Below are 72,089 nucleotides of genomic sequence, written 5' to 3'. Positions count from 1 at the left end.
GCTCACAACCTTACTGTTTTGGTTCAGTCTGACTGCTCAAATAAGCCTCGTTTCCAGCAGCAGCATGCCAATGTTTTTAACAAAAAGCTCTGATAAATGCACTGTATGCTGCCTGTCCAACACCAAACAACAGACAGAAAAGTGAGGAATTAGCTGGTGAACATGGTGGAGCATTTAGCAGATAAGGAACAACATATTTCCCTCAGAAGTTGGTGGGGACCAAACCAGAGCTCAAAGAAGAGTGAATATTGGACTTACATTATGTCAGGTGGCCAGAAACACTCCAGAGGAATGCTAACTTTGCTCCATGTCTAGATGGGCTACAAAGGTAAATGTTTGCAACTGTTTCCACTGCTTGCAACTGGCTGAAAAATCAATGAAATACTGCTTTAAGCTTGGGCATTGAACTTTTGGCTTTGTTGCTAGGAAAAAATGAGTTAAGGACAAAGCTATGGAGGCTCTGGTATGCCAGTATGAACATACAGTCCAGCCCTATCTTTTTTTCTTTTAATGAATTCCATTTAAAAAGTGATTAAAGACATTCATCTAAAATGAGTTTAATCAGGTTCCCTGTTTATTTTTTAACTCATTAGCGAATTCTGTCTGGTGTTATAACAAAATAAAGAGGTGCATCTTAAAGTTATGAATCCATAATAAAATTTAAACATATTTGCAAAGTGATTTAAAAATATAAAAATAACAAAAAAATCTACATCTTTTCTGTTTGTATGTCATAAGAATATTGGGGGCACATATAAATATTTCTATTCATTTATTATTTATTAATTTATTGAAAATATACATAGTGCCTGTATACCACGCCAAAAATAAAAATGATAACAAGAAACCCCACGAACAGCAAGCTGTCTCTGGCCATCTGTTTGAATGTGGATTTTCTACACCATTCTGCACTTTACTAATACTAACAAGACAACCCAGTGTCAAGGATGGACGTCTTTCAGCCTTAGTCTAAAAAAAAAGAAAAAAAGCCTAACTCCTACTCCTACAAATTGCATACTTAACCCAAATATCATATTTTCTCTTGTTTAGAATCTGTCATTGTAGGCTTTTTATGTGCATAATGGTAGATTACATTGGATTGTTGCTGGTTTCAGTGGCCTTGGATGCAGGCCAGATAGTGTGGTGAGAGCTGTTGAGCATTGAGAGCGCTTATGAGTCATTCATAATATTGAATATTTTGTTGGATGGGTCTTCCACTGTCCCAATTTTCAGTGAATGAATGGAATCCTAAAAAAAATGGTAGAATTGTTGATTTTATTTTACAGCTGGGGCTTGTGTCTGTATTATTTTAGAGCACTGTAGAGTAAAAAATCTGGTGGCATTACTGATTGTAGCTTAAATAATATTTAACCCCATGCATATTAAAAGCACATCAAAGACAAACATTACACAAGGTGAGAGAAAGACTGTTAAATATGTTATTTTACCAAAATATGGTTAAGCCCTATACTCTGTACTTTGTGGAAGGAAGCTTCAAATAAAACTGTAACAAATCAGACATGTCACATAGAACCCAAGGTTTTCTGTGATACACTTGTAGCACAAAGAAAACTGCATATACTATAAGTCCTTTCATCTATAGCAATCTCAGTCTAGGCTGAACCATGTTTCATGCAAGGGAATCAAAGTCTATCTTCTAAAAACAGGTATGTTGTATAGATTACTTTTATCCGTAAACACACAGTACAATTTGAGATTTCAAAATACCATACTATATTACAGTCAACTTCTGTAAGCAAACAACTTAAACAAATCACAATCAACTTAAAAAAAAAATTAACTCAACAATATTAATCCCCCATACTTCAGACACTAGAAGCAAATGTGTCTTGCTCCGTTCCACCTAGACAAGAACGGGAATTCAATTTTGGTCTGACTGCATCAGACAGCATCAGTCTACCCAGTGGCATCCTCGATGATATCAGTGAGTATAAAAGTAGGAAGTTGTTGGGTGCCTCCCCTTTTTATCTCCTGAAAGCATGGTGAGTATGGGAAGTACCCCTCTTTTTAACCAGAAAACATTGGTGGTAACTGCAACAAAACACAAACAAAACATAGTATGTGCTTGCAAAGTTAAACATTGAACAAGCATGGTTCAGAGAATTGTAAGGTGTAAATGGTGTGACTGGGGACAAATGGCATGTTCTCACCCACTTTGTCACAGACACCTAAACCCAACACAACTCTAAGTTTTTGTCTGCAATGGAGATAAGATTGCCTGATGAAAAGAGGCCTTAACTGCTGCTGATGAATAAAAGAAACTGATTGTAACTGATTGCAAAAATCTAATCAAAATGTGCAGCCTCTTTGTTAGCTCAGAAAGCAGATGCAGTGCCAGAAATAATACAAGTACTTTTTTTGCTAAAATAAAGTAGTGTGATTCTTATGCTCTCCAATCAAGATCTGTCCATCACTGAGGTATTTCAAAAGCAGTACAGACTTGATTTGTTTTACCTTCGGGTGAGATATGTCAAAATTTGTATAAAAGACCACATATCCTCCTCACCTAGTAAATCACATTTTGTAACCTGATAAAGACTGAACTGGCTGACACATGTAGATTTTAACAAATTATCCCAATGGAGCCAACCTCCCCAAAATAACCACCAAGGTCAGGAAATTCAGCTGTTAAATGTATAAAATAGATAAGACCCAACATTTCAGTTTCTGTTGTGAATATGCAGAATGAATGGCAGCAAAATCACAAATTGACCCAGGGTTGCCAGGGTTAACAATGACTACAGGGCATTGTAGGAATGGTAAACCACCAGAAGTTGATAGTGAGCAGAAAAAAGTTTTGGGGTGTATCTGATTATTTTTCCTTCTATTAATAAATAAAAAATTCAAGACGGTAAAAACATCCTCCGTAATTAAAGCTGCATACTTTTTTCTTTTTTTTTGCAGAACCCCACAACAAAATAAAAATGACACCTGTCAACATTATGCCCTAGTGGAGTTTGCATGGTTAATGTGTGAGCATTTTTTTTCCAATTTATTGTACATATCCAGCAGACATGGGGCAACATTAGCATTCATTTGGGGCCACATTTTCTGACCACCTAATCAACATAAGTCCAATATTCACTCTCCTTTTGTTTAAGTCTTCACCAGCTCTTGAGAAAAATATCTGGCTGTTTGGCTGCTAAATGCTCCACTATGTTCACTTCCTCGTTAACTTAATTTGGTAGCACACAGTAGGTTTATCATAGCCTTTTTGTTAAAAACATCTGCCTGCTGCTGCTGGAGATAATGCTGATGAAAGCAGTGTGAATAAACCAACACAGTAAAGTTGTGGCCCGAAAGGTGCCAAAACACTGAAATGCTGAGGGGAATTGCATTGTCAAGTGATAATTCTGTTACTACAAGTGACACATTACATATACTTTTTTATATTGAAATATTAATTAGTGCAGCTTTAAGTGTTTAACTTTACTGTATCTGCTCTCAAGGAATTTTCTGATATAAAGTGCTGATATACCACATAGTAGAGAATCTAGGCAATCTCTGATTTCACCATTATAAATGCTAAAATGTCAAGACTGTTGCTATCCATCTAGATAAAGGGCAAATGTGTCCTGGAAGGTCCAAGTGTAGCAACTTAAAAAAAAACAAAGGATGACCAACAATGTCAGAAAACCTCTACTAACCTTTGTCTAACTGGTGGTCTCTGTGGATGGGAATATCTGTTGACAGTTAGGCTTGGTTGGGTGTCTAATCGTCCACCATATGACCCTGCTGAGATGACTTCTGGCAAGAAAAAGGATAATCTATATGCTGCTTGCACAGTAACAAAAGCCTGCCACACAGCTTGGTGTGTTAGCCCTAAAGGAGAGCACATATACAATCCTTTTACTCTAGATAAGAGCCTTTCAAGACAAAACCAAATGTGTTTAATAGTTGCCACTGTTCCATTTGTGCAACAAGCACTTCAACAGAAAGCATTTTATAATTAAACACAGATGGGGCTACAAAAATATGTAAACAAGCAAAGAAATAAATTTTGTCTCTAAAGACAGAGACAAACAGCTTTAATGGCATTCACAATAATAACGGTACACATACACAAATGGGACACTGGGATATTATATTAAAACTCGTCTTGCACAGCTACCTCCAGGTTTGTGCTGCATGTTACAGTACTCAAGAGATATTTTTCACAGAACTCTTCAGGCTGCAGTCGGAATACCAACTGGAGTCTGAGTTTTCATCTGAGTAAGCAGCTTGTTCCACTCCACAGCCACTGTGTTGACAAATGAGTTTGTTTTCTTCTCTTCCTTCTGTCATGCCCGCAAAATAATGCTAATAAAATGTGTGAAGGGGATCATTGCTGGCATGATGTGTGGTGAAGTCTTGGGGTTCTCAGGAGTCTATAGACACTACTGATTTATTAGAAACATTAAAGTGTTCCTTTGTATTTTGTCAGTTGTTAGGTACATATATACTGACAGCCTTGTCTAGAGTGACTTTCAGTGGCTGGAGCAGAAAACATGAAGGCTTTCATTCCCATTTCTGTTTGAACACCATGAACAGACAGCAAGGAAATGTCTTGTGATGTGAGATAATGATTGAAAATTGGACTGACACTTTAAATTTACGGCCCCTGCAGTTTTAACTCCGCTGTTAAAAAATCATGTGTTTAAGCCCTCATTTACAGATCCCACTTTCTCCTTATAGCACGATAAGGGGCTGAAATGTTTTAAGGATTTCTATAAGGATAGGGTCTTTCGCTCTTTCACAGACCTGGTGAATGAATTCAATCTCCCACCCTCCCATCTTTTTAGATATTTCCAGGTGAGACATTGTGCAAAATCTTTATTTTCTAACTTCCCTCACCTCCCACCTGAGCAGCCATGGGGTGAACTTTTACAATTCAATCCTCTGCAAAGGTCTTTGATCTCAAAAATCTATAGTTCTATTCAGTCATATGATGGCCATTTGGCCACCAACATTAGAGAGACTTGGGAGCATGAACTAAGACTGGTTTTTGATGAGAATTGGTGGGAATCTGCACTGAAGGTCATTCACAAAACTTCTTTTTGTGCCCATTTGACCTTGATACAGTTTAAAGTTGTATTTAGATGTCACTATTCAAAGACAAGGTTGGCACAGATTTTCCCAAATACGGTGTGACAGATGTGGAGGCTCACCCTGCAATCTTGCACATATGTTTTTCTTTTGTCCAGCCGTGACAAATTTTTGGCAAATGTACTCCGGCACCATGTCCAAGGTTTTCTCAAGAACTATTGACACTTCACCACATATTTGCATTTTTGGTCTTCCGAAAGAGTAGCTGCTAAAGAATTGGGAGTAATAGCTTTTACATCTGTGATTGCTAAACGCCACCTCCTTCTTAACTGGAAATCCACAACAGCTCCTTCCAACACTCAGTGGATTAAGGAGGTTATGTCCTTTTTAAAAGTAGAGAAAATTAGATATTCAAGATGGGGAAACTTGAACAACCCCCCCCCCCCCCCCATTGTTTACTTATTTTTATTTATTCTTGTGTTTATGTAACCAGTTTAATAGTTTCATTATATAGACTATGTCTAAATACCCTTTTCACTGTATTGTCTATTTGGTTCTAATTTTTTTTTTTTGTAACCGTTATTTGCTCTTGAAAATGTGTAAACTCAAATCTGATGGTGTATACAAACATGTTAAATGCTGACACCAATATGCCCAGATATATGTAAGTGCCTTTGTTATTCTTGTATACACATCAATAAAAATATGAAACAGGAAAGTTGAACTGAATTCCAAAGTGCATGTGAAATGCATGCACTATTTAGTGCCCTCCAAAATTCCCACAATAGAGTGGTTCTGCTAACAATCACATGATGATGTGAAAGATGTATGTGCACTATGTGTATGTGACACTAGAAGGCTGTTTTCACATTCATCTGCTGAAGGGGGAAAGTTTCGCTGTATGAGCATGATTTGTGACATCACAACTAGTTTGGAGCCAATTCTGGTTCTATATGCAACTTAAAAAAGTGTGATGTGGAAACATGAAGCTTCCAGTGCACATATTTTTAGAGTTTTTTTTAGAGTCTACAGCCATGCTAGCAACTCTTTGAGGCCATACTTAGGCACAGCGGTGCTTTGCGCAGAGTGCTAACATCAGCATACTGACATGCTAACAATGACAACGATAACATCCTGATGCTCAACAGGTATCTTTTTTTTTATCATGTTCATCATCTTGTTCATTGTTTTTTTTTTTCATTAGAATATGAATGTCCAAAATTTTATGCTAATTTATCCAATAATTTTGAGATATTTCAAAGTTGTGGACTGAACCTCCAATATTGCAATTCCTTGAGACACACCAGTAGTGTACCTAAAAACAGGACGAGTCTCAAATAAACCCTGATTTCTGCCTCAGTTTCTTCACAATGTGTCAAGGTGTAGCATGAAAGACATTCATCAAGCCAATATATTTATAACTTGTAACATCTTGAGTTGTAACAATATCCACAATATCTGGAGACTTCCTCCTAGCTAGAAAAAAAGTCATTAATGTCTGCATTTAATACAAGCTTGAGTTGAATGAGCAGAGGCTGCACACTGAAGTTTACAAAGTATACCTGAGAGAGAAGATCAACAGTGATGTAAAGGTGTATCATCTGCCTATCAAGGAGTATAAGTTTCATGCACATTAATAACTAAATAATTTATACAAGGAGAAAATAAAAGCGATCCAAGCACAGAACCTTGGGGCACTCCAGGTAGTACAGTAATGCAGTTTGAACTGAGTCCAACTTGAAAGATTATTAATAAAACATCCTGCTGCTTGGTCAGACATCCCTAGCTTTTTCAACAGGGCATGATCAACAGTATCAAAGGCTTTAGATACATCAATAAATAAAGCTACACAGCTCTAATATCATTCAAAACTCCAGCGTTAAAGGGTTTACTTGCCTACACAGGACATGAGTTGTGGGTTGTCAATCTGACCTGCGTCTCTCTGCTGTTTTTCCTCACCTACATTACTGAAACCATGCATTCATCCATAAACATCCATAATGATATGATAAAGAGCTGCTGAAGCCGAATACATAAACAAAATTAGCTACATGTACAATATTGATGAAGAGGCTGTTCAAGAGGGCAGTCTGATGCAATACACATACATGATGCAATGTTTCTGGCACACCGCTGCTGCAGAATGAATACAGGAGAAACAATGTGATGTGATTTGCAGTAGGCTGTGTATTGTTCTGTCCAGTACATCATGTGTGAAAGCAAGAGTGCCATGAGTAATGGGCTATCAGAACGCCTCAGTATACAGGCATGGAGGTAATCTAATGAAGGAGGGAAAGCTTTCCGCTGCTGAAGCTACATGTGAATAGTGTTAGCTGATACTTACGTTTACCAATTACTGGATATCAATCAAACATGTTGTTATATAGTATATAACATTGTGTAAGGCTCTTGGGGTACAGTATGAGGTTGTGGTAACGACCTGTGCAAAAAATCTGAATTGCTGCTGAGGGCTAAAATGTCACACCAGCTCTGGGTCAACATATTTACATTTAACTGCACTTTCTTAATATATACACAAACAGCTGCTTTTAAGTGTTAAGTTCTAAAATTATAGAGCATATGGCATGGAGTCAATGAAAAACAAACACAGGTGTAGCAATTATAGAATGACAGTTATATTGCTACAGACAGATAGATAGACATGCACACACATACACACAAGTTTGTTTTTATATACTTCCGAGGACCTGCATTTACATAATGCATTTCCTAATTCTGATTGTAACCGTAAAGTCCATGTAAAGCAATAATAAACATTTGCTCTGAGTTTTTCACACCACAGAAAACTGTGTAATTAATCACATAGCCAAATTTGAACAATTAAAGAAATCACAAGTATATAAAATTAGGTTTCAAAATCATGGAAAAACAAGCAGTGTTCTGAGTTCTGAAATGCTGGGGGTGTATCCACTGAAGGCGCTGAAACCACATCCCAACTGAACAGCCTCTGAGCCTCTGAACTTAACAATGCTCATGCAGAACTCCTTTGCAAAATAGGCCTTGTTTTTTGGTGTTAGACAAGCAACATGTATGTTATTTCAAAAATAAAATAACGTTAGGAGCCACTGTTTAATTCACCTATTTTGTAGGTAAATGTGGACTTATTTCTGTAAAAACATGACTTAAATGACTAGTTAACAAGCGATCCATCACAATTATCATAATATAAATTGTCATTTTTTTCAATAAAGTTCGGTGTTAACGTCAGTCACTTTTCTGCTGAAAGGCACCAGCGAGGGGCTGGATGTCGCAGCCGCAGGAGTACGTTTGTAGTGACAGCGAAGGTACCAGAGTAGCATCCACAACGCAGCCCGAGGCAGTTGGGAAGAACAGGGGAAGAGAGAAGGGCTAAGGGCTAAGTCAAGGCTAACTCCTCATCGGCTGTCCCTACTCAGCATTTTCCTCGCCAGTGTACGGTCTCTGGTGAGCAAAATGGGTTAACTGCAACTGTGGATCACCACTCATAAAAGGATTATGGACTGCAACATTGTGATTTTTACAGAAACATGGCTTAACAGGGGCATCCCCCGCTGGCGCCTTTGAGCTACCGGGCTGCTATATCCTCAAGGCAGATACAACAGCTAATGACTCCTGTAAGACCAGAGGTGGGGCGTGGGGACTGTGCATTTATGTTAACAAAGCTTGGTGCATAGACAATGCCATTATTGAGAGGCTCTGCTAACCTAGAATATCTCATAGTTAATTGTAGACGTTTCTATCTGCCCAGAGAGTTTACATCTACTGTTGTGACTACAGCATACATCCCCCTAGATGCTAATGCTAAGTTTGCAATGAAAGAATTGCATGCTGCCATTAGCAAACAACAGACTACACACCGGGCTGATGCTAAGGTGTTCTAGTTCTTATAAAGTGTTAGGGGAGGGGTCATGCTAGTAACCCCTCTATGTCATTGAGCCACAATTTCAGGTTCACGCAAAAAATCCAGAACACAGAAATGGTGAAAAACAGTTAAACGGCTCAACTCCACAATTCAGTTCTATAAAGTTCAGTCTTTTCACATGTTTTCAGCAAACTAAAATTGGTCCTCAAAAAGATAGAAAGACACACTGCATAAACTATGTGTTGAATGTTGTGTATTGTTTTGAAAATAATAGACTTTATCCCACTGATTTGTTGAAGTACACAATTTATGGGCTTAGAAAGTAGTAAAGTAGTAGAAGAAAAATGGAAGCTATTTGGTATCGGCAAAATGGAGAGACAGATTGTCTGACCTGCATAAAGGGAAAGGCTTTATTATAAAGACTGCAGAGGACAGAAATAAATGTTTGAGGTTGTGTAACATTTTATCTAAAAAAAAATGTTATATACATAATAATTTGGAATTGATGAGGTGCCCTCTGGCTTAGGAGTTAAGATGCAAACCATGAACCACAGATTGAATCCAGATGGGACCTTTGTTGCATCTCACTCCCTCATTTCCTAACATCTCTCAACTGTCTGTAATAAAGGCACAAAAATGCCCAATGAAAACTTGCAATTGATGAAGCAAATGTTTCCACTATCACAAATGCCTAACATAATGCTTAACGTAGGGTGTGCCCAAAAGCCATGGACTGATTAACCTGGTTGTGGGACTGTAAGGCAAAAATAAGGTGAGGACCCTTTCTGGCACCCATCACCGCCTACCTGTCTCTTGTTTATGTGTCTTATGTACACATATTAAACCGAAATATTAAGGAATATGCACCATGTGATAAAAATATAAAATTAAAGCTCCACTCCAGGCTTGTTTAAACAACTCTGCTTTGAATAATAGTTTGTGTCTGATCAATTACCTTGTTTATAATTCTAACATTTATATTACACTTGTGTAAATTGCATACTGGACCACGACCAACTTCCAAGCTAGTTGTGGTGTCACAAATCATACTCGTAGGTACACGTCTTAAACTGAGATTTAAGGTGAGCACAGAGAAACTGTCCTCCTTCAGCAGATGAATGTGAAAACCAGTGGTGGAAAGTAACTTACAGTACATTTACTCAAGTACTGTACTTAAGTACAATTTTGAGGTACCTGTACTTTGATGCTTAACATTGTTGAAGATGAAACCAGTGGTTTCCAACCTTTTTGGCTTCTTCCAAAAAGCAGTGTGTAGTCGGGGTCACATTTCAGATGTCTATGAGTTGTTAACAACTCCACCACATACTGATTTTTCCCTCTAAACTTCTCACATGGTTTCATTTCAATAAATGTTCAAATGATCCACTATTTCACCAAAAATCAAAGATTAGAGAAAAAGTCCAAAAACTGAAAACAGATTTGTGTATCAGAACCCATTAATCATCTCACGACCCCTCAGATTTATCTGGTGACCCTTTGGAGGGGCCCGAACCCTTAAGTTGGAAACCACTGGACTAAACTAGCTAACTGTATGTAAAGTGGTTCAAACTAGCTCCACCTCCAGCCGCTACAACAGTAACATGCTGCTTACACACTGATGCTTCAGCATTAATAATCTAATGATGTCATATACAATAATATATCAGTCGGAGGGACCAAACCACTACTTTTACTGCAATACTTTAACTACATTGAGCTCATAATACCTATGTACTTATATTGGTACTCTTGCTTAAAGATGCAGTGTGTAGAATTTAGTGCCATCTAGTGGAACAGACTTGGCAGGACTGGAATATATATCTACACAGGTCATCTACCACAGAGGCCACCATGTTTCTACAGTAGCCAAGAATGGAAAAACCAAACACTGGCTCTAGAGAGGGCCAGTTGGAGCAGAGGAGCAGTTGACTACATTGCTTTGTTGGTAAGCCAACCTTGCCTAAAGCACCTTAACACATTAACACATTAACATTAATAACCAGCTACAGACCATGTACTCTGTCCTCTGGATCCAAATGTGTGGTTTGGTGGCTTTTTATTATTTCTTTGAATAACTGGCCAAACACACACATCTAGACAACATGATGTCTAAATGCTTTCAGTACAGATTTGGGGGACTTGCTGTTCTTGTGACTAAGCCTGGGGGGAGAGGTGCAGCAGGGGTTGTTTCCATGAAAAGTGGTGCAGTGCAATTTTGGCATCAAAGGATTCCGACATTTGCACTTCTGTCAACCACCAGCACACATTGTCTGAAAATCACTCAGCACAAAGGTGCAGTTTAATTCAGAGCTATTTCTGTGGCTTTATAAAACAGTGCATGTATGAACAGATCCTATTTTAATGCTGATCTACCTTTTATGTAGAGTTAATGTATGATGTATTGGCCAATTTGACCTACCTATAGCATGCAAAATTGGAAACCTTGTTATGATGGGGCCACACTGATCCACTCGACTCAATTTTTAAAGCATTTCAGAGAAGGGTGACCCTTTCTTGTATAGATTTGATGGCATTTCTGTCTCTGCCAGGTTTGTTTCTGCTTCAACAGACAGAAAGATTCAGAAATAATACTCCAGTACTCTTTTGGGATTTCCTATCTGTCGATAGCATATATTTGACCAATTGAATGGAGGTGTTCCTACCAAAACAAACTGAGATCAGTCACTCGTTACTGTGTGCACAGTGACAGATCAGTGTGGCAACATGGCTTGAAAGCTAAACAGCTCCTACAAGATGAGGATACTGCAAGACTGGACATCCTCCCTGTGATAAATGGCACCACTGTAACAGGATAATCTGCATGGGATCGCTGAGGTGGAAGTGATGTCATCTAAATTTGAAAATATTGCTCTCATGTGGTATAGAGGCTCCTGGAAATGTGATATACAGCTACATTATGTAATACTGTTTACTACCAAACCTAGCAGCAAACTGTGCCTGTGTCACATAGTGGTCATATTGGTGTGAGCATAAAAATACATTAAATATACATAAAACAGTGCAGTGCCCCTGTGGGAAATTGCTCTCATCGAGTGGAGGGCCAGTCATTTCTAGCAGAGTCATCAACTTGCAAGAATCGTCAGGCTTGCAAGGCTACAGTGTGTAGACATGGGAGTGGTGTGAATGATTACTAACCAACGAGGCCAGAGAAGTTTGCTTAATCCTGTATAGATATCTAGGACCGTCTGCCAGATTCATCGGTGTGTGAGTCTGCTCCCTACATTTGGCAACAGTTCTTTTAGGACCGGAGTGCCAAATGTTCTATGTCTGACCAAGGTCATTTATCTTCATCTGCCCTTGATTGCTTATTCACAGGTAGACTGGATGGGATTTCATCCTTGAAGTCGTATGAACTTTAACTAAAATGTCTAAAAAACTCTGTATTTATTGTTGCTTTTTATTATTCTGTTAGCAATTTTTCATAAGTCACTCTTTTAAAAGGTTTATATTTGTAATAAATGGCTTTATTAAAGGTAATAAATGTTTTTTACACCAGTTAAAAGACAATAATAAGGATGAGTTTTGACTTGACATGTTGTAATAAATCTCTTGCTAATGACTCTTCAATAAAGGTTCCTAATAAGCCATCAAGTCTGCAAAGATCAATAATCCATTACTAAAAGATAATATACTGTTAGTTCTAAAATTACACATAATAAAGTCATGAATAAATCTCTTTTTTTAATCAGCAAATGTTAGTAGAACATGTGCATGTAATTATAAATGTCAATAAAACATTGATAAAGGGGTTTTAACAATAATCCAGGTCTACAGTTGTAGATATTAATAAATACTAAACGTTGTTGCCCTGCAGCTCTTTTTCAGACAGTCAGAGGTCAAATGGTCTCATGGAAAATTGATATTTAATGCATTAGTAAAGTATTTAGTAACCATTAAGTTATAACACCTTTATACACCTTTAATAAGTGTGCCTTATTCAAAAGTGGGGCAATATTTCTGGATGATCATTACATTTTTGGGCATCATTTCTTCAGTGGATGTGTGAGCCTGCAATACTTGCATCCAGTACCATTCCTGCAACTTTGTGCAAGCATGATTCTGTAAAATGGCACCTTTAAACAGCAACTTCACACTAAATCCAAATTTTTGAGTTAGAACCCTCTAACATTTAACTGTAGGAAAAACTGTTAGCACCATGGAGTGTCTGGAGTTGTAATATGCAAAAATATGGAGAGATTTACTGTGCAACAGAGAGTAGTAGTAGTTAAAATGCTATTACTACTAATACTAGTACTAAGTTAGTAGTTTACAGTGTTCATCAGTGTTATATATTTTGGCATGCTCAAGGTAAAATGGGATGTTAATTTGCTCTTTAAAGGTCCCAAAACAACTTGAGATTTATGAGCACTGTTACTAGTGCTGATATTGCTCTCAGCTTTGTTCTAGCAACTGTGTCCATGGGACACCATGTTGCTATGGAGAGGAAGACAACTTTGCGCTTCAGATTGTTTTCTCCACCGCACATCTGCCGAGAGCCCGAAAAGGCATTGTATCAGAACAACTTCTATCTACTCAAAGTGATTGCTCTGGTAACTGATGATGCCCCTGATGATAAACCTCAGGACACGTTTACCATGAACCCCTAAATCATATCCTGTTCAGCAGTGGCTGTGTGGCCCTGTGATGCCTGCAACCAGTTTCACAGCTGCTGCTGCCCATTTGTGAGGGAATTAGTCTATCAAATGGCATCGTTAAGTGTTCCAAATCACCATGTCACTCATGCTCATTCGCCTACATCCTTGCTGAAAGGAGATTTAGGAAGATTAATGCAGGTGTTACTCTGAGCTATGTTCCATCCAGGGGGTTGCTAGGGAGATGGAGACAACTTTGGAAGTTATTGTTATAAATTTGCTGCTCTGTTGTCCTTCTTCTGGTGAGGAATAATCTTAGGTGGTTTGCCCTTATGTTCTGGAATTGAACCAAATATGGCTATTTGCAATTTCAGCATAAAAACTGGTATTACATCAACCTACTGATAACTGATGATGCCCCTGATGATGCCCCTGGGGACACATTTACCATGAGCACCCAACCTATCTCTCATTTATAAATTCACTATTCAGGTCTGGGCGAGGGCATCTGTAGCAATGATTAAATTCATGAAGCACCAGTAGAGGCCTCCCCCACACAATACAATCTGTTTTTAATAAGGCTTGTTAGTGTCCCCAGGGAGAGTCTCAGCAGCGCAGCCTTTCCATATGGATGTTGTTCTGCAAGAATGCATCTACTTTTACAGCATCGGACTCCAAGCTGGGGATGACAGACATCACTCAGTGTATTTTCCTCCTGCCACTTAAGTTAGATTCTCAGCCTGTTTATTGCCAGTCCTCCCAAAATCCACAGCATCACCCAAAAGAGAGGGCAGTATGAGGGGTCAGGATGAAGATTTACCACTGTCAGCTAATAATATGCTACAGGACACTCTTTAAAACTTGCTCATCTTACATGAGTTAGTAGTTAACAGCAAGCTAACGTACAAATCTGTTTAGCATCTAACGTTGGCTGATGATTTTACTTGCCATAAGGCATGCCTGCAAGCCATATTAAATGTTAAATTGTGTAGAAAATATCAATGAATAGAAGTATTTTATATGCTTTAGATCAACTTTCTGCAGATTTTTTAACAAAATCCTACCAATAAAATGAGGAATTCTGCTCTTTCAGTCTCTGGGAGACTGAACATATATATATCTGTGCTGAAAGTGTTGGGTATCTGAGCAGCAATCTAAGAACAGCATAATGGGAGCAAATGGAAATTGTAAGTGAATGGAGTGAGGCTGCAGCCAACAGTTGTTTTCATTCAGATTCAGATTAATCCCTTAATTTAATTTTTCAGTAAACCAGTTCATTGTAAAATCTATAAAACGTCAGAAAATAGATATAAATGTCCATGGAAAGTTCCTGGAACCCACGATGGCATCTTCAAATTGCTTGTTTTGTCCAACCAACAGCATACAACCCAATCACCTAATTGTTTCGGCACAATAAAGCAGTATTTCTGTTGGAGAGGAAAAACTTACAGCAACAGAGTGGTGAGTATGACATGACCCTGTAGGTGTAGTGATGGAATTTGAAGGTGTTCATCCTTACAGATTTCAAGGAGTGGGTAGTCATGAATCTATGATAATTTCTGAGAACATCTTGCACTGATACACTATAAACTTTTAAATGTAGGAAGATGAGTAAGAATGATTTTACAATAATCTTACCATGCTTTTGAAGCCCAGCTTGTTTTTCAGAGTTGCTGACAACGGTCTGAATATCTCAGCAAAAACCACTTCTATCCCACATGAATTTAATTTCAGTGGGCTCAGCATGAACACTGACATTTCTTACTGACAAGCTTAAATAACACTCTCAAGTTGGAAGAAGCAACTTGGACCTTGACAGCTGTGTTACTTGAATCTGAAGTTCACAAATGAAACATTCCCAAGCTCATTTAAATTCTTAATTAGGCAGATCAGACTAGAGTAACTTTTGTCTTTGTGATAGACATAAATAACATATGCCCATAGGCTTACTAATAGACTATAAACAGAGTGATTGATGAGTCTGTACTGGAAAACTTTAATGAGACTGCATGAACTAACTGGACTAGCAGACTGCTGGGGTGGAATTGAAAAAGGAGATATATATGTTTTTTGTCCTGCTGCTGGTTTTATGTTGTCAGGTTAATCGATTCATCAAATCTCCAGCTTGGATATACATATATGTACTGGGAGAATCATTCAACATCCAAACACAAGTATCCATCACCAGCGGCTTCTCTTCTACCACAGCATGACCCTAATAAACGAGATGGTCCAGCAAAATCAATAACATGATCCCTTGAGAGTTGCCTACTGCACCACATGAACATGCATCTTATCCATCGATTGAACATTAGCAGCTGAACATGAAAGCCACAGGAAACCAAGACAAAGAATCACCATCAAAGGGCAAATACTATTTGTGCAACCACAAGCAGCAAGTTCCTAAATTACAAAAGAACTTGTTTTCCATTACAGAAATGATTCATATTACCATGTTCTGAGCGGCCGCCTCCATGGTTAAGATTTGATTAGGCCTAGGCAACAGACCTACTTGGGTGTGGTTGGGGAATGATCATGATTGATCATGGTTGAAATAACTTGAGTATTTTCACAGTTCTATTGGTTATGATAACAGTGTGCTAGCTAAGTCGTTGCTGTGAACACGGAATGCAGTGACAACACAGAAATAACACAGTAGGGCAACAGAAACACATGGCTAGATTTAAATTACCTACATTAACTGTCCGTTGTTAACAGAGCAACTTCTTGGGTTAACTTTGATTTAGCATACTTATTAGCAACATAACAGGTGCACTAACGTTTGGCTTTACTTAAGTGGTAGCTAATCTAGCAAAACTGTCAGCTTGTTTACAACCTGTATGAGTGTCTGATTGTTCAGCTTTCTTGTACCAATCTCAACAATTCATCTGGTGAGTACATTATGATGACAGATAGAAGTGATTACTGGAGCTATGAAATAAAACACAAGTTGTAATAAACTGTAGTACTCCTTTAAAGGTAAGTTCAGACTGAATGTAAATTTTGGCCTTATGTTATTTGTGTGAATGTGGTGACAGTAGCAGACCGCTTTTGCACTGTGTGTCTGTGCCCTAAACAGACAATGTCCCAACTCTAGAGTAGCTGTAGCTAGCTAGCAATGTGTTTGTCTGTGTGAATGATCTCAGAATTGACAAGGAAATCCAGTTCTTTCTGTTATTTTCTTCTGGTTTCTCTACTCTTTTCCTCTTGTCTCTGAATGCTCATCGTAAAGATTTAGGATAAGCGCAAATTTTTTGCTATATTTGAAACATTTTGCCATCTACTGTGGAAGTGTCTTTACCTTAATCAGTACTACCAGTTGCTGAATTTGCCTCTTCTTTATATGTGCTGCTTCTGAAATTCAATTTGTATTCAGTCTATACACAATGTCAGAGGTTTTATAGCACTAACAACGTCCCATTAATTCGTTTGTTTTCAGAGAGAAGACATTATTAGCATGACCACAAGAAGTTGCGTGTCAGCAAACATTATAAATATTTGATCAAATGGTTGATGTTGTGAAGACAATCTTGGTTTGACAACTGAGCAGGACTCTAAAATTGGAAGAGCAGCTGAGGCCCAGTGCCTGAGAACACATTCACACATGTTGTCTGATGTTTCAAAAAGCTGATATTTTCCAACACTGAAACAGCTACTTTTGCAAACATTTAAAAGAAGATGGACTTAATAATTATCTATGATATTTTGGGCAGGAAACATAGCCTTTTTAAAGCTCTGATGTAATTGTCAACCTTTAAAAAAACATGTATTCCTGCCAACTCTGAGTGACCTCATTGTTTTATGCCAGAAAAAATGATCAAACAAATGTGTCCTTACTGAAATATAATGATTCTGTTGTTGGCGACAACACTAGAATGAAGTGTTTGATTCATGGTCTCAATAGAGCAGCAGGAGACTTAAAAAGATGCTGAAGAAAAGCCAGCGTTATTCAATTTATAATTTATTGTTATTACATTTCAGCCCTCATCTGTCTGTAGTCTTTCTGTTTTCAAAAACTCAGTTTTGAACTTAATCATTTGAGAGCAGACCTGCAAATTACTAACTAACTCCAGAAATAAGCAGGTTTAATATGCAGCATTAATGATCTTAAGTTAAATAAGTCTGATAATAGAAAAATAGTATATGATTGGTCATACTGAAACCCAGAAAACCCACTTAATACTATATAAGTGCTCACAGGGAGACTCCGTCCACTCAGACATGGAGAGAGTCTGTGTTTAAGTGAATTATTCTAACAAACTAGGAGATAGGAAGGAGACAAAATGTGTCGACAAAAGTGAACTCATACTCAAGGCTGGAAGTGTTACAAGTTAAAACAAAAAGACATTCTTCAAAAAAACAGACTGAGTAGATAAAGTGAGATATGGTATACAAGGCTGCAGACACAACAGAAGATTATCAGGCCAATCTCCTCAAACTGGAGGCAAAACACAAAAGCCACAGTGTATCTGAAGACCTGTCTTTGCCTTTGGACATTTAAAAAATATAGTTGTGGGATATATTTTTCACTGTCGCAGAGTCACACTTAAATAAAATGGCCGCACATCCGGAAGCAAACACGCAGATCAAAAGATTCATAAGGTGGAGCTGAACTTTTTGTTCCTTTAAGGGATAAAATAATTACTGCTGCACTTACTCAAGAAATGAGACTGGGGATTAAAGGAAGAAAACAACCCTAACATGGATGGATGATAGGGCTGGCACATATTCTGATTTTGGAGAAAGCCTTTACTGTCACTTTATCAGCAGCTGAGCTGTGCAACCCAATAGATGTCCTAATTCATATGTTTTTCCTTAATGTAACAAAATTTTGTGAAATCTAGAATTCACACCTGCTGTCTTCTTTTACCACTTAGAGAAAAAAGGCTTCCCAACTGACATACAATCAATTTTTAAGCTTCCCAATAATTTGACAGCAAAACGTACAAACTTACTGACTTGTGTAAAGGTAGTGAAGCTTTTAACCATCAGATAAGCAGTGCGCATTACAGCTCCAGGGATAATCAATAGTCTTCAGAGAAAAAATGTAGGGAGGCATGAAGGTCTCAATTTACAAAAAGCAGTAATAGCTGCTATTCCATTCAACATGGCTTCAAAAAGACAGTCTCTCTCTTTCTATGTCCATCTCTAACCTTGTGTAGTTAAGGATCAGAATCTTTATCAATGAAAACACAGTAAATGGAGCCTGTATTATAGTTTAATAATATTTACTTCAAATTCTTTACAATTATAATTTCAGCTTTGAGTTTTGGTCACCACCACCCTTCCAGCCCGTGACTTGAATTTGAACTAGAAGATATTGTCAGTTGATCTGAACCTCATTTTTCTTTGCCAGCTTGTCTTTACCAGCACAACCCAAGAGGCACATAAAGACAAAAAAGGAAGAGAAATGAAAGCTTTTCATCAAATGCAATTCACTGCCAGGAACATTACGAGCACCTGCCTCCAGACTCAAAGAGTCACAGTGAGAAGCAAATGTGTGCTTTGCCAGCATCAACAGCAACGATGCTGAATGTGTATGCAGCCCTTCCAGATGATGCTAAAAACCCAAGGACGAGTAGAGAGGTAGAAATAACGGTGATGATCTTTTCTCAGTCAGGAGAAATCACAGAATCCCTCGCTATGGCAACAGCAGCCCCGAGGTGGAAGTGGTACTGCAATATTCTGTTCAAGAACATGCTTGATTTAGATTTAGATGTGCAAACACTTCATAGCGACTATTTGCACAAAATTACCATCATATACATTATCAGTCAAAAGTTTGGACACACTTTCTTATTCAAGTGAATGGGCAGGTGGGCAGTTTAATTTCAAAATCAGAATGCACATACTACATTAAAGCAGATGAAACTGTTATTCAGTTGGAAAAGAGGTAGAGAAAGAAGAATTAGGTGATGTGAATTTAAAGCTCCTAAGTGAAGGATGGAAAACATTTCTGACTTTGGTGACTCCTAGTGGTAGTATCAAAACACACTGTAGCAGACAGCCATCCACACCAATATGAATGATCTGAAACATAGTTTACTTATTTGCTATAATCATGAAAATTCTACTTAGGGGCTTAATGAATAACATGTATTGAAATTAATATATGACTGCGCTTTTTCTGAGTGTTCATAATTTATCCACAGTTCTTAACAGAATTGGTAGACGTCTTACTTGTTCTGTTTTTGAGAACAGTGGCAAGTAATCTTTCTGGAACAAATATAGTAGGTTAGGTTATACACTGAAATTAATATAAAAAATGAATGAGTTAATCAATTAATTAATCAATGGATTAATCAGTCAGTGTCATTCACTCCCCTGTTATCTCAACAGCTGTTTCTCCTCCCAGTTATGGATGTCATGATAAAGTAATGATTATTAATAAAGGACTGGATCAATCATAAATATACTGACAGTGTGCAGCTGGCGAGACAGTTTTTTCTTCATCATTGGGACATTTTGACCTTTGAAACTGTACTTTACATACAGTACCATGGCACCTCTTCTGATTTGTAGGCTACAGCACTGAATAATTTAGGCTTTGTTTTACATGAACTGCATGTTAACTCTAATGTAATTTATGAAAAGCTTGCAAGTTGTGCAAAATTTATACGTTTACTCTTTTGTTAAGAAATGAGAAGCACATTCAATATTCACCAGAGGCTGTATTCTAGTATATTACATCTTCAAAGTTCATTACTGAATGAGCTGCATGCACAGCCTAGCTTACACTATCCATCAAAGCCATCAAGACTCTTGGGGGTAACCTTTTGTTCTACAGAGGCTCATAAAATGACTTTCTCCTGCTCTTCATCAGTAATCACTTGTTAAATGCACCAAACCGAGTAGGCCTATATGTCCCTCAGATTACAATAAATATAATGAAAAATAGTACAGCAGCTATAGCAACTCCCCACTCTATGAGGGACACATGCAGAGAGGACAGAGGCTTTGGAACTTGCTGGTTTTTGTGAAATGCACTTAGTGTATATCCACCATTTAGTGTTCCAGCAGGAGTCTGATTTGACCACTTGATTACACAACTCATTTTACAGCCAATTAACCTCACAGTATGACCACTGTTACAAGCAAGGGGTCTTTCAACAGAAGAAGGGTCCTCTTCTCTTTACCAGACACTAAGTTGTGTAGGTCCATATGAACACATTTAAGTTGTGTCTTGTCAAGGTAAAAAGGCTACAGACTGTTAACTCACTGTTACAACATTCCTGCACCACTGCGCATTGAGATGCGATGGAAATCATATTTTTGCTTTGCTTTAATCACACAAAATTATCCGCTTGAGTGTTATGCCCATTCGTATTTGCTAACTAGCTAGCTGACTGATTTCAGAACATATCAGGAACTCCAGGTCTTTTGGGTTTTTTTTGTTTTGTTTTGTTTTCTTCTCCAATATCTCACCCTTTTCTCTTGGATCTGTACATTTATGAAGCCATCCAGCTTCAGGGCAAGTATAAATTTTTTGCCCAGCAAAGTCACCTGTGTTTGTGTCCTTTCTTAATTGACTGTATGTAATGGTGCCCCATTTCAAATTTGTCTGAAGTTCAGTCAGAACATCTGAACACACAATAACATTCCTGTTGGACAGGGGATTAAAATGACCAAATAGAAGCAAAAACCGAATTGTGAGCAGCAAACATACAATAAAAGTGTGGAGAAAAACTGTATTTGGCAAGGACTTAAAGGGAGTTTTTGCATTAAAGAGGAACTACACAATTTTTTTGTGCTGTAGATTCTTGTTAGCATATGATAGTGATTTTTCCAACAATACACATATTGTGTGTAACACTGCTTCTTCTGCTCAAAATTAGTGTGTCTGCTTGGATTTCAAAGTTCAGTTCAGCTGGATTCTTTGGACATAACAGGCAACTCAGAGGTCTATTTCATATGTCAGCTGCCATGCTAAGTGTGAATAGCTGAACACTGGCTAACTGTAGCCCCAATGCGGACCTAGTGTTAGCATTAGCGTAAGCAAGCCTGATAAGCAAGAGATGATGTCATGAGCAAGAGATGAATTCCTTTTAAGTGGCAGTAAATAAAAACTCATGAGCCAACCGATAACTGTTATATTCATACTTTAATAAGATATAAGACTAACTGAATAAGATATTCAAGACTGACAAATTAAGTGCAATAAACATCATGCCTACAGCTATGAACTGACAGTTTCTAGTGACTGTGAAAGCTCAACCGCACTCCAGCGCACACGCGGAGAGTCTAACAGCTCTGCTCATGCTGGTTAGCTCTGACTACCAGCCATGTATATTAATGAGTCAGAATGAACTTGGCTCTTTCTTATCAGAGCTGTGCCTGACAGTGTGATAAGCGGTTCTTCTTTTGTTATTTTGATTAAGTGACAATTGTAAAACTCCTTTGAAATGCTATATGTTCGCCTACGATGGAAAAACTCAAATTCTGATAATAAATGCATAAAAAAACAAATTTACAAGTTCTATCCCACCATGAACATTGGTTTTAATGGACTAGTCTTCACATAACAGAAGTAAAAAGTAAAAAATGGGAAACACTATGTAACACCGGTGATATTTGTAATGCCTGATTGTTTCCCATGCTCATAGTATTGGGCAATGTTGTATAGTTCACAAGACCTTGGTTTATGATTGCTGTCTCACTTTATGCCCAAATAAGCAAAAATTGCGTTTATGAATTATGAAAATACATGCACACACACACACACTCAAGGACTTCTCTGGATGCGAAGCCAACAACAATTCATCATCATCATCATCATCATCATCCTCGCTGAAAACAACATCAAGGGCATTATCTTAGAAGCACAAAGAAATGACTTAAAGGTTATTGTATAACCTCACCCTCCTCAAAAACCCAAAACGGAGAGCAGAATATTTAAGATTCAAGTCTGCTGTCACCAGTTGCCTGAGAGAAGCCGTGAAAGGAAAGCAAGTTAATGACCAATTTGTGGAGTACTTTCTGTAGTTGATGCCAAGACTTATTTAAAAAATGAGAAGATAGCAGGTAAACTTATCAAGGTAGTGGTGGAGCCACAGGGGTGTCTCATTAGCAGAGTGTGTATGAGACACATCATATGAAATCTGAGTGGGCCAGGGAGCTGTAGTATCAAAGACAGAGGTTTGCTCTCATTACAGGCATATGGTCACACAGATAGTGAAGTACGTGATGCTGTTAAACTCCCTGAAACCTGTCAAGGACAAGTGGCAAAATTGGCAGTCACCATGCATCTCACAGAAAGTAAAAGACTAACAGGGAGCAAGCGATCAGGTCCAAGCCAATCAAACCCAGTGCAAGAGGTTGATATCAAATATTAAGTTTTGCCCAGAAGGGAAATGGCTCTGGCAGATGACGCATGACTGTACAGTATGCACAAAAAACAGTGTCTCCAGACTATATGGCTACACATTCAATATTCAAAGGCAATCAAAATTTTAAAGTAATCTCAATTTGATTAGGCTTTGAACTAATGGAGAAATGAAGCAGGAAAACCATGAATACTGCAGGAGACAAGTTTTATTGGAGCAATAACACCATTTTATAACATAAGTAGATGCAAGAGTTGAAGGCTGAAGCAAAGGGAGCTGGTGTTGGTATAATTCATCTTAAGAGAAAGGCTTGAATGTTGAATGACCTTTCACAAGAGTACACGTACAAAAGAAATAATACTTCTTTCAAACTCTTCTCGTCTCTTTTCTCTACTGTATTGCTTAAAGGAAATTCCATTTTTAACGACCTGGATCCCTTTTACAATACATAGATTGGCCGCGACTCCTATCAGTTTTGACTTTTTCTCACTGCAGTTCGCTGAGAAAGGGGAATATAGCCAAATTGCTACTACTGTATCCAACAGAGATATTTGAGGGGACACCAAAAGTGAGCGCACATGAAATGTTTTTCGTAATTTTTCATAGAAAACTATGGGCAAAAAACTAGGGCAAGTACAGTATATCGATGTTGATATAGGAAGTGGTGGAAGGTGGTTTTTTATCATGGTCAACTCAGTTTAGCATGTTAGCATGCTGACATTTGGTATTTAGCGCTGAACACAAAGTAAAGCTGAGGCTGATGGGAATGTCATTCATTTTGCAGGTACTGGGTCATGAACTAAAGTAAAGGACAAATTAAATCTTTTACCCGATTGCCCTGAATGAAAAGTAAAGAGATCGCTGATTGTTACTACAACAATCTCTACAATAAAGTAGGTGAGTAAAGTGTTATCATGACTGAAAGGAACAAAGACCAATACTTACAACCAAAAACAGGTACCATAGATCATCAAATCATACATATCTATAACCTATTTCTTAAACTAGTTAGTCCATATAAGCATTGGACATCCTTGATGATACTCTGCACGATTTACTACTATCAGCAATCTTATTCCTTTCACCTCCTCAGCCACCTCCTGCATTCATTTTATATAAATTTTGAGTGTTTAACCCTTTCATGCATGAATTATGATAACCTCAGTAAGTGTTTTTATTCCTCTTTAGGCATGAAAAAAAATATTTGAACTTCATTTTTTTAAACGTGCATTTTTCAAGGAGTTTTTCACATGTCCACTGAGGTGGACAGTATGCATTTGAGTTTCCAACTGAAGGAATATGTATTTAACAAACCAATGAATAAAATTATACATTATTTGAAAACTATAAAATAATATATATTTTCAAAGTTAAACTAATGTTTTAAGATATTTTAACATATTCTAATACTGTCCGGTACAATGCAAAACATTGAACCTTGTTCCTGACTCCCTAGCCTCTCCCTTCTGTCTTACTGCATTTATTAGCACATGAGCTACAGATAACTTGAAATGCAGAAGATCCATCTTTTCTAATCCAGACATTCTTTTGAGGTGCCAGGCATTCCCTCAGCACCCTCAGCTCCCTCAATATCCTTATCCTCCTCAGCATCCTCAGGATCCTCAACCCCCTCAGGATCCTTAACCCACACAGCCCCCTCAGCCCCCTCAGCATCCTCAGGATCCTTAACCCACACAGCCCCCTCAGCATCCTCAGTATCCTTAGCCCCCTAAAACTGCAAGTTACATTCTAATGACATAAATCAATTGATTTAAAGCCAAAAAAGTTACTGCAGATGAAGTATTTTCAAGAACAACAAAGTCGCAGTAATAGTGTAATTGTAGTTGAAATAAAGTCAGCGATGCATGATGTCCAACTTAGTGGACAGATGATTAATCATCATTTTCTCCCAACATAAAATCAATACTTGGACATTTTAACAATTGTATTACTCCTTGGTTGTTATGCTGTTACTTGATCGTACGAAATTTTATTTACCTGCAAGGGTCTACTATCATAGAAGGATTGGCAAGATATTCCTGAGCTGCTGAGCGTTTCCAGCCAGCCGGCAGCCATCTTGGTTTTGAGAAATTTGTGTTGTGCACTTACAAAGGCTGGCCAATGTATGGGATGACACACTAGCGTCCACTGTGGTAGTTGATGTGCAACTATACCATCAAAACCCATGCATATATAAGAAAACGGCTTTTGAATAGCTGTCCACTGTAGTGACCACTATACATGAAAGGGTTAAATATGTGTTCATGCTCAACATCAAAACAATGTGTCAAACCTGCCCAGATTTGTTCCAGAGAAGAATGTTGCAATAAATGGTTCAAACCTTGATCTGTGTGTCCCTTCAACTGAAAAGGTGATAAAATGGGACTTTTGGGGGACGCAAGGTCTTCTCTAATAAACAGAGATTGGTTTATAAAAAGAAAATGAGAGTTGGCAAACCCCGTTGGTGACTTAGCTTTTTGATGAACTTGTGTAGTAAGCTTACGGAGGACAACCATTGCTCCTATTTAAGGTTCTTGTATTGTGTGCAGCTAAAGAATAGAGGCAATGGAAACACTGACCTAAATGTCTCTTCACTTAGTGGTGGAGTTGCTTATTTGTTACAATCTAGAGTTGGGAATTACTCTCAAATTAATCTCAACTTACTCTGAGTTGTTCCCAGATCAAAGTCATCAGAGCACCTGTATTAAAAGCTCAATCTCTGGCTAAAAGCTCATTTATTCAGCCTTCTTCACGGTCAATGGTAGACGTGCAGCAGCCCTGCAGTCAGGACTGTTATTCCCACTGTGACACTTACATCAAAGATATTCTACAGGTCACTCTATAAAAAACAGACTGTTCTTCAGCCTTCATCACTGACCTTCCAGTATGAGAGGAAGAGGGAATTAAAGTTACAGTGGAAGCCATAATGAAATAAAGACTGAAATCAACCTGTCATTTTCTATAAAGCGAGAAACCGAGCTTCCTGACAAATGCATGTATATATATACTGTATGCAGCTTGGCACTGTGAAGGCAAGATTACATCAAACAAAGCCATATACTGTAGGTGCCTGGTACTACTGCAAAGCAGTCAGCCTAATTTAAAACACACAGAATTTAAAGGATATTCTGTCTGTGTATAGGCTGGTTTATATATTTTCAATTTTATAATGATTTTTATTTTATGTATGCTTCATTCAGAATATTGTGTGCTTGCATAGTCAAAATTATACAACTTCCTTGAAGTAGTGCTTTTCTTGTCTTAGGGTTCCGTCAGTCTAAAAGTTTATGAATTTCAGCTCTTTACCATTAAGCAACGTTGTTCCCTTTAGTAAAGGGAGACAAATGTTGCATATGTTGGCCTCTGTGGGTGGCTTATATTAGATCCTGATCTGATCCTGAAATTAGATCTGCCTTATGTATACAGTGCCAAAACGTACAACTTGTATGTTCACACTACAGATCAGTCAAGTGGTCACAACATGGGTGATTACACTGAATATAAACACAGGGCCACCGATCGTTTTTGTCCATCAACCATTCCATAAAGCTTATTCAACCAAGACGTGGACAGTCTGGTCTGTCTGCTCTGTAGTGATGTTCAATTTTATTTCTATCAGAGCACAATCTCAATCAAGATTACAGTAGCCACTACACGTAAAATATGACTCCAATAAAATAAAAACAAGCTCAGTACAGTTTATAATAGATTTTTTTACAGCAGCCATGTGGGAAGTCGGGCCACAGAACTGCTCAAACTGCAGACAGCTGACCAAAATTTCAGACATGTCACAAATCCATTGTCTAACAGCCAGATGACTGATTGTTGCAACATTTAATAATGTATTATAATCGTGTATAGATGTGCCTGAAATGGGACCTCCATATTCTGAAACCATCAGCACAGTTTTCCTCATTTTACTTTGTCCAGTTTCTTTCTACACTCGAGCATCTTTTTGTTGTTGTTGTCTTAGAACTTATTTTGGATAATGTAGATTGTGTTGGTTGATCTGTTGTGATATTCATTTAATTGAGAGTATTAAAAAAAAGATTTGATTCAGTGAAGAGATTTTATTATAGGAGGGCTTAAGAGTTAATAAATGAGGGCTATTGCTAAAACAGCAGAATGTTCCTCGGCATTATTACTTGAGACTGAATGTAATTTCAGACATTTGTTGACTGCAAATGTCCATATGAGCAAGAAAATGATGGAAAATGGGTTAATTTGAGTCTGATACGATTGTCTGGGTGGGAATTAGGAGACCAATGTCTGTTTTTTTAACCAGAGCCAGAAAGTTTAATTATAAAATGAAGCCTGACAGGAATGACATGAAAACAACCCTTTACATACAGTCGTTCTTGTTTTTGCAGACACAACCAAACATATTACTTGAATAATCTCACATTTCACTGCATTACAGGTTTGCATCAGTTCATCGTCATGAGTGTTTCATCAGCAAAACAGAGCAGAATTTTATTGCTGCTAAAAATGGTGCAGCACTTTGTGATTTTTCTGCTTTGTTGAATCAATACTAGTTTCTGTTGAAGGGGTCTTTGGCTATAACCCCCTCTTTAGCTTTTTCTCCCTTCAGAAGGCTCTGGATTGGGCAGCTAAGACATGAATAATGCTTTGGTTGAAATAGATGCCAGCTAGACAGTCAGATTTGCCCTGGGTTATCCCTGCCACCTGCAGCACTTTAAGTCGGTTCCAAGACGGCCTCCTTGTCTTCTGGTGTACCATAGGTGGGGGGTGAGACAGACTGCATCCACACATGCCAAGTCTGTGGCCTGAGGGCTGGATATACTGCCAAGGCTTAGATGACCCTCTGTTCACTCACATTTAAAAGAATAATAGTCCCAGTAAGAAATGGGGCTGAGTTTTCATCTAGTAAGTATGAAACAGAAATAGAGAAAAAAGAAAGTTACTAAAAAGTAAACAAAAAGCTCCCACATGGTCAGTACTTCCTGGAAAAACACAATTTTGAAGGAAGAATTCACTGTGAGTACTGACAGAGTGCCGGGGGATTTTTGTAAATTTTTTTAGCCATGCTAGCAGTATGGCTGTAGTAGTAGTATATATAAGTAGACTGGTCCACCACCTTGTTCCAATGGATTAAATGGATTGCCATGAAATTTTGTACATATATTCATGGTCCCCAACAAATAAATTCTACTGACTTTGGAATTCCTGTGACTTTTCCTCTAGCGCCACCAACAGGTTGGCAGTTTTAATTCAAAGTAAAATATCTTGACAACTATTGGATGGATTGCAATGAAACTGGGTTTAGACATTCATGCCCCCTGATTATGAACTATAATAACTTGATGAACTGAAACAAAGATTTTCTGACTTTTCATCTAGTGCCATCATTAGGTCAAACATGCTAATGTTTATACCTGTTAAACATCAGCATGTTAATATTTCACTGTGAGCATGTTGCACACAAGCAGCAACTGAGGCTGAAGCCAATGCTGAAGTACCTTAATGTGCTAGTTCACTGACGGCCACTGGACACTGGCTCCAACTGACTCAAAAAGCATTCAAAAAGCATATTTTTCTATCTAGAAACACCAAGTCAATCATTTTTTTCAAGTCATTATTGTCTTGGTCAACATACGCAACATTTGCTGTATTTTTGTTGCAATATTTTGGTAAGTTTAATGTTACTTTATTATAATACCTGCCCTATTAGCTGAATTAAGCGAAAGTAGCTAACGTTAGCCCAAGTGTATACCACTCAGTACTCCCAGTAAGCTAGCTTTTGCTGCTGCCTGACGTAGAGGGTGTGTTTCCATAGCATGAAAGGCAACACCCCACACTCCTTATTTGGAAGGTCCTGGCTCCAAACAGAAAAGATGGCACCAACCATAAGCTGCAGCTGTGGACTTCAAACCGACTCCAATGTAAACCAACACGTGACCTCGCTACGTCCATCTTTACATACAGTCTGCTTTAGCTTTTAGTTCAAAGCACTGCTCTGCCTAATCCTTGCCTCACAGAGTTTTACTTTCTAGAGCTGTATGTATGTATCCGTAGGCTACAGCATGGCTGACATGGGTCTCCTCAAAAATGTAATTACACATCAGGGATATGGTGGGTATGGTGACACTACTGTACATGGGGAATGTATTGGACAGCTTTGGCTGCTTGTGTTTTCTTCCAGAGATTATGATGAAGACAACATAAAGTAAGTTGAAGACAGGCTCAGTAGTCTTCTGCTTTTCACACAACTAACAAAACCGTCTCCACTGCAAATCATAGTGATCACAACTTTCTATCACATTAAAAGAAGGCACAGTGATTGAACATCAGCAGTTATGTATGTGTAAAGCAAACTTAGTATCACAAAGTCAATTTATAAATATAAATACAATTACTGGGGGAATATAATTAAAGCATGATTTGTCTGGTCACTAACACTGCTGGGTGATCAATGATGTACTATGAATCACAACATAAGCCATAGGTATCTATGGTGGGACTGCCATTAGCCCCCTGCATCAAATATAGATGCAGCTTTAGTCTTGCTATTAACCAGCTTAAGTAACAGCTGGCCTCCAGAGGCTGGAGGGTGGTGTTTTTAAAATGGACAATAATCTAATGGGAGAATTCAGCAGTGCACATTTCTCCAGCCAGCATCAGTTTGAAACAGCATGTGTGCTGTAACCAGATTTCCTCCAGGGGATAAATACAGTGAGTAGATGACTACTGATGTGACTTTTTCTGTATCTCAGCTGCACTTTCTTAAGCGTTCAGAGAGTCTCTCTCACCCTCTCTCTTTCTTTTTCATTCACTGTCTCTCCCTCTCAGGTATTTATCTCAACGAAAACAAAGCCAAATGCAGAACCAAACATATTTAAAGACCATAATTGCTCTTGGGCACTTAGAGAGGACTTTTTAAGAAAAGCTATTAGGGTTGATAATGTTCTCTCTCATAGACCAACCCAACCACGACACCTGCCTAATTGGCTCTATTCCTGATTAGAGAGCAACCTGCTTAGCATTGATGCTTATTTAACCAAATCAATTCCCATCCCACACACAGGCTTCTCTCTGGGCTTTGTATTTTCCTCCATCTCCTCAACAAACTAAGTAATATTATACCACACATAAATCAAAGCTTTACCTTGCCCTCAGGTGTATCAACAACAGAAATGTGCTCCACTGTTCTCGTCTTGTATCTGAAACAACAAACACACCTCAAAGCGTAATTGTGCACAATTACATCACTTGGAGCAGCACAAATGTTTCAGTGTTGCTGCTGACTGATTTCTATACTCATGCTATAAGCCAACATGCTGCAATAAAAAATGAAATACAGGTAGGTCTGCTCTCTACCCAGACATGACTACCCAGACCTTCTCTCCAGTCAACCATACAGCAGACTGAGTGGTGAAAAACATTGTTTTACCAAATTTCCAGTCCTTCTTGGCATTGCTTTTGCTCTGTCTTGTAAAATTCTCTTTAAAAGTCTTCATTTTGAGAAGGGTACAAAGCCAAAAACTGTTGATTAGAATTCCAGGTGAAATGATATAGGTTCAACCAGGGTGACAAATAAGAGTTCTGGTGTTTGTGTGCAGCAGGGCTGAGTGATAAATTCACAGCATGTCTGTAACCATTACAGCCTCTCCACAAGTACTACAACATCAATTACACTTAGCTGTATTGCAGTCAACATGTTGATACAAAGACAATATAAACAGGGCATTACGTGTACTTGGAGTTTTAGATTTATATTACATTTTATCCTCTACACTACCTCACACTTGTCTCTTTCACAGACAACCGCAAACTTCAGCAGTGGAGAGTCGGCACAAGAGGAGATAGCTGATTGAAAAAGAACAATATTGTTGTTTTCCTTCTCCAAATTCTCCTTACCTTACAGATTTGCAATCTGCCCCATCTCATGGCTTATACACACACAAAACACACTTACTATACTAACATAAGTGAAGGTGGCCCACTTCACCACCGCTATGACAGTTACTTAAAACTTATGAACCCAATGGAGAACAATCTGAAAAATCACAACAGGCTTATTTGATGAGCTTTGCTTTTCCAGCATCATTTTTAATGCCAAACAATTTTGAGAACAGATGTGGGCTTGGCACTGCAATCATTAATAAAGCCGCAGTGCCAAAAGACCGTTTGCTGATCTAACTGAGAGGGCAAAACCAGAGGGATGCTTTGATATTAGTACAGAGGGAACAGCAGTGCAGCCACTGTGTCAGCTGCAGCCCACTGGTAAATGCTGCTTAATGATTGTGCAAAGAGATGGTTACAATTTCCTCTGCCAATCATAACACTCCCAGTGTTCCTCTAACAGCCATCAATTCTCAGATTAGCCACTTACATTAAAGTCCATGTACAGCAATAATAAATATGTGCTCCGAGTTTTTCACACCACAGAAAAACCTATAAAATTAGGTTTCAAAATTGTGGAAAAACAAGCAGTATTCTGAGTTCTGAAATGCTGGGGTGTATCCACTGAAGGTGCTGAAACCATGCCACAACTGAACAACATGGATGAACTGTAACGTCACGATTTTTACAGAAACATGGCTTAACAGCAGCGTCCCTGCTAGCGCCATTGAGCTACCAGGGTACTACATCCTCAGGGCAGATACAGCAGAACAGACTCCGGTAAGAGTAGAGGTTTGTGGGGGACTGTGCATTTATGTTTACAATGCTTTGTGCATGGACAATGCCAGGCACTGCTCTGCTAACCTAGAATATCTCATAGTTAACTGTAGACCTTTCTATCTGCCCAGAGAGTTTACATCTACTGTTGTGACTGTGGCATATACCCCCCTAGATGCTAATGCTAAGCTTGCAATGAAAGCAAACAACAGACTACACACTAGGGATGTGCAGAGGGCCCAGTGTTTGTATTTGTATCTGTATTTGTTGAGGTAGCAAAATTATTTGTATTTGTATCTGGGTAATAGCCCCGACTCCAGGAGTGATGTCCAAATAAGGAAATGTGCATCAAGTAGCAGGTGGATGTGACTCCCCTTGTTGAGACCTGCTGATAGACAGAACAGCGGAGCAGAGGACAGAGACTGTGATAGCAATGTAACCTGCATGCTGGTATTTCATGTTTTTTTTTTTTTCTTCCCGAAAACAAATAATTTTAAAAATATTTGTATGAAACAAATATTCATAAAAAACACACTATTTGTGCTTTGTCAAATAATGTATTTGTATTTGGGCACACCCCTAGTACACACCCAGCTGATGCTAAGACTAGCATCTTATATAGTGTTAGGAGAGGGGTCATTCTAGTATGGCTGCATTATATCACAAATCCACCATTTCAGGCCTGCCCAAAAAATCCTGAGCACAGAAATGGTGAAAAACAGTATAACGGCCTAACTCCACAATTCAGTACTACATAGTTCCCAGTCTTTTCACGTTTTCAGCAATTATTTTCGAACCTGTATAATGTGTTTTTGAAGAAATCTCTGATTTTCCTTCACACACACTTCAAGTAATAGATAATGCATGACACAGAAATAGCACAGAGAAACAAACTGAGAGCCATGTACAAAAATGTGATGGCAGATGAAAGGAAATAAAGTCAGGTGAGGTAAGTTGCTGCAAAAAGTTTTTTAAACCCAGAAAGTAGTCAAGCAACAACAATAAAAATAGATTTTGACTTACTGAACCCTGGAGAAGCAGAACACCTCCACCACTGCAGCAGAGGTGCGACAAGAGCTTCTCTCAGTGGGCTGTACAGTAGTTTCCTCAGCCTAACAGCTTCATATCATTGCATACTGAGAAATATTTTGAAGCATGCTGGTGAAATGACTGCTGAATAGTAATATTACATAAACTGCATCATTGCTTTTGTCTTAAAGCATAATTGCTCAACAGGAAAGTCCTGGCGTAAAATGGGGGACCAGCAGTATTGACCATATGTTATGACAGAAACCCAGTCCCATAACGGATTTAGCTCCGCTAAGGTCTTTTTACAAGAGTGTGAAGGGAAACAAGGCTGGAGCTAATGTGTCTTGACATTTCCCTCCTCACTCCTCCATCTGCTACACCGCAGATGAAGAGGCTTCCAGAGAGCTCCCAATTTTCAGTTGAACAGCACTGGAGTTGACACGAAGCACAACATCACCCCATTTCAACATGGGCATGAGTCCAATACTAGAAACAGGATCAAAGTTCATGGTTCATTACAAAGAAAACTCAAGGAAAATATAGCCTAAGAAGATATACACTGTATCACATGAGGACCTTTCTCCCCATCAACACACTTACACATATTGCCTTCATAAAGGTATACATGCAGTCAGGGGCTTCAGAGAAAAGTTAATTGCCTGTTCTTGAACTCTCCCATCCTGTGGCAGACTGAGCTGCCTGCTCTGTCATCTCCCAACTCTATGTTAGCAAGCTCTAAACTGTAAACACACATCAGCAGTTAAAGAACAACGCCTTGGCCTTACTGCAGCAAAGATGAAAAATGGTCAGTAATTGATCTTAAATTCAATGCTTTCCTCCTGGCAGCATTACAAGACTGCAAACAGCATACTGAAGTCTTTTTTGTCAATGAAAATGATGCCTGATGGGAAGTTTTTATAATGTGTTCCTGTTGACTGAGCAGCCAACTTGATCTCTGAAGTTAAAGCTGGGCTCTGGGCAGTTTTGTACTTTGGTTGATTCAAGAGGTCATAATTGATTTTTTTTTTTTTAATCTTTTAAAAGTTTCATAACAAACAAACAAAAAAATGACCCAGCCATGCCGTAGGCAGAATTGAAAAGGATCTGAAGAGAAACTCTAAAACAGCCCCTTCTGAACTATCCTGGTTGGCTGAAATGCCTAAACATCTGACATCCAAAAGTTTCCCACTTTTCTTTCTCCGTCAATATGAAATGTTTAATAAAGCAGCCATGCTTAATAATCTCTGAAAGAAATGCTATGAGATTCAGAGACCTGGAGAGAAATATTTTAAAACGTGCTTTACAAAAGTTTAAAAGTGGGTATTTTGCACTGCAGTGGCACGTATATAGTCTTTCAAACTCTGACCTAAACCTGTACCTGTGCCTCAACCCTGTACTAAAAAGTACAGGTACGAAATGATGAACTTTAAAATCAAACAGTAAACATATTTTGAGTTTCTTTGTTTATCCATTTGTACTTTTTAGAAACTTGGCAGAACATGTTTTAATAGAAAGATGAAGAAGGCTCTTTTACTTTTTATAAATGAGATGAGGATTTTGGAGGAAAGACCATAATGTTTTTCAAATATAATCAGGTTTGGAATCTATGAGTGAATGTCATGGCAATCTAACAGCAAATCCTCCAAACTAAACGTTCTTTGTCAGTGCCTTCCAAAACACTAATTCAAATGTCTGGTTTTCCCAAACTTAGGGTCATGACTCAAAATGTTGGGAGATGCTCAGTTAATGAGAGCTTAAAATTGAACAAATTGGATTGAATCTCCAAAGCATTCTCAGCATCGGGGCAAGTCAAAAGAATGCTGTAATGCTGAAGGCTGTAATGACTTTCTCTCTCTCTCCGTATTTGCTCATTTACCAAACTGGCTCTGTGTCATGGCAACAGCCAACGCCACACCACGTGGTCCCACACAACATTCTGTCCCGACTCATGGGCTTGTCCCTAACATGGATTACGCAGCAAAGTGCATTTATTCAACATTGTTTTGACATTGGAAGAGTCAGTAATGTGTGTGTTATGTCTGTATTATTTAAGTGTGTATGTGTGTCAGTTTCCATGCCGGACAAATGTCATAAATTCCGTGTGTGTGTGTCTTTGTGCGGTGTGACTAATGTTGTGGTGATTTTTAATGATAATATCCTCTCTCTCATCTACCAGGCATTCAAAGGGAACAGAGCAGTACTGAAGGCATCATACCAAGTCAGCCTCCACATTGCCAAGGCAGAGAGGCCCCATTCCATTGGGGAGAAGTTGATAAAACCATGTTTAAAAGATGTGTGTCTCGCTCTCTTGGATGAGGAAGCAGCTAACATTTGTCCCATTGTCCCACCATCAAATAACACTGTTGCAACCAGAATCAAGGACATGGCAGCAGACATTCAAAAGTCAGTTACAGAGGAAATATTAGAACGCAAAATATTTTCTCTGCAGCTAGATGAGTCTTTTGATGTTGCGGAGATTCCCCAGTTAATGGTCTTTGCCAAAGACATCAGTGGTAAGACTATCAAGGAGCAGTTCCTGTTCTGTGACCAGCTGTGTGGTGGACACAAATTTGAAAGACCTCAAACTAGAATGGATTAACTGTATTGGAATTTGCACTGAGGAATTTGCACCAGGAGCATGACTGGGTGGAGGTCTGATTTTGTGGCTCATGTTCATAGAGTGGTCCCAAATGTTAAGCTGACACATTGTATCATCCACAGGGAAGCTTTGGCCAGCAAAGCATTACAGCATGACCTAGGAGAGGTTTTTGATATGGTTGTGAGAATAGTGAATCTAATTAAAAAGCGAACATTACATTTGAGGCTCTTCACAGAGCTATGCAGGGAAATGGGCTCAGAGCATGAGCACCTGCTCTTTCACTGTGAGGTGAGGTGGCTGTCCAGGGGAAGAGTTCTGCAGAGAGTGTGGGAGCTGAGAGAAGAGGTCATGGCCTACCTCGACAATGAAGTCCCTAACCTTGCCAAGCATTTGCAGGACAAGATTTGCCTACCTTGTGGACATTTTCAACAAGCTCAACATACTGAACACAAGTCTTCAAGGAAAGGAGAACAGCATTTTGGAGCTGGAAGATGGAATTAAGGATTCACTGCACACCTGGGTCTGTGGCAGTCCCAGCTCAGCTGAAACTGCTATCCTTGTCACTGCTATGTTCCAACAACATTTTTAACAGCTTCACCCAAACCATCTTTGGTGAGTCTGGCTTTCTCTGAACGGAAGAGTCACTGTCTGCTGTTTGTAGTTTGGTGCTTGCTTTTGATTAATCATTTCTGGGCACTTTGTACTTTGCTGCCAGTCACAATATATGACACACTAGCATTTGATCGCAAATAACAGGGATGGGTTTTTTCTCTCTCTCTCTCTCTATCTGTTGAAGCCACTCTTTGTGTTTCAGTCTGATAAGACAGCGTCGTCTCACAAAAAAAGTACTAGCTTTAAAAGTGAACCAATGACACTTTTAGTATAATCCCAATATTACAGAAATACTGTCACATGCTACAGTAGCATATATTCATCACTAATGTAGTTTAGAAGTTGTATGACTGAGTATGTGCCTGAGGTTTGCAAAGCACATACTTGTAAGTTCTCTGCCAAAACTTGTTCTCATAAGCTGTGACCAACCTTCAGGTGGATGCTTCACACATTTTGACAAAGCTAAACAAGACAAGGATTTGCGGGTGAAGAATAACGGATGGCTGCAAGCTACTTGAGCCGGCATAACATAGAGGTGTATGTAAGTTGAAATGTTTTGTTTTTTTGCAGTGTACCTGCCTTTCGCTGTACAAGGTTCTGTGTGGCAGGATGTCTCTCTCTTTCAGAGGCAATAAGAAAACAGTGGTACACTGAACTTTTAAATGGACTCAGTTTTGGCGTGCATTAATTTTTAATTTTTTTAATATATTTCTTTTTCAGTAGCCCCCTGCTGCACATAATAATGCAGAACTTCAGAAGTAGCCCAGTTAACCGCAGTTTTCTAATTTTAACCACTGAGCAGATACTGGAGCAACCATTTGCTAAGACCAGGCCCCTTCGTTATTGTAGCCACATCTCAGGCCTTATGTTGTTGCATGGCACATATGCAGTTTTCAGTTAAAACAGTGTCATGTTCACCACTCAAAATTCTGAGTAATTATAAAAAAATGGGTCCCGGATTACAGACAGATGTAAGGCCGGCTTCTCATTTCTACATGGTGACCGCTGATTGTGCCAGCTGAAATGATAACTGTCGCTGGTAGATTTTACTAGCTATAGCTATCCACCTAATTAAGCTAATATGAGTTGGTTGAAAACATCATCTCCAGCTAATGTTTGAATGTTTCTAGCTGACTCGGTTTAAAACAGGAGTCATATTAAAGGGGTCTTGATGGCTACATACATAATATCATGCTAAAAGAGTGAGGCAAAAGATGCACGACATAGACAAAAAGTCAGCATCCTTCATCATCATGGCAACAATAAATATCACAACAATCATAGTTACGGTGTTTACAATACTGTCCCGACTCATGGTTGAAAACATGACACTAGTGGTTGGAAGCAGGAGGCGAACAGCGGTCTTCTGCAGCTACGTCCACTTTTTCCCACTTTCTACCATCTAACTATCTAGCCATGCACCCAACCCACCTCTTCCTAATAAGGAAATTGGTCACCTTACATAACCATCATCTGAACTGTGTCACTTCTCTGGGTCATAATTACTACGGCCGCTAGATTGAGTTGTTGGCATCAAGTAGGTGTGTACTCTTCACACCTAGATGAGGCAAAATGTCACACTGACACGGCATCCTCTAGTGGATCAGCGGGTGTATTACATGCTTTGGCATGATACTGGGCTGAAACAGTACATTTTTGCTTTTAACGTTACAAGAGAAAAAAATGCTTTTAGGATGAGGACTAATTGATGCGTTTTGCAAATATAACACTGTCTTGGGTAGCATAGGCTAGGATTGCTTGGAGTGCAAACCAACAAAGAACAGACCTGCTAACATTAGCCTTAACTGTGATAGTGTCTACTAGCTTCCACACAGTTAGCACAACCACAGTGGATGTACTAGTTGTTAACTGGGTTTTCTTATGTAACCTGTCACCCCATAAACTAATCCTAGTCATCCTAGTTAATGTTTGATGTGCTCTTCTGCCTTAACCGTCATTTACAACCATAGGTAGGAAGCTATCTGGACATCATAACTAACTAATTATCACTCTTACTACAGCATCATATGCACCACTTCAGCATGTGCAGAAATCCAATGCTTGACAGGCCTGCTGTGCTTAGTTACGGTTGCTAAGCTGTGACTGAACACTCACAGTTCAGGGTAGGGATTTAACAAACCATTAATTGAGAGTTATGTGCCTTGCTTAAGGTTCTATCAACAATACAGTTGCACAGGAAATGATCAGTGTCTGTCCTCCCTCCAAATTTCCAATCCCAGTTTCTACCATCCAGCCAGGGGATTTGAGCTGATGGTTATTCAGTCACAAGTCCACTTTCCAGAGACTATTTGCTATCATTAAGAGTGGGGATGAGAATTCAGATACTTCCTGCCCCTAAGTGTCCCATCCATTATTTGTCAAAGGTGGAGACCATATTGTGTAACATATCATAAGAAATGCAGGTATCCGGAGCAGGTAAAATGCCCAACAATGCCATTGATCTGTGTCTGTGAGACATTTTCTCTTGAAGGTAATTAAGAATTGAGGTGTCCCTAAAAGGTGGTGCAATCAGGGAAGTACACCGAGCGTAAAGCAAATGAAAAGTTTATTACAGAGCGCAAAACTCAACACTAATTAAATGCCAGAAAGGCTTGCTGGAGAAACACCTAGTTCAATTACACATTGATTGTTGGAGAGGAGTCAGGAGAGCAGGAGTAACTTATGCACATTACACTCCGGCACATGATGAGACAGTGAAGGTGACCACCAGAGGATACGAGGATGATCAAAAGAGGGGGATGAGATGGATCAGATGGATCTGACACACCTAATGACCCATCTGAATTCACTTCATTTCCCACAGGGGACATCGGTGCCATCAGATAATCATTGATGAGCAAGTGGAAACCATCCGGGATCGATTAGCCTCTGTCCATGTGTCTTTGTTCAGCATGCCAGAAGTTCAGGCTGTTTACCTGAACTTCTGGCACGCCTTGATCAATCCTATAGACAGACAGTTCAGACAAGATGTGATAAGTCACTCTGGGTGTAATGATGCACAGTAGCTAAACAACACAGTAGACCACAAAGGCACCTTTCTTCTCAATGTGACACTAACGTGAATGTAACATAGAAGTAAAAAAGAGACTCTGTGTCTGCTTGTATAACATTTTCTATTGGTCATTTTTATTTAAATAATGTATTGATTGTTTGTGTGTTAAATGAACCCAAGGAAAACATGTTGTATGGGGGATGACTAATAATGAGTTCATGATGAACTTAATAAACTTTCTAAACTAATACACATAGTTCCTTCTTGAGTTGAGAAAACAATCTTACCACAAGGTCCATGTAGTATTCCTATTTTGAAGCTTTTGATCATAACACAAGATCATAAGTCCTGTTGTCATGGAATTGCAGACATCGACGCTCTAAAGGCACAGCCAACATTTAAAATGGATACATCTCTCGACAAAGTCAATCATGTCAGTGGAATCACTGCAATATGTGGAATCCTTCGTTCCACTTGCATTGAGTTTAACTTTGGTGACACTTGATTTGTGCTGTTGACCATTACAGTTTGCAAACTAGCTAGCTTGGAGATCTATTTTCCCCTCTTCAGTAACTCCAAAAAATATCAAAACAATGTACAATCCTGATAACAAAATGTCAGGGGGTGGCAAACCAACAGTACAGAGAAAATAGAAAGAAGCTAGGAGGGCTATTGTGCCTGACTAGCACTAGTATATTCCTGCATGGCTTTCTAGCATTTTCCCATCTTGCTAGCATGTTAGTAGTTAGCTCATATAGTGTGAGCTTGTCATTTTGTCACCAAACTCAAAAACACAGAGACTGTTGGAAATCTAGTCCTTAAAGTGAACATCTACAATTCCATGGCAACAATCATGTGATATGATAGAAAGCTCTAAATGAGTCCTGCTCTTAGTTAGATTTTTTCAACTGGCCTTATTTTAGTGTATATCATTTTATTGTACTATCAGTTTTTGCTGTGACATTTTTAAAATGACATTGAAAATTACATTTTCTGATTGCTGAGTGTTTGGTGTGAGGACGGACTACTGATTTTATCTTTCATCTGACGGCAGTCAACACACTGTGAAACCTTTTTCCCGTCACACATCTAAATTACTAGCTACTTAGATGGAAGCTTTATTGATTTGGGGCTTGTTTGTTTTTGGCAGATAGATTGATTAGCCTTGTAAGCAATCATCAATTTAATCAATTGTCAATGTGCACAGTTGTTGCATCTTGTATAAACTGCCTTACTATTTCCACAATATTATTATTCAACGTTGTGTCTTTACCTTTGCTCTCGTTTTTAAAGAGACTCACTGTAGGTTCAGGTATGGCGCGGCATCATGCACCTTGCCATACCCTCTTCACACCCATGATAGTATACATGCGCAGCCCTGACGTCGACGACCGGGTATAAGAGAGGTGGGGGATCTTGGAGAGTATAAGAGCTGTACACACAGTTAGAGCACACAGTCACAGCTCACAGCTGCTGAGGGGCCACCTTCTCCTCCATCTGAATAGCAAAACTGAGGAGCATCCTCAACTCTTTTACGCAGAGGCTCTCTGCTACATTTTTCTTTGGAAAGTCTTTCACACCATTAGTTCCATTCCTCGCCTCCAACCGGACCAGTTTTAGCCACTCCAGACAATTAAGTTCCTTCACATTATTGTGTGAGCAAGTTTTCAGCACCACGGACAGAGTGAACAGCGCCGCAGCATGGAGCCGTACACGGTCTCCGGAGCTCAGCTCTCCCTGTCCGACCTTTACTCCGTCATCCCCTTTAATGTCACCTTCCCGGACGAGGAGAGTGGCTTGATGGGTGACAGGATGCAGAACTACACCGAGAAGCAGAGTCCAGTGAGGAGCACCGGCGGTATAATCATAGCCATATCCATCACGGCTCTCTACTCCGTCATTTGCGTGGTGGGACTTCTGGGCAACATCCTTGTCATGTACGGGGTGGTCAGGTAAACACTGCTTTTTTTTCTGTGATCACAGTCATTTTATTGAGTATGCCACCGGTTTAATAATAATGAGAGCCAAAAATGAATGTCTTTAAACCTTAAAAACCCCATGACCAACATCTGAAGTCGAGTATTGAGTTAGTTTCAGTGATAATCATGATACTTTCAGGGTAATTTTGAGAGCATTCTGATATAATGTCTGAATGTTTGCTTCTTTTGCCTCCTTTCATAAAAGTAGAAAATACACACTCAAAACAAAGGTTTCTATTTGAAAATCGTTTGAGGTTTTCTATAACACTGTGCTCAAAAAATAAGATTTTTATGATGTATAGAGACATGAAGAATGAATAATGATTCCAACACGTTTTTTAGAATTGACATGGTGTTTTAATGCAAAATTTTACACATGAATCAGCACTTATTACACCACCTGCATTGGACAACTTTTTTTTTTTTGGAGGGTGGGGTGGGGAGTTGGGGGATTGGGGGTTGTGTACACATTAATCTCAGTCTCTACATGAGTGTGTGTTGACAGGAGGGATATGTGTGTCTGCATTTGTGGGTGAATTAGGTCTGTTTCTTCATAAAGCACATGGTTGTTCTTTCATTATTTCTGCATGGAGCAACAGCATGTGCAAGTTTTATGCCCATGGAGGAGGAAGGGCAGTTGAACCTCTCATCTCAGAAGCAGTTTCTCAATTCAGTCTGACTCAGCTGTGCCTCAGGCAGAGAGGTCTGTTCAAGCAGAGTCTCCATTACCACATCTGTGGACCATCAGCTCATACTCATATTCACCTGGTTTGATGATATTGCAAGATCTAGCAGAGAGGAAATCTTGCAGAGTATATTAAGAAAGACATGTAGTTTGGTCTTTATTTACTCTCTTTATTAAAATATATGTTCTGAGTTGGCCTCAATGAAATGGTGGATAAACCCATTGTTTTTATTTAATATTTTTTTGTTTTTATATTAAAGCTTTCCAGAATATCTTGATAGACAGTGGTTTCACACTCTTAAAATGTGGTCTTCAAAGGCTTAAATAGCTGTGCAATTTCAAGAGTAGTGTTTTTTTCTTCCATTAGGGGATGTCTGCATTATAATTGTTGGTCCGAGGTCACCGTTTGTCTTTCCCCCTCAGCTCTAAAAGCAATGTAATAAAGGCTGCACTCACTTTGCTATTAGATACAAGCACCCTGTCATTTTGTGAGACGCCTCCCTGCCCTAACCTGTATGCTTGTCAGGAATAAAACAGTTTATATCTTCTGCAGCCTGGGTGTCTGCTTGTCCTTACTCATCACATTAATTACCTCTAATCTTAGACATTCTCCGTATGTGTTCCTCCAGTATCAGCAGAAACATTAATTACTCTAAGAATTAAACAAGGTAGAATTAATTTAAGATGCCCTTATTTCAGCATAGAAGGATAACACGGTCAAATGCGGTTGTGGCAAACAAAGCCAGGTAATGGTCATTTCTCTGTCCACAAACATGACATGACAGACTAAAACGTACAGAATAAGATAAAAACATGGTTGTTCGGATTGTTTTAATTTATACAGTGAGGAGAAAAAGACAGCATCGGAGGGAGTACAGAAAGAGAGAAAAAGAATGTTTAATATGGGAAAAGCAAGCCATTTTCTGCAAGTGGCAATCTTTGGATATTAAACCAACAAATATTCATGAATATTTATGACTGTGCCCATTATTTCCATTCAGGAGTCAGAGTGAAAACCATGGGCAACACAAGGCATGTAGGACAAAAAAGAAAGAGGGAGTGAGGGAGGTATGAGGGAGACAAAGAGCAGATGGATGAGAGCTTGGAAAAAGCAGTGAATCAAATTGTGTGCAGCGACTCGCTGGCATTTCTGTTTCTGTGAGTGAGAAGACTCATCACTGATGCAAGACACCCCAAGAGATGGAGCCATAGGGAAGGTGAGCACATTAAGCATCCCGGTCAGAATGTATTATCTCCTGTGGAACAATTGTAAACTCTGAAGGAAGCAAGAATAGAAAAGACACCCAAACTTAGACACAGATATAGTGATGTAAGAAAGAAAAACAAAAAGTTGGGCAAACATTGAGCTCCACATGATATTCATTTTTATCCCTTTAGGTTCTTAAACTTTCTATGATGCATACCATGGATTTATTCATAATACTTTAAAAAATGAAAACAAAAAAGATGATGGGTTTGATCTGCACTCATTGTTGCAATGATGACCACGTCTGAGGCAAAGAAAGACACAAACACATAGCACACACTTTAAGTTAGTTTTAAGACTTTAGTGGTTTATTGTTGTGACATTTGCCATTCCTAACTGTGTTTAATGATGTTCTGACACAATTCTCTAATCCTGACCTGAAGTACCTTTAAGCTACCTTTAAATACTACCCTCACCTAAGCAAAGAGAAGATACTCTGCAGCTTGAACCAGCCTAATATCTACATTGTACCTGCTTAGGCTAAACTGCATGTTCTGGTTCCACTGGCCTGATAGGCAACTTAATTGGGCGGCTGTGGCTCAGGAAGTAGCGCAGGTCATCTGCTAATCACAGGGTGGGCAGTTCCTTGGGAAAGATACTGAACCTCAAATTGCTCCCAATGGGAGGCCAGCTGCCTGCATGTTAGCTTGCTTGTCATGTCCCTTGACTTGTCCTGTTAAAGAAAAAAGAACATAGTACTACTATGAAGTTGTGTGTGAGCGTAAGAGTGCAGTCATGTCTATGTAGTCATCAGGTGGGCAACGTCTAAATAACTGGTGTTTCATTCAGTTGGGTCCACGACACTGAGCTGTCTCAACAGTATGTTCCAGCATCCCAGAACCACCCTCCTGTTTACCTGCACCCACACAACTCAACACAACCAGGGTGGGAAATTAACTTTTTAAAATGTTCACATTCACCAGCCACTTCCAGCATTTGGCTGGTGGCTGGTGCTAATTTCCCACCCTGAACACAATCCATGCTGCTCAACCCACTAAACTACAAACAAAACAATCTTCCACAGCTACTTAAGCTTGGCAAGCAACAAAGCATACACTCCTACATACATTCCACATCAACAACCATATTAAGCTAACTAGCATGCTGTCATCACATGGTTCCACACCACAGGCAGGGGGAGGAGAGAGAGAGGACTTTTTAGAGAGATTCACATTCTCCTCAACTCTTGGGTCTAGTGTAGTAGACTATGCAATCACTGACATGGACCCCTCCACTATCAGTGCATTCACTATCAGACAGCAATCCCCCCTTTCAGACCACAACCAAATAAATGTGTTCTTTAAACTCTCAGGTCAAATGAGTGACACGAAAACAGAACCCAGTAAACTGTATAAATTAAATCCTATTTATAGATGGGCCCCAGACAGTAGAGACAAATTCATCATGGCCTCACCTGATGTGATGAATGACATATCAATACTGTACATCACCAAAATCAATATGTCCCCACAAGAAATGGTAGGGGTGGAGAAAAACTCCCAACATTAGAAGAAACAATTAAAGACAACCAAAACCCCCTTGATTTCCCAATTACTTAGGAGGAATTGACCGCACAGACAAAATCTCTCTGGCCAAGTAAACCTTGTGCTCCAGACAGCATTAAAAATGAAATGCTCAAATGCAGCACCCCACAGATGCAGGGGGCAGTGTTGAAGTTGTTCAATACCGTATTACAATGCAAAGGGCTCATTTCCCCCATTCATAAGACTAGGGGTAAATCAGACCCCAGTAACGACCATAGCATCTGTGTCAGCAGTTGTTTAGGTAAATTATCCTGCAGTATTTTAAATAAAATAATAGATTTCCTTGATGAACACTCCATCTTAAGTAAGAATCAACTTGGCTTCCACCCAAAACACCACACCACCGACCATGTATACATCCTTCACACTTTAATTAACAAACATGTACACCAAACATAAAATATTCACTTGTTTTATTGATTTCAAGAAAGCTTTCAACTCTGTTTTGCATGAAGGGCTCAATTACAGACTTCTACATTATGGCAACATGTATGATCTGGTTAAATCAATGTACTGTATTTGGAAAATAGGTGTGCTGTTGGGAGACACAAACCAAATTCTTAACCCAGAGAAGAGGCGTTCATCAGGGTTGCAATTTAAGTCCAACTTTATTTATTGTGTATATAAATTAACTTGCTGTTCAGTTGGATCAATATGCTGTTCCTGGCCTCTTCTCCTAGATAGAGAGGTGAAGTCTCTATTTTATGCTGATGACCTTGTTCTACTGACTCCTACCGAACAAGAACTACAGCAACAGCTGGACGTAGTGGCCCCAAAAAGAGATTATGAATTAGCAGAATATCTCTCTACTGTCAGAGATAGAAAGCAGAGACAGACCCCAACCAAGTACAGGCTCAGTGACTGCAAAGGACGACACAAAAAATCATGGCAACCAAAAGAAAACAGAATATTTGGTCACTGTTCAACAGGTGATGTTGAGACAGAGATGCGCTTCCTTCTACAATGTGAAACTTTCAAGAAATAAGGAACATTTATTTAAACAAGCTCAACTCTGTAAATTAAATTAAAAATATCTTGCTGCCCAATATGTATCAACATGCAACAACCTGAGGGACAGTGAATGACTGAGATACACACACACACACACACACACACAAATACATGCATAGGATATATTATATGTGTATATATATATATATAATAATTAATGCATTATATCAATCTTAATGTTGTGTCAATGTTCATATTGTTATTATTTTGTACTGTCCAAATATTTGGACAACATGTATTTTGATGCTTTGGCAACATTGTTCTCAAAACATTCATGCTAATAAAGCCCATTGAATTGAAAAAATTTAATTGAACAAAAATAAGTACTTCTAAAATACCTACTCTCACTACCACTTAAAATATTTCTTGAAAAACGACTTGAAAAAAGGATTGCCAAAATTGATTAATTTTCTGCCAGTCAAATAATTGTTTTATCAGATATTGTCACATGTTGACTTGTTTGACTATATATATATATATATATATATATATATATATACACACTATACCAGTCAAAAATTTGGACATACTCTCTCATTCAAGGGAATATGAAGGTGTGTCCAAACTTTTGACTGGTATTGTGTGTGTTGAAATTTGGGTTCCTGATGCCTGACTTTTGCTATACTGTATATATTATAGTATATAGCCAAAGTCATTAAATGCAGATACTTTCCTCCACTTATATTCCTAGATAGAGACACTCAAGTGCACACAAACCCTATTTAGAGCAGAGTCTGCATGGATGCTCACACCAGTATGGATTGGGCACTGGACCGCTGTGGCGTTGAGAGGCCTTGGACTGACTGCTGATGGAGAGGCTGACACTGACACCTCTGGAGATGGTCCACTCTGTTACGCAGGATAGGTCAGCAGCACGAGGCTCCTCCTATCTTCCAGTGATCCTCTCCTCTACCTCCCCTATGCTCCTATTCCTGATACCAAACCTGTTAGATAAGAACTGGCTCAGTGCTCATCCAATTTATTATTAAGTGGCCTCCATTTGAAATCAGTTTGATGTGTGGCTAGTGGAAGGCTAGATTATTGTGTGTGAAAGCAGATTCTTTACCAGGCTGTTTCTTGTGGATTATTACTCCATTTCTACTAAGAAATCAGTAGAAATGGATTAAAAAAGTAATATGTCGGTAGAGACAAAAGCACGAGTCAACACAGCTTCAGGGAAAAAAATGACAGGGGATGGAAATTTGGCTGAAAATATCGTATCATGTTGCCAGTTGGAGCATGACTGTGTGTGTGTGAGGTGCCAGTCTGTCAGTCTGTTTATTTCCTGAGCTGAGTCAACATGGCCACTGTGTCTCACTGCTTGTCTTCCATCTCACCCAGCGGCATTTATATCAGTGTATGTGTGTCAGTGTGTGTATGGCTTTCAGCCCTGCAAACACAGGAGACTCGACCTTGACTTGTGTATCAGCAAAATCATTTGCTTGCAATAGACAGTGGAACTCCAACTAGTGTAGAGATAAAGGATCAAAACTGATTTAAACACAAATGCTAATTCTCTAGAGAGGAAGGTAGATCTGTATGGAGGATGGCACGGTGGTGCAGCGGTTAGCACTGTTGTTCACAACAAGAAGGTCCTGAGTCTTCCTTTCCTGATTCCTGTCTCTACCACAATACAATGAAATTTCTTCTGTGCACACTGAGAATTAGAAAGCATCAAAAACATTCAACAGCAACATCTCTTTCCAGAATCCAGTACAATGGAGGTGAATGGATAATCCACAGGATAAACTGTACAATGTCCATAGGAGTATTTTCTACTGAAGAAAGACTCCCTATGAAAATTGTCCACAGTGAGGTCTGTGGTGATTTTCACCTCTGTTGGGGGTGGAGGTAAAAATCCCATGATGGATATTATGAAATCTGAACAAATAAAAGCATTTTACAATGGAGGGGACTGACTTGCCTGACACAGGCTTACCTCTGATAACTTTATTTACTTTATTACTATTATTTACTTAACAATTATTATTGATGTATTCAGTTATTTTTTTAAATCATACTGCCTTTTGTCAGTTTCAGGACTCTATAGATCTGTGTATCAGCTGGCTGAAGTATCAAATATTCCTACAACCTTGGCTGGTTAGGTAGGATTTAAATAGTGCCAAGCTTGTGGCATTTGATTAATTACAAGCTGAATGATAAACCAGTAGCAACACTGACACTCCATCTAGGTGAACAGAAAGGAATCGTTCACATGACCTACATAGATCTGAGGTCAGGATGGTCAATATTTGCCACTGTCAGCGGAGGCTGTATATCACTGTTTCTTTAGACTGTTTGTGTAAGGCCCAGGAGCCCTTCGTCATCTGCTGCTTTGAGGCTTTTCTTCTCCTTCTGATGTGGCACCAAAAGACATGTGTGAGGAGGAAGGGATTGAACAGCCATGACAGCCTCGTAGCAGGGAGTCCGCACTGTAAGGAAACAAAATTAAAAAAAGGGAAGGGGGCGATTAAACCGTCAGAGTGCGACTGTGCCAAAGGAAAACGTGCTTCATTGTGAGATGAAAAAGGGTGTTAAATTTAGATTTCTTGACACATAATTGCTTCTCCAAGCTTATAGAAAGGAAAATGGTTGTTTAAGAGCTTTTCCCTTCATCTGAATTATACGCCAAACAATTAACCATAGCATAACCTCAGGACCAGCTATGGGATTGCAATGACAAATCATGGAAATGAAAAAGTTGCTGTTTTTATACATAAAACCTGCCACTGCTTTTTTTTTAAAAATTGAATCATTTATATTTGAATTTAAATTGCTCAACTTGAATAATTTCATTTAAAACTATTTAAATTTACTAAAAAAATTACTAAATTAAAAAACTTAATTTAAATAAGAAAATTTAAATTTGTAAGGTTTAACTTGAATAATTGCATTGAAAAACAGAATCTGAATAGCATTACTTGAAAGTGAATTTATTAGTTTGGATCTGAATTCCAATAAACTTGAAACTGAATGTAATATTATGAAATTGAATTCAGTTGCTCTGAAACTGTATTTGATCCTCACTGAAAATTCAAATGTCTATATACCACATTCAGTTCTCACAATTCAAATTCAATTTACTGAGACACATATCCCTTCGTTGAGGAAGAGCAATTGAGTGCAGATTTACAGAACTCCCTCTCAGTCTCTTAGCTGCACTTCATGGGACTCCCTAAAAACTTGGTATTTTATCCGGATGGACATGGTTTTGCAGAATGTAGCAGTGCACGCTTCATCATGAGTTTTCCACGATGGAGGGTGAGTTACATTAGTTTTGTACAAATAATGTAGGTTACTACTTTTAACTTGCTCTATCCAGTCATGCTAACATTAGAATGTCATAACGTGTTCCATATCATGTGCCATGAAAATATTGGATGAGATTTACGGGCTAGCTAACATTAGCTAACTGTTAACAAGCTAACTTTCGTTAACAGGTTTCCTTTGTAAATAAGCCTCACATTTTTTGCACAGCATTTTTTTATTCAATTAATGGATTGTATTTTTGTTTTGTCTCTCACAGATGGGTGAAACGCTGCAGCAGCATGAGAGAGACATGCATGTGCTTACACACACACTCAATCTTCATACAGGCAGGGTGTGAAATATGGGGGTCTTTTGGGGGGTCATGGGGGGTGACCAATAAAGAGACCCACCCATTGTAATTGTGTTATTCTTGAATCGAGCTTGTTATAGTACATATTGACATTAAAATATTTGTCTTTTTTAATTCATTTTCTATAAGGATCACTCCCAGTGTTGATGTAGCCTGACAAAAGTGATGTGACGTTTGGAAAGTTTTTTTTAGTATGTTTATATAAGTATTTATAGTAATTGTAGTAGACATGATCTATTTCATGTGAATTATTTTGAGCAATGAAAATACTTTTACTTCTATGTTTTTTTTACATTGTCATATTCTGTGTTTCTGTGACTATTCTCAGTAATTGCACCTACCATGCTCTTTATGTAGGACCATAGGATTAAACAGTGGAATAGTCTAGAAACAAGGACTGCTACTGAGCCTGAGATAACATTACAGAGAAGGTTAACACACTGAATTAGACTGCATTTGTTTCAGCAAATAAACTGGTAACTAATATATATACACACACTTGTAGAGATATTTGAGTAACTCACAAAATGTCTGTTGACCCTATCAAAGCTGTGACTAAGTCTGCAGTGTCATAGGTAATATCCCAACCTGCCCCTCCTCCTCCTCTTCCTCAAGGACCTGACGAGGTCTCTTTATTGGTGTGGATGTTAGAAAGGCCTGAAGAGCTGCATAGGGAACAGTGGATGTGTCAACACCAAAGTCTTTGCAGAACACAGTAGCCTGGACAGCTGTAATATACAAATACATAACAATATTGCATTATAAGTACAGCTACTAATGGCTGCAACAGCTAATTGTTGAAACTTTATCATAAGTAGTAATATATTAGGCTACAAACCATAGAGTGTAAAAAAAAAAAAAAATGGACGTAGCCACCATGACATCACCCATTGGTTTGTGGACTCCCATTTTGAAGCCTCAAGTTTGACATTTTGACCGTCGTCATCTTGGATCTTGGGAGCCAGAAGTGACCATATTTGGACCGGAGAGTGTAACTAACCCTAATGTTTGCTGCTAGCTTGGTTAGCATGGTGCATTTACAGTCTATGATTAATTGTGATAATGCTAATGCTTGCTATCGAAAAACAGACTTAAAGTCATTAAACAAAACCTACTTCCCGGAAAAACTGAACACCCAACCCCTTAGAAGGTCTTATGGTACAACCAAATGCTGAACAAGACTTTTTAGGCAACCAAAATATTACAGTTAACTTTCATGAACTGAAACACTGAAACAGCGACACCTACAGCTACGCCTATGCTCTGTGAATCGGGGTTACGCCATGGTTACGTTACCTAACCAACAGCGATGCCATGACTTGTCAATCACAATGTAGCCATGCCCTAAAGCATACCCTGCTTTATCGTCTATTTTACTCTAAATGAGACCACAATCTACAAAATGAACATCATGCTGTATTGAATAAGACTTGAAACTAGCGATTGAGACCATAAACTCATTAGGAAATTGTTTACTAAGGTAATGAATCAAGTGAAAAGCAGGGTCATTTTCTCATAGACTTCCATACAATCAGACTTCTTTTTGGAGCCAGTGGAGTCACCATTTGGTATATAATGTCGAGGGAACAGGTGGAGGTCTTCATAGAAGAGATAATATGATGAAGTTCTGGTAAAGCGATGGAGTTATGGGAATTCAGAACTGCAGTGTTCTCAGAGGAGATGGATAGGCTATTTACAGATGGAATAATACTAGCTCTGATATCAAGTACTTTGTCTTTAAAGAAGTTTAGGAAGTCCTCACATTTAGAGACAGACGCTTCAAAACAGGAGGTGGGAGTGGAGGAGGTGACAGACTGTAACACCCTAAAAAGTACCGACAGATTTTGTCAATAAGATTAGAAAAATATTGAGCCCTAGCATTTTTGACAGCCAGTTGGCATTTATCCAAGAGATCCTTCAGAATTTGAAATGAGATCTGCAATTTATCTCGCTTCCACCACTGCTCTGCCCCTCCGCATTCTCTTTTTATTTTTCTAATATTACTGTTATTAAGCCACAGTGAGGCCAAAGGCTTTCGTATTTTAGTTCTGACCGGTGCAACAGAGTCAAGAGTGTCTGAAAAAGTACTATTAAAAAGTGAGACAAGTTCCTCTGTGCTCAGCAACCCTACCACCTCGTGCATGTGCCCTAGGTTGATGAAAATGAGAGTAGCCTGAAGGATTAGCTTCAATGAGAGAGGAGGGGTCATCAGGGGTAAGTCATGACTCAGTGATGAAAAAACAGTTTAAATTTTAGGACATAATAAAATCTTGACAGATAAATGATTTGTTAAACAGTGATCTCATATTCAGCAGACCAAATTTGGAGGGAGGGGAAGGTGAGGATGGAATAATAGTGCATGTAATGGTAATAAGATTGTCATAATTTACTGAATAGGATACTTTGGAGACAGAATTATGGTGTCTGAGTGTTAGGCAGTTTGGGATGTGATTTACAGGTAGAGCAGCTGAATGTGAGTCTGACAGTCAATGTCCCATGAGTGGTAGGGGATAAATTTGGCCAGATGTTGTAGAGAGTTCACTTGTAACAAGGACCCTACCAGTAGATTTACAGTGGCAGTAAACATTATTTTGATTATATGTGTGGATTACCTCATGGTGGCATGGACTGTCTCAGACAGTCTGACAGGCGTTTTGTAGGTTAATCAATGCATGGTCAAAGTTTGCAGAGAGCAGCTTGCCTGTGTATGTTTAGATGGAGTCTGTCGGCTCTGCACAATTGGCTGCGGTTCCAGAACAGATCAAAATCATCAACAAAGTCCCAGTTCATTCGTGCTGCACTAGATTCTCCTCTCAGCCAGGTGTGCAGTGACAGTTAATGGGAAAACCGGCCACAGCCCCGCACAAGGAATGGGATTGGACCATATATGAGGATACGTTTCCCAGTGTCTTTAAGGGCAGAGATGAGCAGTTGAAAGTCCGCATGGAGGTTTTCCAACTGTTTTTGGCTGACGTCATTTGATCCCATGTGAATAACCAGTTTAGAGCAGTCCAGATGACATTCTAGGACAGAAGGTAGTTTATCATGGATGTCCCAAACGCAGGCTCCAGGAAAACAGTACATGTGGACGCCTTTGGCTCGGATGTTCCTTACCATGGAGTTTTCGTGTCCCCTCAGCGTTGAGGGGTGAGGCAGAGAAGGGGATTGTGGCAGTGGTGGTTGCAGATCTGAACGGGGATGTACCTCGGTGCTCCAATTTTTTTCCCTGGGGAGGCGAAACCGGGAGTTCCCAGGCCGAGATCTGACAGAGGAGCCAGTGGAGGTGACCAAAGGAGGATAAACGGTGACAGGATGTGAGAAGGCCTCTGTAGCAGAGCCAGTGGTGTACTGAGCAGGGAAGACACAAGCAGCACAAGGGCGCGGCTCTTCCAGACCTCAGGCCATATATATATAAATATAAATATAAGAGTTTTCCAATTGTTGTGGAGACATTTCCATCAAAAAATAAAGTTAATCCACTGGGTCTTCATTTCCTCAGATGTGGGGAGTACATGAAGACTTTAGTGTTGGTTCTTGTAGCCAACAACAGAGAAATTGGCGTGCTGTATACCTTTGACATCTTTGTGTTATTGGAGTCAGGAAGGAAATGGTCAAAAACATAGGTGCTGATGGATTAAAAAGGAGTTTTGTGAATCCTCACTAGATTGCTCTTCCTCGATAACCAGATGTGTGTCTCAGTAGCCTGAGACATTCTGATATCCAAATTGAATTGGAAGAACTGAATTTGAATTGCGAGAACTGAATGTAGAAGTATATAAAGAGTTGAATTTTCAGTGAGGATCAAATACAGTTTCCGAGCCACTGAATTCAATCTCATATTACATTCAGTTTCAAGTTTGGTGGATTTCAGTCCCAAACTCATAAATTCAATTTCAAATTATGCTATTCAGATTCAGTTTACCAATTATTCAATGCAATTATTCAAGTTGAGCAATTCAAATTCAAATATAAATGATTCAAATTCAGTTTCTAGTGATGCCCATAATGTCTTATCATGTGCTTTGTACCTGCTGCGTTGACTGCACACTTTACAGCACAGACCCCTGCACTAATACCATGAAAGAGTCTTGCCTCATGCCAGTTCTGCCTACTTTATGCCACACTACCAGCTTTTTTGATATCCTCTTAATCCTACCAAGCTCCAGTGTGCCACTGTGAATGTGACATAATATCTTGGGGGCCAAGAAAACTATATCAACCTTTTCCTTTCTCATTCGCTTTTACCTTTGAATTGTAGCACCTGTGTGTACAAACAGAGCCTAATTTGCAGACTTACATCATTTACACCATTTCATTTCCAAGCTCCACATGGTCATAATATACCAAACTGGGTGGCACAACATCTAGGTCCACTCACCCTAGCACTTGTTTACTCAAGGGAGGAAAAAAGTGCTGTTTTGCTACATACAGGGATATACTGTGTGTGGACATATCCTGTCAACTTGGATTAGGAGAGGGGAAAGCGATTTCTTTTGAATCACAGTTCAAATATGAAAGTGACTGACAATAAACATAATCCTCTCCCCATGTCAAAAGCCAGGCTTTAGCCACTGAATCAAAGGCTTCAAACAGATTGAGATGCAAAACTAAACAGAGACCAGGTTTTGATGGAGTTCTGAAATCAGGTCTCATAAAATGGCTGTGATCCAAAACTCTAACTGGTGATCATCCTTTTATTATGACTAATGCCGTTTTACTTCAAAGCCCATCTCTCCTCTAAGCAAGATGTGGTTTTATCTGTTTTCCAAGGGTTCAAAGCATTATATTGATAATGTGCTTGATTCACAGACGGCCCTTACATAACTTTCAAAAGCTCACTACGCTCCTTTGCTGTAAGTGGTACCTAATACAGACATCGGATTAGGATGATCAAACATAGAAGGGAATGTTCAAAACCAGCCATCTGCTGCTGACTTCACTGTTTCATTGTTCCTTTTGTCTTGACTGAAAAAAATGAACTTAAGATAGAGCTGAATTCATTTCATAGAGTCGAGGTACCATGGAGGTGTATTGCAAATTCACATTGAAGGGATTGGCCTTAGATCTACAAGATTTTGACTTTTAATAGCAGGATAAGCACACGTGTATCCAATAACATTAATTATGGCTCAGTTCCATTTAAATGTCCAAGGCTGTGTCCCAAATCACTGCCTACTTACTATAGTTTAGTGAGTTTAATATGAGTGCCCATATTCTGAGTAAATGTATCTATCCCTAAAAAAATCCACAATGAAATGAAAAAAACAGTGTTTGAAAGGAAGGATGTGTGATGATGTCGTTCAAAGGAAGAGCTGACGAAGTTCTTATTTTGTAGATGTTTATTAGACGATGGCCTAAACCCATTATTTGTATTTAAAGGTCCCCCCCAAGAAGGACTATATCATATTACCTCAAATGACATGCAAATTATGGAATATTTAGGTCCCATGTCTAACATCCAAAATCAGTGAAATACATAGGGTCAGATAAAAGTCATACTAACAGTGTCCATGGCATGGACTGCTAACAATCCCGCAATGCGAAGGCGCGGAAATTACCATTGGCGAACTGTGTAGCTGACAGTGCTGACGCAAAACAGCCATGATAGGTGGGTCAAAAATCTCAATTTACTGCTCACTATTGAGTGAACTACTGACTGTCTATTATGTATGGAGTAGGGAATGAGTGAATGAGGGATGGATTTCAGACACAGCTGATGTAAGTCAGTGAGCCAGCGTGTACAACTGAGTCGTGAAGAGGAGCCGCTGGTTCTGGACGTGTTCCTCATTTTAAATTTTTCTTTTACATTACTGAACACAGAAAAACAGGATTCTTCAAGATAATTTAATTATCCTATACATTTGTTATGACCCCCAGTTTTAATTATTTCAATTTTGTTTTGAGAAATCATGTTTGATTCATCAGTTTGGCATGGTGGAAAGGTCAAATTCCACAGTACCCATGAGCCTCAGCTGCCGTTGCTATGGAGGAGAATCTGAATCAGAGTGGTAGTGAATTCAAATTGCTTTGTTGTTGAATTTGTGAATGAAACATGGCATCACTGTATGCAAAACTGACCCAGTATCTGAAAGTAAAATGATTTAAACTGAAGATTTTATTTTCAGTTTTCTCAACAGTGTAGCCTTTAGCGTCCACCTGCCATTAGCAGCACACATAACCAAATTTTAAGCTTGGCTAATGAATGTTTCTTGCCAAGATGCCCGTTGGGAGCTATAGTGAGGGTTCATTCACCTTGAAGTTTTTATGTACACAGGCTCGTACCACCCTAGGCTTGCTCCTCTCACTTCACAACTCTGTAGCAGCTCCCTGAAACTTTCACACCTGAATGGAATGCAGCCATTAATTGTGTAATTATTTACACCTGTGCTTCTCCTGCTATGGGATATGAAAAGGCCCACTCTCCACGCGCTATTATTCATAAATGTTATTTATATATTGTACAGCTCAGTTTAAAAGTATCCGTATGTCCCAGTTTCTCCTTTAGCTGAACAGAAAAAACACAGACTGCAATGATGATCATTTAGAGACTATTGCTGGAGCTGACAGTGAGTAATGGAAAAACTGATGTGACAACAGTCATTGTAATTATATTTTCAGATTCAGTTGAAGCCTACATTCACATCCAAGTGACTGATTATTTCAGACAAAATTTCCCAGAGTTCAGTCTCTTATTTATTATCAATGAAACTCCCAAAAGTGTCTGATGACATCATCAACTTAACTCTTGACAACCTGACTTCCAGTTCAGAATACATGACCTGATCTACAAACATAAAGTCAGACAAAGTTGTGAGACGACTGGAAAACAGAGGGACTCAATCGCACAAGAATGGCATGAAGAGCAGAGAGTCAGTTTTCTAGAAAGACAACAACACGTTACAGCAAAGTCATATCGGAAAGTGGCAAAATGAAATTATTTTGTGAGCTAACTAGCTCACTAGCTGCCTTTTAATTACTAGCTCCCCAAATAAAAGCAAATCAAGCATATTAATGTAAGAGCAGAACATAAATAACTTAGAGTTATGGAAGCCACAGGCTTTTTGCACTGCAATTTAAATTTTGACATGGTGGTACAGAAGATGTGTCAACGAAGACGTTTGCTGTTGGTTTATGGCCAAAATGTGTGTGGCTTAACAGTGTTGGACGAGTTACTTGAAGAATGGAATCATTTACACATAACATATTATTCAGTTCTTTAATAATGGCTCAAAATAGTGACAGTAATCATTTCTTTACTTTCGTTACTCAATCCAGCTCCATAAAGGAGCCCTTTGAACAACTTCATAGCCTCCACACACTCACATTTAATGTTCTGTGTTTAACACATTAAAAGGGAACAAGACATTGTGGTCAGCAAACTGCCAGCCTACATTTTGGAGATATTAACTGACCTTCATTAGCTAGCCTAACATTAGGCGCAGTGACTGCATGAAGTCCTGTCCTTTTCAGTGAAGTGGCGTTGTTCTCACAGCCTCCAACTCTGAACTAAACTAGCTGATTCCTGTAGCCTTACCAGTGGTTAATGTTAGCGAGCCAGCTAAGACGACACAACATATAAACTTTGGGGCATTTCTTCTGTTTTGGTGGCAGCGAACCGCATCCCCACACATTCACCGGACCAACGTGATATCAACCCTCCATTAAATGACCAGTGAGATGGCAAACAAGTTGTTGAAGCAACAAGAGTTTTATTGGGATTTGTAACTGTAATGTAATTACTAAATTTCATAACTGCAATCCCTTTACTTGCTTACTGAAAAAAGTAATTACATTACTGTAACACATGATTAAGTAACGCGTTACTGCCAAACACTGGTTTCAACCAAAAGTAATTAAGTGAGTCAACTGGTTGTGGCAATTCTATTCATATTGATTGAATGTGGTGTGAAATTTGGCTCCAAAATGCTGCCATGACACAGTAAGTCCAGAATGGAATCAAAGCATTGACTGGATATGTACAGCAAAACAGCTACCCTCCCAATTGAATGCAACTCTTTTCCCTACTGCAAATAAAGATAATGTTTGTCTTTGCTGAAATTAAGTCACACCAAAGTCCTCATGGTTTAAAAACATACCATGTTCTACAAAAGTAATAGACCTTTTTTACAGTACTGGATGAAAAGCACAGGAGTGATGTGGTTCGTATTAGGATCAAAGTAAACATAACTGTAGCGTCCTCAGTGCTAACCAATAGTAGAAGTAAGACACTAACATCTAACTAGGTCCGATGAGCAGTTGTCTTGAATAATTCAAGGAATGAATTAATGTACGGTTGAACAGTGACAATTTATTGCCTCGACTCATACACAATAATACACAAGACTTTAAGTTTTAAAAAATTGAAAATTAAAAATAAAATAAATCAAATAAGAAAATAAACGGAAATGGTCCGATATGGAGGTGGAAAAAATCCAATGAAATGTTCTTTAGATCACTGAATGTCCCTTTAATCCGTAGGGACTCCTTATGATTAAATAGCTCAAGAGTTCAGTTCAAAGTTGTTTTGTGTTGTATCTGTTCCAAACGTCTAATGTCACTACTATCACTACTACCGGGGTAGGATAATTAGTGTGTGTCTTACCTGTAACCCAATGAAAATGGGTATCACTTTAAATCAGATGTCCTCTGTGGGCAGTTCCTACGGTCTGGCCAACATTGTCTCTCCATCCGGCCACAGGGTCACGGGCTGGACTCGCCATCTTTGATTCAATCTGGTCACAAAAAAACAACCTACACAGATAGACATACAGATAGTGCAGGATAATTAGTTATTCAGTTCTCTTTATGTGTCTAAGATGAGATCTCATTAAGTTCTTTTCTCCCTCAGAATATCAAACATCATATAATCAACAATTAAGGATATACTTGTACTACAATTACCATATTTTAACCACTGGTAATTTTAACATGAACAATTTACCATGAATTTCTTCTAACAATTTCTTTAACAATAAATTATTTACAATGAATTTTCCCTCTGTCACATCAACATTTGTATTCTTAAAGTAACAGACTGCTTATTATGAATTTCTTATGTCATAACAATTAATATTTTAACATTTACCTAAATTATTTGCTGTATTGTTACATTTTTATGCACCATTTAAACTTACTAGTAACTTAATCATGAAAATGAACTAAATTATCCTTTATGATTCACATGTACATCCAGCAACCAAAATCGGTTAAATTACCATTTAATGGCATTTCAAAACATTAAAGTGCACAATTCCCATTAAAACATAACGATTTCAATATTAGAAAACAGTGCAATGGTCTTTTAAAGTTCTGACACAATGTCGGTAGCTGCATTAGCCAGAGCTAACGATTAGCTTAGCGATTAGCTTAGCCGTTAGCAGCTAGCGATTAGCGATTAGCAGCTAGCGATCTTTTCAGACTATAAATACAATGATACACTTGCACCAAAGCATGCAATAAACATTAGACCACATTCCCACAATCACTGGTTGGGTTTTATGAAAAGTATCTTGACTCAACAGTAAGTTTAATGCAGCTTCCCTTCACAGTGGTTAACAACAACAGACTAGCAGACGACATGGCAACTCACCGGAGTTTCTCAACATCAATAACTTGACAGAAGTTGTTCCCTCTCGCTCACAGTTGGACCTCTATTAAAAGAGCAACTTATTAGCATTGTTGCATGGACATTAATCTGACTTTTATGACTATTTTGCGGTGTTTCATACCAGGAAATGCTCGTTTTTTCAGTTGTTTACATGCTCACACACGTCTGCTGTGTTTGGGAGTGTTGCTGCGGTAAAACAAAGAGGTCATGTAGCTCCCTCAACATAACAGGCGCACAATGTATATGCGTCCCCTTGTGGAAACAACGTGTAATTACATCTCTAAATCACATATATGGGTTTTGCAGCCCTATAATCCACGTGGGTTACATAACCAAGAGTGGAAACCGTAACGTCAGCTGTAGCTGATGTTCAGGCTTACTGTCATCAGAGTTGCCAGTAAATGGATTTACCCATATATTCTCTATTTCAGTGTCAAACTCCTGCATCTTTCTACTGATCACTCTTCAGTGTAGTTTGTTGGGGAGTTTACTTCTATGACTGTTTATTTATTTATTCATTTATTATGTGCAAGTGCCTAGCCCTAAAACTGTTCTACTGATAAGATGTAGCTACTGCATTAATACAAAAGTCAGTCCATCATAAGCAGGCTTAATGCCAGTGCTAATGCCAAAACAAATCCATGTTCTTCATCATCTCTTAATTTTAATGGTTACAAGTGATTCTAACAGCTTCATATTTGTGTTCATGTGCTAGGTTTGGCTACCTTGCTGCAAATTGTGTCCTCCTCATCACAGACCCCCAGGTTATTGTCTGTACAGCCGGCATGAAAAATGACCAGGAGAAAAATCAATACACATTTCCATTTAGACAATGTGTATTAGTGTATTCTAATTGACCAAAACAATAAAGATTGCATTACTAATATGAACGTTATTTCTCCTTTTCTCCCTTTTCCTATTAAGACATTAAATATATAGGCCGTTGTGTATTGCAACCAATTCTGTCCTTCATATCTCTCAACCTATTCTTTATCATTCAAAAATACAAAGTAGAATAAAATATACAAGTATCAGCATAATATATTCAAACATCATTGTAATATAAAGTATTTATTATACAATATATCTTAATGAACTTCTGTACTTTTCTGTTATCTTATGCTTGCCCTTTTTGCTTTTGGGCAATCTGCTATGCCTATAAATTGAATTGTACTAAATACAATCCAATTTACATGCATAGAAAATCCTGCTATTTCCTAGAACATTAAATCCGATAAAGATTTATATATCAATACATCTTGCAAGGTTTCTCATGAGAGAAGCATATGTGTAAATAAGCCTTGTGCCCCACAGGAGAATTTCTGACCTCAATAAGCCAATATTGTGCCAAATTTAATGAGTAAAGTGCTGATGACCATTATTTTTTTCCCTCAAATATGTGAGAAAAAATATCCTCATTTCACACGCACAAAAAAAATGCACAGGCCCACCTTAAAATCAGGCTCCAGCATATAAATATATATGAACCTCAATTTGAAAGCAGAAGTATTTTCTTTTTCACAACTCTCTGGTGCAATCCCTGTAAGTAGGTTGCTTGATCAGAAGCCAACAAGCCAATTGTATGCATTATCTCAAATCACTCATTTAGAAAAGAAAAACCCAAGCTATGGAGAATAAGCATTAGACATTCATGGCTCTACATGTATAATATGAGGGAATTAACTTCTCATCTAAGCCATAAAAACACATTGCATTGTGAAATCCCCATATTACCATAACAGAGACTCACATACCCAGCTGCTCTCATTACTGCTGCTGCTTATTACAAACACTTCTTCTCTGCTTTGTGACCACAACCAGATATACCAAGATGAAGACGGCCACAAACATCTACATCTTTAACTTGGCTCTTGCCGATGCCTTGGCCACCAGCACACTGCCCTTCCAGAGCGCTAAATACCTCATGAATACCTGGCCATTTGGAGAAGTCCTGTGCAAGCTTATTATTGCCATCGACTACTACAACATGTTCACGAGCATCTTCACCCTCACCATGATGAGCGTGGACCGCTACATCGCTGTGTGCCATCCGGTCAGAGCACTTGAGTTTCGGACACCGGTGAAGGCTAAGTTGATCAACGTGCTCATCTGGGTACTGTCCTCAGCAATTGGGGTTCCCATTATGATCATGGCTGTGACCAAAGTGACAGATAATGGTGAGATAGTAGTTAGTGTCTTCTACCACTGTTTTATCTTACACTATTATTTAAAGTCTTCATGTCTAGTACAAACATTAACTGTTTCCTGGAACTGGGTGACCCATACAGAGTTGGATCTATGTGGATCCTTGCCAAAGTGCTGGAGAACAGAGGCAATTCACAGTAGAAAAGACCCTCAACAGCTTTGATCTGCTTAATTTGCATTTATTAGGCCAAGCCTCTGGTCCTTAAGACCTTCATCAGAGCTAACATGGCACACAAAGGAAAAAGAAGGAATAATGTTGATTATGAATACAGTCCCACCCATGACCCCGAATGAGCCATTGTGGATTCTCAAAGTGAGTAGAAAAGCCTTTGAAACATTTAGACCACTGAATCTGAAGACCCTCCGTTGAAACCAAGGGAAATATTTGATTTTTATAAATAGTTCAGGGTAGTTCCTTTTTTTAGGAACTGTACTATTTTTCCTATTCATTTAGAGTCACAAACACTCACAGATGTCTTTCTTATGTCTCTGCGTTAAGTTGTTGTTGAATGTTGAGCCTAGAATATTTAGATTAATGAGTGTCTTCAAAGTAGTCCTTGAAGAGGGAAAACATCTTTCTAATGAATCTTTGACAGAGTAGAACAGTGAACAGAATTGCCTTTTGTTTTGGCAAAAAACAGTCTTTCTCTTTAGTTGCCTAACCTTTAGTTAGGCAACTAAAGAGAAAGACTCTTTAGTTGCCTAACCTTAACCATACTTCAACCATAGTTTATACGCCATAACCACAATCTTTCCCTAGCCTTAGGCATAGCACCATTGCCATGCCAAGATTTTGTAGAAAGAAGTTGAAAAACATAACTGAGAGTAATCTGGGTTTTTGTGTTTTTATTTTTTGGCAATAAGGTCAGAAAAACACAGGCTACCGACAAAAGTCTGTACTCATTTAGAATATATTTTTGATAGTCCTTACTTTGCACAGCAGCAATTGCAATAGTATTTGGGTTTTGAAGCATGTATTTGGAGTACAGATGTTTCTCCGTAGCTTTATGATAAATCCACAAACCAGTATCTGTCAACCTGCTTGATATTACAACCCTAATACTGTCTGATCCCATTCTGCCCCTTTTCCAGATAAAACCATGTGCATGCTGAAGTTCCCTGACCCTGACTGGTACTGGGACACAGTGACTAAGATCTGCGTCTTCATCTTTGCTTTTGTGGTTCCTGTGATGGTCATCACCATATGTTATGGCCTCATGATCCTGCGTCTGAGGAGTGTTCGCCTGCTCTCAGGCTCCAAGGAGAAAGACCGTAACATGCGGCGCATCACTCGAATGGTCCTGGTGGTAGTAGCGGCCTTTATCATCTGCTGGACCCCCATTCACATCTTCATCATTGTGAAGACCATGGTGGAGATCAACACCAGGAACCCCTTCGTGATAGCCAGCTGGCACCTGTGCATCGCCTTGGGCTACACTAACAGCAGCCTCAACCCTGTCCTGTACGCATTTTTGGATGAGAATTTTAAGCGATGCTTCAGGGATTTCTGCCTTCCGTGCCGGACCCGTGTGGAGCAGAACAGTCTGACCAGAGGCCGTAACACCACCAGGGAGCCAGTGTCTGTTTGTGCTCCATCAGAAGCAGGGAAGAAGCCAGCATGACTAGGCATGGACTGGGTCCCCCACAGCTCTCGCTCGAGAAGGATCCAACAAGATTTGCAATCGGAGGTCACCCAAATCTCCACAACAGAGTTTTAAGAGATCTTTGCTAGAAAAGCTAGTCTCAAAGATGAGAGTCATGCCGCTCATTCCTTACAATTTGGCTGACATACTGGACATTCAAAGGAATAGCTAAAGATAATGGCAAACAAGTTTCATTCTGATTTCACTTTTCTATTGAAGTTTTGATAACAAAGTGGAATCTCTTTTTTTCACAGGAAATGTGACGCCTTACAAAGGCAGTGACAGTAGATAGATAATGATAGCCCAAAGAGTGTTCCAAATGTTAAGCAAGATTACAAAACAGAAAAATCCCTAGCTCATTTGTCTGCCCAAAGGACCAGTGTACAGGACTTTTTGTTGATGCAGAAAGGACAAAGAAACACCTGCAGGTTTCTGTCTTGTCAAGCAAAGAATGCATCGCTTTGGCACAATTCACCAGACAGCATTGTAATGAAACAGGCTAAAGGCTGAAACATTGCGCAACAACAGACAAAAGCGTGAAACAATGGCCTTTTCTGACTTTGTCATTTCTTCTAAGAAGCGCCTGTCTGTACAGTCAACAAAAGCAAATGAGATTTTGGTGATAAAGGAGTATTTTGACAGCGAAATAATCAACATCAGTGAGGAAACTCTCTGTATCTTTAACATCAACATAAAACAAATGAGTCTTACAGAGCAGAACCACGTGACTGATACTCACCAACAGCTGGATGATGAATTACAGCATATTTTGTTGCACAAGGTCAATCACTCTCTACATGGACAAGTAGGGAAATCATGTTTGCTGTTCTCTGCGATTAAGCGGCCAAGCTTTTGTTTTTACAGCAAACAAAAGGTTGCTGTTCTGTTTTTTTTTTCCCTGTAGGCTGATGTAGAATTCTGCCACCATCAACTGTGCTGAAAGAGAAATTTAGGGCTCAGTGTTTTATGGATTTGAAAAAGTCTGTTATACAGGACATTAAATCATAATCAAGCCTAGTTCAGCAGGTTTTGTGCTCAGGTGAAAGATTCTGAGCAGCATCAAACCACTGAAGCTTGAATTTCAATGGACCTTTTTTCTGCTCAACTACTTGACTTTCATGGGTGGTGTCAGGCCCACAGAAACACTCTGAGCAGAATCACTAAAGAATAATAAACTTGCCACTGAGGAACACTCTTGGCAGTCACAACACTTCCCTCACCTTATTGGTTTGTTGTTTAAAACAAATATAAAGTCAAGGAACAACCTACAACTTGAACTGAGAATAGCTCCATCACAGTGGAAATAGAGACACCTGGCCTGATGTCAACAAACTGCTTCAAGGAGTTTATTGATCTGCATTTTAAATGAGTAAAAAGCCTGTCGTCTGTCACATCAAAAATCTGTAGCATATTTAAGAAATACTGTATGGCATTAACCTGAATGGTAATTTATTCTGGCTAATTTATTTAGTCCAACAGATCTTGACACTAATCAAATTGGAGACATCAATCAAGGGTTGCTGTGAAGTTAATGACCATTTCAACTTTGCATACCAGATGAGGTATGTCAGAGGTAATAATGCAGTTATCAGAATTTGCTCTCTTTTGGAAATATTTCAAAGGTTAAATACATGTTGACATGAAAACATGTATTTGAAATGTACAGTTAGCATTCTGACAAACATGGATAATGTGGAGCAGGTAAAAAGACATCCAAACTGAATATGAATCAGAGGAGATGAAAAATGAAAGGGAAAAAAATCCATAAATGTGAATTTGTAGATAATATAAAGCTTTTGTGTTTTAACTAATTTGGCTTCAGCCACAGTTAAAATAACTTTGAGGCGTGCCTGTGATTCTGTATGCTTTCTTGACACTTTGGATCTTAATATTTCACCACAATGCTTTCGATGTGGCTCAAAGTGAAAAAAAAGGGAAAGAAATGAAAGACAACATTTGAGTGCTTAGAAATGGATTTCTGCTCTGTTTACAGATTCAGGAATTTGCTTGTGGATTGACTATAGAGTTAGTAACAGTAAATATTGACTCTTCTGCGTTCCAAGCGAGATAGACTGTTTTGCAGTGTGATACGTTCCTGCATATATTCACACAATGACAGCTGTGATTTAAAGCGTACTGTATAAAGCCACTCTCTGCTTAGCTTCGATCAAGTGCTGCATCTGTCAGGTGTGCAGGATGTCTCTCGGCAACCATTATGTTTGCAAAATCAAGTTATACAAGGGCAGAATGACACAAATATAATATGTAGAATTTTTTTTTTTGACAAGAAAGTGCAAGTTATGTTTTCACAAATCAACAAAAGCTCATTAACTCTTATGAATTTATAAATTAAAAAAACAAACTACTATAGTAGATCATGCGCATTCAGGGTATGATCAAATTTAAGGTGTATGGGTGTGTGTGTGCATGTTTTCATTTTGTTATCACATGGGGATTGTTGAGTTGGCAAGCATCCTTACTCAAACTAATTAATAAATGTTTCTTTGTGTCATTACTCATCCTAGTGTAAAAGCAGAATTAGGTGTATTGATAATACTTTGGTATTCTTTAGAATCAAATTTTGGGGACAATCCCTTTTTTTGTATTTCATGGATAGTTACAAACAGTTAGTTGTCAATGTTGTAATTTTCTATGCGTGATTGAGTTTAAAGGAACAATCAGTAATATTTTGCCACCTCGCTCTAATTGACAAACTGACAACAAAAGAGAGGGGGGTTTCTATGTGTTATAGATCAATATCGGTCAGCCAGTGTTCGCTTAATGGCTGTGAAGATTTCAAGGTTTATGAGCCAGCATCCTCATACCCTCAATAAGCAGCAGAACATGCTACAACATCAAAATCTTTCCCAAAATTATCCCTTGAAACACACTTTTCCCCCAGGCAGCTCTTCACCACAGATTTCACACATTGGAAGAAAATGATAAACCCAACAGGTGGCACTCCATCAAACAATCACTGACACTGTCATTGTAATGAGCTTTAATTAGTGTAGTCAGACACCAACATTGCCTCGGTCACGGAAACCTTCATCAGACCATTCTGTTGGCTGCATATTACTGACAAAACATTTTATAAACATTTCAGAGGAGTAGAAAAACTGAAAGTAGCTTTTATACAAAGAGACACTTCAAGAAAGACTAAAAGGCAACACCTGCAGAGGTGTTCAGTGCTTATTTATTTGCATAATGTTCACTGACAACGTATTTCATGTGTTTTCCCTACATTAATTTCTCGTAGCAACCGAGACATAATTTCTTTTATCATTATGTGTAGGCACTCAGTTAAGGTTAAGGATTGTGGTTTTGGTTTACTATTGAATAACTCAACAGTGATCTGCAGTATGACATGATTACTTTATTAACATTTAAGTCGTTTGTTGCCTAAATGGAACTACGCCGCCACTTAGAGTGTGTTCAGACTAACTTGAGCCCTCACAATCATTTAGATAGATGTCAACACAGGGCTCCAACAAAAAAAAGTTCAATCTGGCTCAACTTTTGCTGCAATGCAACATGACATCACCTGGCAAGGCTCTGCGTTGGCCAGCGACATACATGCAAATGCGCGTTCCTGGGGGATTATTATGTAACGTGAACGGCATATTTCTACTGTCTCGCTCATGATTGTCACAACAAAAGATAAAATAGTTGTTGCCATGATGATTTTCTAGAGTTGTAAAATTTTGAGTATTATAAACTGTTGCACAGTGTGTTGGTGTCTGATAAGAATTTATTAATATGTTCCTCCAATTGGACTTTCACGTCTCACCGGTACCTTAAACAACACACCTCAACCAAAACAGCTTCCTGTCCTGTTTTAACATTTCCAGCTTTCACATTTAAAACACATTTAACCCAAACCCCCACCCTCAACACTATCCAACCTCATACTGGTGGGCATGTTATTCTGCCATGCTGCAATTCCCAACTGAAATAGCTGGAGAGGTTTGTGTTTCCACATGCAAAGGTTGTCTGGCAACAGTAGCAGTAGCAAAATATTTTCAAATTTGGTTTGTCATGATCTATTCATTAACTGTAGCTTGCCAGATTAAATTACATGTGTGAAAAAGATAACACGCTGTCTAGCAGAGAGAGCTGGGGAGTGTGGAGGAGAAGGAGAAGCCACATTTGCTAAACCGAGTTCCTATTGATTGTTAATCGATGTTACGACACTACATCTATATTACTGATTGCTCCTTTAATCCTCTTCCTGCGTTCAACTCTCATATGCTTCTTTTTGTATCTTTGTAATTTACCAGTATTGTTAACTATTTTGTCATTTTTCTTTTTGATATACAACTGCTTAACACTGTAAACTGAAGCTTATGTGAATATAAATAACTGTACATTTGTGTAAGATGCTAATTTGTTGTATAACCACTGATTGAAGTACAGTGTTTAAGGCAGTTGTGCTGATCATATTGACACTATACTAGTTCTCCTGCAGTGCTAACATATTACTTCTTAGCTTCTTCTGGTGCATCTGTTGTATGGAACCTTTTAATGCAGCAGCTGTGTTTCAAGCCTAACTCAGATTGTTGGCAAAAATAAAGAAAAAAAATGAAGCTGAGAGACGATTACATTTGCTCTTTTCTCAAAAGCCTCCATTTTGGTTTCCCAGAAACAAAAGGAAATTGGATAACCTAATATTTTCTTGAAAATTATTGGTCTCATAATGGAATAATCAATCTTGCATGATTCAATTTAAGTGGAAAGTGTTTCAGAATAGTGCATCATGCAATCAGACCACAAAGTGCATTTACACTGGCGCTCAAATAAACACACAAGAGATGGCCCAAGGCTGCTCTGAGTCCCAGAGTGTGCTATCAACCGCTATCAGAAAATTAAACATCCAACTCTGCATCTCCTCTGGAAATTCAGACCAGCATCTTACAGTCGCTATGGAGACCGGCAGCACCACGACCACAGAGCGCTCCAGTGAAAGAGCTGAAGAGTTTCAATTTAATTAAGGAGGTTTCCTTCACTAGCAGCCACTTATCAATTATCCTGATTGTTATATCCAGAACAACAGAGAAGCCTCCCTGCAGATTAGCCAAGGCCTGGCCACTTAAACAGCCGAGGGGAAGGCTCACATCCCTGATGTGATATTCAACAGTAGTTCAATACATGTATTATAATATGCAAGATACTGTCCTCCTGCCGCTCCAGTCAAAATAACTCCCAAGATCATTGTGACCATCTCTTCTCCTAGAAATTAATTTGCAACCGCAAATGAATTTCAAGAGAAATGCAAGACCACTTGAATAACGTTCTTTTCAACATAAGTAGGAAATATTTCAATGAACATATCTGCAAAATGTTCATACTGAATGTATCTGCAAAACATTCACAACATTTTTAATTTCTTTTCCCTGCCAAATCTAAAATAAAATCATGATTAACATTTTTTATGATTATATTTAGACACCCAAAACACTTAAATTTTCATCAAACTATAAAAAGAATAAAAATCAAAAAAAGAAAAAAAACATGGCAATCTATTCAATAGTTGTTGAAGTATTTTAGTCTGGACCAAAGTGGTGGACCACCTGACAGACACAGATTGCCATCACTAGAATCAATAGTCACTTGAAGCCCAAGAAAGCACATGTTTACTTTACTAAAATGTAACCATAATTTCAATCTTTCCCTAACCTTCACTAAAGTGCTTGTGTTGCCTAAATCTAACCACATGTAGAATTCAGGACATGAACACCAGTCATCAGTGTTAAAGTCAATCTGTCCAACCATCCTGCATTTACTTCCTTCACTTGAAAAAAACATTGCCACCAAATATACAATAATCCAGGCAGCAACTATGTTTCCCTCAAGATGTCTTTATTAAAACAAATTTGAAGTATCTAAATGTAATTTTAGGAGACCTGGTTGTAACTCAGGCAGCATAATATTTGACTTTAAATGTGCAGCTACTCTCTTCTTTTTGAATGGTTTGCTTTCTATCACTTTCATGTTAATTGCACTCCTCTCCAGCCAGACTCCACTAAAGTACAAAACACATACATCACAATTCTCCAAAAGTCTATTGGGTACTGAGTGCTTTTTCTTTCATAAAGTAGCTCAAGCCGAGCCAAATAACCATGAGACGGCACACAGAGACGTTGTTGTTTTAAAGCAGGTTCACGAATGTGAAGAGAACTGGCTGATGGAAAAGGCTGAAGAGAGGGTCCTTGAGTCTAAATGCCTTTCAGAGACATTCATTTGCTACAGGTATGCACCTGTGATCTTCAGTGAGTATATCTAGAGAACCTGTAAACAAGTGATCGAGAACGCTCTGTATGGACAGCATTATGCTCTTTTCACTATGTAGAGAAGAATAGCAGAGAAGAAGTTGAAAAGAATGACAGAGAAGAAAGAGGGCAGTATTAGCAAAAACATAATACTGTTAAAGGATTAGAGAGGAGAAACAAGTAATGAATAATACATGTCCAGTGTATGTGTGGAGAACAAGAATACAGGCAAACAAATACAAACGGATTAAAGCAGCGTCTGTGAAAGTTATTTCTCAGCTCCTGCCCCATGTATTGCAGCCTTTTTCATATGAATTTAAACATGATGTAACTGGATGTAGAAATTAGCAAAATACAACATAACAGCAGCAGCAAATAAAAAGGACAAGGAAATCTGCACTGAGAGTTGGTGGACACACACCGAGGTTGGTGAAGGTGGGTGTTTTTTCTTTAAAAGTTTTTTTTATCCTCCTCCTCATCATACTGTTTATCACAACCACTGACATGGCCCATTAATCTCAACTTCACTCCCAAGGTTACAGACCTGCTCACACTTTTTCATTATAACTCCCCTTGCATCTGAACTAGCTGCCCCCGTGATGGATTTGCAAAATCCTGGGGTTAAAGAATTGGTCTCACTCTGTCAAACGAATAACTTTTTCTTCAAACTTTTATTCCATGTACCCTGGATGCTAAACCAGCATTTCTCAGTCCATGGGGTTGATTGAACTCTCCAGATTGCTCCGAACACCTCCTACAGAGAGCCATGTCAGCTCAAGCAACACACCAGTCACTACTTGTCAACACCACATAATTGCAACAAAAAAATCCATACTCATTAAACCTGGAACATTTGTTGTACACTCACCCTGTTTTGGTGTGAACTTTTGTGTTAATTGTATTGGAGTCTGGCTGAATTTCTCTCAGTTCACTTTGGTGATACTTGGAGCTGATAAAAGAAGACTTAGTTGTAAACTACAGGGTGCATGTATTTTAACCTGTACCTTATTATATTTTCAATATGAGATGAGTCCAAAACATTATCTTTATTGATTTCTATTATTAACACTAAACCAATCACAAAGGAGATGGAAATAAAGGCACAGAAGAATTTGAGACTTTGAACTCCGACTGAAATCAAAACGTCAAAATCATATAAAATTGATTTTTCAATTTTTTGTTAATATTTTTTATTATTAAATGGAAGAACAAAGGCTTTTTAGAGATCTATCAGAAATACTCCTTTTGCCGGCAGGATAGTGTATGTGTTTGATTGACAGCTGAGGTAGCAGGGGCACCAAGACAATGTAATCAAACTTGCACTGCGAAATATTGCTAACAAGCTACGGGTTGCCTGTGAGTAGTGGTATTAAAGAATAAGAACCACCCCATTTATTATCTAAAATGACTACTTTTCGCACTTGCAGGTATGTTCTAAGCAGTTCGAAGTTCTAAAGCTGACTAGCTAGTTAGCTATTCTATCTAGCCTGCAAACTGTTAGCAGAGCACTTTTTTCCCAGGTAGATGTTGGTTTAGTAGCTTGTTTAGCAAACTAAGGTGCGACATTTCTACATATAGTTAAGACGGAAACATTAGCTAGGATATTAGCTAGAAAGCTAATATGAGTTGTTCAGTATCTGTGTCACTTTGTTATGTCATCGCAGTTTGTCAATGCCAAAAATGTTGAGGGGTTATTGCTTCAGTCAAATAGAAAGCAGAAATCTTGATGTCACCTCTGGGCCAGCCACTTGCTTCTCTAACGCAATGCAATCTCCCATTTAACATTTCCTTAATCTGTCTTTCTGAAAAAAGGTAAATGAGTATGCAGTAAAGCACTAGCTTTTAGTTTGAAATGTTTTAAATTATGATTTATATTTTAGTGTACAGAAAACAACAGTAAACATGAAAATGTACCTGCATGACAGTGCATACTTAATACCATCATATCTTGGTTTCTTCCATATCCACCACTTTTGTCATTTTCCAAACTTTCTTATAAGCACAGTTGTCTAAAACCTCTACACCATTCAGCCTTTGCTGTCCTGCTATTATTACAACCATGTCTGAACTAGCCGCAGCTGCTTAACTTGCCTGCCTTTTTTTCAAGCTGGTGATATTTACCCCTTGATGGTCTAGGTCCATGGTCAATGATGATGACAATGGTCTGGGAAATGTTGTTTGTCGAAGGCTGTTGAAAACAGAAATAATAAGAAACAATATTGTATCATCTTGATCTACACATACGGAATGAACCACACAACATATTGGGTAAGTTGATATTCCAGACGTGATTTGTAATTTGCATTATGATTGTCAGTGTGATTTTAAGTGACGTTTGGATGTTCTGGTTTCACTTCGGCTCCCTGTACAGCAAATAATAAAATGATGCAATTTGGCCATCTCTGTCTAGGCAGACTTAGAAATAACTGCACTCTGGCAGGCATGGTGCACTGTCATGAAACCAAAGAATATGAAATACAAATTTGTCTCTTTTGTGTACTGATTCATTTCTAAAAAGAGAACACAGGGCATGCAATTTACATAGCAGATATGAATGCTATAGTTAAAACCCATACAACTCAATTTCAGATGGACAAACATACATTTGGATTATGGAAAAGGGGCTACAACTCAACAGCAGAAAGATGTCCCATCGTAAACCTATGCTAGATTCATATCCAATATAGGTACCAGTATAGGGTGCTTCAGAAATATGCTGTCAAGTACTGCTATAAACCGTATCTAAACTTTAAAATTGCTGCACATCATTATCCATGTTTCAGCCTTGTCATAGGCTCAACTGAAGTTGTCATGACTACAGAAAGCCCCGCTATAGTCCACAGCCAGCACTGGCCTCTGCCAGCAGAACGTGACTGCGGGATTGAAGATTGCTTTAATCCATGGAGCTAACCTCTGTGAGGGATTGAAATCAAAAGCAGATAGGCCTCATCATTTACAGTAGACTGCATGTGGACATAATGACGGGGCTTACCCAACAGCTTACATTTAGCTGCCCACCTTATCAGACTCATACAGGGTTTTACTCTGGCCTGTGTGTGGCTGTCAGTGCTGATAGAGGCAGCTTTCATGGACCGCATGAGTAGCCCTATGGATGATGAGACAAAAGAGAGGCTCACCACTGCCCTGCCTGCCAGTTGGCCAACCATTGCCTATCCGCCTCTCCATTAGAAGGGACAAAACCTCAGCACGCTGATTGCAGCAATGTGTGTTTTCGTCTCTTCACACTTGAGGTAGCTCAACTCAACTGAGTCAGTGGCAGAGACAGCCATTTTCAGGGATCATTGATTCAAATGACTAATTTTAGCTGTGAGCTAACCATTACATGTAGCCTATCTCTGTAAAAACGAATGTGGCAACGGTTTATATGATTACCATCTATTTTCTATCGCAGCACATAGACAAAGCTACAATTATAATTCACTTGTAACAAAATTACTTCACAAAAACAAACATTTTTGAATTGAGGGTGATCTGTACTGTGTGCAAGTATTAGTTTGCATTG

General features: G+C 38.8%; 1 protein-coding gene and 1 long non-coding RNA gene across 6 annotated transcripts; one reads left to right on the top strand and one right to left on the bottom strand.

Annotated features, from left to right (window-relative positions):
* The first annotated feature begins 37,777 nt into the window (after positions 1 to 37,777).
* oprd1a (opioid receptor, delta 1a) lies at positions 37,778 to 62,541 on the top strand. Of its 4 annotated transcripts, XM_044335788.1 has the most exons (5): positions 37,778 to 37,958; positions 40,596 to 40,689; positions 60,271 to 60,613; positions 61,639 to 61,645; positions 61,747 to 62,541. In XM_044335788.1, exons 1-5 carry the CDS (start codon positions 37,925 to 37,927, stop codon positions 62,274 to 62,276), a joined length of 1,008 nt encoding a protein of 335 aa, XP_044191723.1. In that variant the 5' UTR covers positions 37,778 to 37,924; the 3' UTR covers positions 62,277 to 62,541. The 4 variants fall into 4 exon arrangements, with proteins under 4 accessions (XP_044191723.1, XP_044191721.1, XP_044191722.1 ...); XM_044335786.1 differs by lacking the exons at positions 37,778 to 37,958; positions 61,639 to 61,645 and adding an exon at positions 59,206 to 59,213 and having other exon boundaries at positions 40,438 to 40,684; positions 60,271 to 60,626; XM_044335787.1 differs by lacking the exon at positions 37,778 to 37,958 and having other exon boundaries at positions 40,438 to 40,689.
* Positions 42,955 to 58,693, bottom strand: LOC122969806. 2 transcript variants are annotated; one of them, XR_006399089.1, is made up of 5 exons: positions 58,571 to 58,693; positions 58,432 to 58,492; positions 57,445 to 57,593; positions 45,941 to 47,655; positions 42,955 to 43,341 (listed from the first exon to the last, which is right to left on the bottom strand). It is a non-coding gene; the product is annotated as an uncharacterized LOC122969806 (long non-coding RNA). The 2 variants fall into 2 exon arrangements; XR_006399090.1 differs by having other exon boundaries at positions 45,974 to 47,655; positions 58,571 to 58,692.
* Positions 62,542 to 72,089: the final 9,548 nt, after the last annotated feature.

This window comes from Thunnus albacares, chromosome 19, assembly GCF_914725855.1.
Source record: "Thunnus albacares chromosome 19, fThuAlb1.1, whole genome shotgun sequence".
Lineage (NCBI taxonomy): Eukaryota > Metazoa > Chordata > Actinopteri > Scombriformes > Scombridae > Thunnus > Thunnus albacares.
This window is presented reverse-complemented; position numbering and strand designations above follow the sequence as displayed.

Bases quoted from the DNA above. Each gene is read 5' to 3' on its own strand.
- oprd1a (XM_044335786.1), top strand. From the start codon at position 40,439: ATGGAGCCGTACACGGTCTCCGGAGCTCAGCTCTCCCTGTCCGACCTT. The intron at 60,627-61,746 runs GTGAGATAGTAG...CCCCTTTTCCAG, and splicing joins GACCAAAGTGACAGATAATG to ATAAAACCATGTGCATGCTG.